The 72089-nt window shown below is 37.6% G+C and overlaps 1 long non-coding RNA gene across 1 annotated transcript; it reads right to left on the bottom strand.

Moving 5' to 3' along the window:
- Positions 1 to 31744: 31744 nt before the first annotated feature.
- On the bottom strand, positions 31745 to 34935 carry LOC131410245 (uncharacterized). The gene is made up of 3 exons (XR_009221196.1): positions 34850 to 34935; positions 34025 to 34219; positions 31745 to 32591 (listed from the first exon to the last, which is right to left on the bottom strand). It is a non-coding gene; the product is annotated as an uncharacterized LOC131410245 (long non-coding RNA).
- Positions 34936 to 72089: the final 37154 nt, after the last annotated feature.

Below are 72089 nucleotides of genomic sequence, written 5' to 3'. Positions count from 1 at the left end.
ATGAAGGATAAAAGAAGAATCAAAACTAAGTGCTAGGAAGTTTACAAAGAAGGCAAAGAGTGAACCATGCAGAGAAAAACAATAATTAAACTCTGCTTCCACTTGATTGTTATTGTGGCTTTTATTAAGATTCTGCTTTAGTCCAAACGTTATTTTCTTTCTGTCTTATTTGTCTTGCCAAGGAGGAAAATCAGCACAAACTGCATTTTATTTCTCTTATCCATAAAATCAGAGCCAAGTTCTGCCCTCAACAGTTCATTCCCAACTCTCCACAGGCTAGATTATTTTCTTGATCACCACCTTTAACTTCCTCTGGGTAAAATTCTTTCCTCAAATTCTCATCCTTGGTTACACTAAAATACCAGGTGACACGAGTTATGTGTATTTATCTAGGGAAACATTTGGCATTTGAGATAGATTCCACCAGCCAACTTCTTTGAAAACCACTTAGATTTCCAAGCATCCTAAGAGATTCTACTTCATAGGTATGTTACATCTCCCCAGGAGCCATGGCCATGCATATATGTTCATACTTATATACAAGCATGTATAAAATGAGAAAATGTTTGTGAGGTTTCTTTGTAATTTGCAAAGTGCTTTCCACATTCAAAATAATTTTTTAATTACAATGGTTAATCAGTGTCATAAATCTTTGTACTTCACTCAGTTAAGTGGGCTAGATTATGGTTCCTTAGTGATCTGGAATAGTTAAATCTATAACAAAACTTCAGGCTCCCCAAATAGGGAAGTGCCTTAATTCATGTGGGCTGCTATCACAAAAATACCATAGACTAGGTGGCTTAAAAAACAAACATTTGTTTCTCGCAGTTCTGGAGGCTAAGTCAAAGATCAAGGTGCTGGCAGATTTAGGCAGATTCCATGTCTGGTGAGGGCCCACTTCTTAAAGGGTTGTCTTTTCACTGTGTCCTCACATGGCGGAAGGGGCAAGGGAGCTCTCTGGGGTCTCTTCTTATAACGGGACTAATCCCATTCACAAGGGCTCCACCCTCGTGACCTAATCACCCCAAACAACCCACCTCCAAACACCATCGCATTAGGCATTAGGGGTCAACATATGAATTTTGGGAGACACAAACATCCAGTCCATAGCAGGAAGACTTAGTAAAGACCACATTTTTTCTTCTTTTCCTAAGAAGTGGACAAAGTTCTGATCTCATGAAATAGAATCATTGAAATTTCTTCTTCATTTCATCTTCCCATTGATCCATTGTGCCTCAGTTTCAGAGTGAGAAAATGGTAAGCAAATGGAAATATCAAATGGATAGCCTCCTATAGAATCAGAGTTGAAAAGACAGATGGAAATGTCTCTCAATCAAGTTAGTAAAGGAGATGCAATGCCACTTTCTTGAGAGAGCACAGCCAAACTCATCTATCCCATGTCCGCATCCCTTGAGCCTCCCATCAGGCAGAGCTAAGACTTCATAGGAGCCTCCAATGGGCTTGCAGAGAGGAGAAAGAAAGCAGCCATCCCTCTAGTCCTCAGACTTCTACCCTTTCCAGGAACACAGGGTCTAGCACACTTGTGTGCACCATTATTCTATTCCAAAATAAACAAATCTTAGAAACCTAACATTGCCCCAGGTGATTCTCAGGGTGGGAGGAATTGCCTATACTATTGGCATACATTGCAGAGATGTGTGGAGCAAGCAACTGTACAGGCAGTAGCAAGAGGAAAGGCTCACTGTGCTTAGTTATTCTATTCTTGAAGTAGCCAAAAATTCAGGAAGAATATCAAAGCGGCCAAAAGGGAGGATTTTCTTTTCTCCAAGACTAGCAGAAGTAAAGTAAAGCCAAGCCTACAACTCCTCAGCACTGAAGCACACTCTAATTATTTGAATGGAAAGAGATGTACCAATGCCAGAAACATAAAACAGACAGAATAAATTCAAAGATTTGAGAAAAGGATGTGATTTGGCTAAGATCTTATGTCTGCCTTTCTCTACTTCCAACCCACTTTAATTCAAGCAGCTCACATCTGGTGTTTTATGTGAAGTCAAGAGGAAAACCTAACTGAACTGATGCTGAGCAGCTCTAGGCTGGGAACGAGGCCCACGCACTCATGGAGGTGGAGGAAAGCACAGAGGAGACCCACTCACCAATCTCTAGCTTTCAGAGCCCAGGATTTGTACAAGCACGTCCACTTCAGTTAGAGGTAATAGATAAAGAAGAGGTAAAATAGTTAAGATATAGTCAACCAGAAGTAAAAATCATATTGAACCCACTATATTAGAATGCAATGACCTCACTGCTCTGCCGTGATACCTAGCTTATCTATAAATAGCAAATTAGGGTGCTACTCTCTATATTCTTTTAGAATATCTATTACTTTTGAACTCAAAGTTATTGGTTTGTAGAAAAGAAAAAAAATTAACTTTAAGTCATAAAATTTGCGAGGTTTTAATTACAAAGTTAGAGTTGAGATACTCTAAATATTGCGTCAGTCTGTAGGTCAAAACAAAATAAAACCACAGAGAAGCTTGGCCCACTGTACTCACCACATATGTTGTGTTAAAATGAGTTCTGATGGACTATACTGTCAGCCTGATCTCACCTCCCCGCTGGAGGTGAGTAACCCCACCAGAAACATACTCACTTCTTCTGAACCTCATTCAAACAGTGGAAATAATATCCTGCTTGTAAGGTTATTGTGAAGACAGCAATAATAACTAACCTAGTGCTGGCACAAACAGATGCTAGGCAAATAACAGTGTCCTTTATTTTCTTTGGGCACCATGGGTCTCCTCTAATGCTCAAAGCTATCAGGCTAACAAAATAACTGAGGAAGAAGCCTATAGTCCCAATAACATTAAAAAAGTCTGGGTACATAATTTGGAAAACTAAATTGATGCACGTCATCCCTCAGGAACTAGAAGGAGAATTTCTCTCCCAGGAAATCCCATCTCTACTAATCTTACTCAGAAGATTTCTTGCCAACATCTTGTATTTCTCTGTCCAAGTTTTATTCCCATTTATAAATGAATATTGCAAAGTGATTTATCAGAAGCTCTTTAATTCTGAGGGGATAGGATAGGCACCATAAATTTGTGAGGACTCCTGGGGTATTTCCCAGTTTAGCCTGGCTTCTGGTCGAGATCCTTCTGTCAGTTAGCTCTCATTATTTTGTTCAATTCTCAGGGATCAGTCAGAGCTTCAGTTCTTATTGCCTATATTCCCTTTAGAGGAGTTCTGAGGTATGTCAGATTGCTCTCTGTTATCCCAAATTCCAAAAAAAAAAATACCGCAGAATTTTTGCTTTCTTCGGGATGTTGGCGTTGTATACACATCTGGTCCATCAGGGAAACGTCTCATACTGTGCACCATAGTGGTCTTGTATAAACAGGGAGGCAATTGCTCTCACTTTCTCCCACAAGTCGGGATAGGATGTGGGGTTGTTATCAAAAATGGACAGAGGATCCTGTGGTCAAAAGAACAGTCACAGCATTGGCTGGGAGAGGAGAAAACATGGATCAAACTTCAAGCATGGGCAGGAGGGGTGAAGAAGCACTTGGACTAATTTAGGTGTGCATATTGGGTGTGCTGGGCTAGGGAGCATTACAGTAATTGCAGGGCCTGGTGAAGGGGTTACAGAGGGAGCAAATAAGCACAAAGGGTAACACAATGAGGAGTAAATTGCATAACACATCAGTCAGTTAATTCACAGGTAAGTCCACTAACAAGGGATATGCATTGTAGTATTCGTTTACGAAAAGCAAGCTACCAATTAAACACCTCTCCGTAAAGATGCCATCAATGGCTGGATAACTGCAAAATTACAGACCAAACTACAGACATGCAAGACTCTTATTAATCACCAGTTCAGTCTCATAAGCTACACCTTTATTTTCTATCTTTGTTTTCCACCTAAAGCTTTGGAGGCTTTAGGAGTTTTCAATTCTTAAATTCTGAAAATTACTTTTTCTTTGAAAATTAATGACACCACAAAAATACATTTACTTTAGCAATTGTCTTTCATCCTATTGTTTAATGACAGAAAAGCAGAGAGAGATTACTGAAAGTATGACCAGGACCCTAACTGAATTAAACCAGCATAATTCAACAACATAGAGCATACTCGACAGCTACAAATGTGTGCATCTTTCTTTACAGCTCCATTAGCTTGGACCTGAACTTCAGCCCTTTGAAAATGTCAGCACTACACAGGTTATAGAGATAGTCAAATTCTTATTCTTGATTCATTAATATGATTGCAGTCATTGAATTGGTTTGAACTCACATCCAAGAGCACTATGTACCAGCACATTCTCCAAGGATAGAGACAGAAATAGAGTAGAGATGAGAGAGAGAGAGAGACAGAAATTGGAGATAGATACTATTATAGATACATGCAACACAAATCTTGTATTATCTCACATATCTATCACAGCAAAGGACTTTTTAAAAAGATCATGAATATCCCATTAATGATATGTTTTTGGTACTCTCCTAAAGAAAATATTCCTAAAACTTCTTTTAATTGTCTGATAATCTATACAGTGTATATGGCTGATTCTATTCTAGACCTAATATTTGTTTGGCAATACCTTTAGAAAATAGAATTGCTGAAAGGTAATTGTCAAGCCCTAAAATCAAGTGTAAACTCTTAGAGCTTGAAAGAGCAGACACAGATTTTCATTCTATTCATGGATATAAAACTGCAGAGTACCATACATAGCTCTGCTCAAGTGTTAATTGTATAGAACAGAAACAGGGGGGAAACATCTGAACAGGCTACGAAGAAAAGAAGAGAGCAAAATGTCAACTCAGAAGGAAAAAAGGAAATTAAATACTTTGAAAAGATATATGTGATAGAAAGTTTAGAAATTGAAACTAAAATGTACAAGAAGGCAGATCATTTTTCCTGTCATTTTTAGCACTTCTTGTTCTGACATATCTCCAACGCTATAAAAGCTATCTTACTGCATTTAAACTCTTCAAGTACACAGAAGCTTGAGAACTGATTGTTTAAAAATGAAACAAAAGTTAAACAAAACTTTATCAAACACTGAAAAGAGATTCCAGTCCAATTTAGAATATGACCCAATTCATGCCTGCTGATTTTTCCGTTCATGTTGGAGAGGTTAATTTGTGTCTCACGTTATGCCACTCTTTTTACTCACCACTTTTGCAAGGAAATAAAAATAAATTCAATCTCACCTTTGAAGAGTGATCATTATGTTTCTGCCACTTATATGAAAGATCTTAGTAACTCCCTCATGCCTGAGGCTTTTTGAGGGGGTCTTTCACCTTCGTAACGGAAACATAATAACCAAACATCACAGGTGAGGCAGTCTGCAATAGTGAACAGGAAGATGGAGTTCCAGTTCCTCCTGGCAAAACACCCTCCACTGGAGGTTGGAAGAATCAGCTCTGAATCACTCAAGGTGCTGATTCCTCAGGGAGATAACTCTTTTTCCCACATAGCAGTTTGGGGATTAAGAAACCCAAGAAACTTCTGAGCACGGAAAGCACACCCACATCTGCATGCTTACATGTATGTATGAATGCATGCCTGTATATACATATACATAGGTGTGTATATATAATATATACTCTCTATACTATAATTTATATAATATATGTATACAGATATAAATACATGTATACGCAATTACGTGTGTGTGTGTGTTTCAATCACGGTGTTATACAAACTGATTATATATGGCCTCATACTGGGCCATATATAACCAGTAAAATCTTTTTCTTCATGATAGTCCTCCAAAGAGTTGAAGATAGCTATCTTAATATATTTATAATGGATCACATACCCTTAAAATTATTTCTTGGGGATACCTGAGTTATCTCTTACTATACTCATTTATCAATTCAAGTGAAACACAACTGTCACTCATTTTTTTAACATCGTTTCACCTTTTTCCCCCTGAATCCACTTGCCAGAAGTTGGGGGACAGAACAGACTCATCTTTGTAGTAACAGAAAATGTACAGAGTGGACTTTGGCATCAGACTTGGTATGAGGGTCCAAACAACAGCTCTGCCAATTTTTCACCAATTTGCCCATCTCTACACTTCAGTGTCATCATCTTCAAAATTGGGATAAAAAATAGGGTTTCTGTAAAGATTACATGAATTTGCATATTACAATTAGCAAAGTGGCACATAAGGACACAAAATTGTTCATTACTGTATTATTTCTTAAGACAAGGATGACCCTGTTCCATCCTAAAGGTTTCATGAAATTAGACTGTTAGTTATATTTAAAAAGTAACAGACAAGTCACTTGTTAGGTCCAAGATGTGCATTGTGCGGCATGGGACAATTCTAAAAATTTATGATATGGAAGAAGTCTAAAGAGTCATTTCTATCTAGTAAACTATAATAAATCTGTGAGCATTTTCAACTCTAACTTTGGGTAAAATTCATTGCAGAAAATATGGTTATTCCTTACCAAATATACCATGTGCCCCTCCATATTTCCCAGCTCTTCTTGTTTGGGGCCATGTAATTATTTCTTGCCAGCAGTTAATAATCATATATGCCATTTCTGGTCCAAGTGTTTTAAGAGCATCTTGAGTTCTCCAAACTCTCTCTTTCCCAGGCCTAGGATAATGAATGTGCTATGTGGAAATAACAGAGCCATAGGATGAAACAGTCTGCATTCCTCAGTTATGGGCAGAGATTTCAACACCCCTCTCTCAATAACTGAGAGAACAAGTGGACAGAAAATCATTAAAAATAAAAAATGCTTGAAAAACACTATCAATCAACTTGACCTAATAATGCTACCTAACAACAGGAAAATATACATTCCTTTAACAAAAATGGAATATTTACCAAGCTAGACTACCCTCTGGCCCATAAAAGAAGTCTAAGTGATTTGAAAAGTGTACAAACCTCACATGTTCTTTAATGACAACAGAATTAAATTATAAATAAATAACAAATCAATATGTGGCCAATCTCTAAACATTCAGAAACTAAGTAATAAATTTCTAAATAACCAATGGGTAAAAAATAAAATTTAAAAATGAAATGAAGTTATAAACTATTTTGAACTGAATTCACATGAATACAAAATTTTGAACTGAATGTCAAAATTTGGGGATGCAGCCAAAGTAGTACTTAAATGCCTATAATATTTATTTAATAGCATTGAATAACTATATTATAATAGAAAAAAAGTCTCAAATTAATGACCTTAATTTTCACCTTAAAAAACTCAAAAAAAGAGCAAATTAAAATAAAAAATAGAAGAAAAAAATAATAAAGATCAGAGCAGATCAATGAAATAGAAAGCAGAAAAACAATAAAGAGAAAAAAAGCAAAACATGGTTATTTGAGGAGATCCATAAAATTGATATATATCTGAATAGGCTGATCAGAAATGAAAGCTAGACGACATAAATTACCAATGTGAAATGTTAGAGAAGTAGCAAAGCTATATATTCTAAAGGCGTTTAGAGAAAAATAATGATGACATTCTACACGAAACGTAAAAACTGCTTGAAAGACACAAACTATGAAAGCTCACTAAAGAAGAAATAGATAACCTGAATAGCCTTATATCTTTTTTAAAAAAAGCTGAATTTTAAGTTAAAAAGCTCCCCACACAGAAAACTCCAGGCCCATATGGCTTCCCTGGTGAATTCTAGCTAACTTTTAAGAAATAGTAATATCAATTTTATATAAACTCCTAGAAAAATAGAAGAAGAGAAAACAATCCCCAATTCATTCTATGAGGCCAGCATATTCTGGTACCAAAACTGGACAAAGGCATTAAAAGAAAACTACAGATCTATAACTCTCATGAATATAGATGCAAACATTATTTTTAAAAAGATGAAATCTTGCCATTTGCAACAGGGATGGACCTTGAGGGTGTTATGCTAAGTGAAATAAGTCAGAGGGAGAATGTCAAATACCGTATGATCTCACACATAAATAGAAGATAAAAACAACAACAAATAAACACATAGAGACAGAGATTAGATTGGTGGTTACCAGAGGGGAAGGGGGGAGGGAGGAGGGCAAAGGGGTGATTAGGCACATGTGTGTGGTTATGCATTGTAATTAGTCTTTGGGTGGTGAACATGATGTAATCTACACAGAAATCAAAATATAATGATGTACACTCAAAATTTATATAATTTTATAAACCACTGTTACCTCAATAAAAAAAAGATTTATTGAATGAATAAATAAATTCTGTAAGAAAAAATAAAATAAAATTTTAGGAAATCTATTCCAACGATACATAGAAAAGATAATACATCACAACCAAGTGGAGTTTACCCCAAGAATGGGAGATCATTTGAATATTCTAAGATCAATCAATGTAATTTACCATATTAACAAACTAAAAATGAAAAAGATTATGATCACCCCAATAGATACAAAAAAAGAATTTGACAAAATCCAACGTGCATTTCTAATTAAAAACTCTTGGCAACCTAGAAACAGAAGAGAACAGAAGGAATCTTCCCCAAACCTACAGCTAACAGCATACTTAATGGTGAAAGCATAAGTAATTCCCCTCTCATAACACAAATAATTCAAGACGTTCACTCTCACCACATCTATTCAAAACTGCGCTGAAGGTTCTAGTCAGTACAGTGAGGCAAGTAAAAGAAATAAAAATTATCCATATTGGAAAGGAAGAAGTAAAATGTCTTTATTTGAAGACAACATGACCATCTATGGAAAAATTCTATGGACTCTATCAAAAAGGTACTAGAACTAATAAGTTCAGCAACATTACAGGATACAAGATCAATATACAAGAATCAATTGCATTTCTATATTCTAGCAACAATCAGAAAGTGAAGTTATAAAAAAAATCCATTTACAATAGCATCAAACAGTATTAAATTTATAGGGATAAATCTGACCAAAAAATGTACAAAACCTATACACTGAAAATTACAAAATATTCCTTAGAGAAACTAAAGAACACCTTTATAAACAGAGAGATAAACTATGTTCGTGGATCAGAAGATTCATTACAGTTAAGACATCATTTTTCCCCAGCTGATCTATAGATTCAATGTAATCTCAGTCAAAATTGAGCAGCCTTTTCAGTAGGAACTGACAAGCTGATTCTAAAATTTACATGGAATGATAAAGGACTTAAAATAGCCAAAACATCTTTGAAGGAGAATAACAAAATTCTGCGTAGGAAAACAGATTTTCAAAGGCAATTCGATGAAGAAAGAATAGTTTTTTCAACAAACAGTGTTGGAACAATTGGATAGTCGTATGCAAACAAACAAAGAAAAAAGAAAGAACTCTGATCTATACAAAAATTAACCCTCAAAATGAATCATATACCTAATTATAAAACCTAAGGCTATAAAATTTCCAGTAGAAAATCTTTAAGACCTTTGATTAAGCAAAGTTTTCTTTCAACACCAAAAGCACAATCCATAAAATTAAAAAATGATAAAATTGATCATTTGATTTCATTAAATTAAGAAATTCCTCTCTTTGAAAGGCACTGTTGAAAAAAAGAAAAGATACACCACAGACTGGGAGAAAAAATTTGCAAACATACGTAATGAAGGACTAGTTTTTCAAACTCAATAAACAAAATCTAAAAAAGAACAAGAGCAAAAGATTTGAATAGCTACTTCATAAGGAGAATATACAGAATATACAGATAGTAAATAAGTACATGAAAAAAATCCCTAATATCAGAGCAGTGCCACGCCATACTGGAATCTGAAGCAAAAGGAAAAATCAGCAATATTAACACTGTCTCTACTTAAAATTTTGATAGTTTGTTCATTGTGGGTATTTTGCAGTCTTTTTTATTTTTAAAAATACTGTACTAAAATATTATTTATCTTGATTACTGAGTTTCTTGGCATCCCCTCAAATTTTGTGCCCAAGGTGATGTTTCACTTATTTTCTCATATTATTGACTCTGCTTCGTATCATTAGTAATTAGATAAAAAGAAATTAAAATCACAATTAAATACATCTACACACCTATTAGAACATCTAGGATTAAAATAAGATTGATCATTCTTAGTGTTGACGAGGATGTGGAACACTCATACACTGGAGATGGGAATGCAAAATAGTACAACCACTTGGAAAACCAGTTTCTTAAAAAAAATTAAACATACTACTACATATGACCAAATTCCACTCAGATATTTAGGCGACAGAAATGAAAGCATATTTCTATAGAAAGACTTGTACATAAATGTTAATGGTTTTATTTGCAACAGCCAAAAACTAGAAACAATCTAAATGTCCATCAACAGGTAAATGGATTAACAAGCTATAGTGTATCCATACAATGGAAAAGCAATCAACAATAAAAAGGAATAAACTAGAGATACATGCAAAAACATGGATAAGTCTCAAAACAATTATGCTCTGTGAAGGAAACCATAAAAAAAAGAGAGTACCTACTATATGATTACATTTACATAAAGTTTTAGAAACTGCAATATAATTTATAGTGATAGAAAGCAAAGCAGTGATTGCCTGGGGCCAGGCAGGGGGAGTTGCAGCAAGCAGTGGCAGGATGGGATTCCCAAGGGGCACAAAGAAATTTTGAGTGGGAATGATATAAGCACCATCTTGGTTGTGGTGATGGTTTTACAAGTCAGTGCATCTGCCAAAACTTATGGAATTGGACATTTAAAATTTGTACAATTTATTATAGATCAATTATACCTTAATAAAGCTGTTTAAGAAACATACGGTTGTACAAGAAAGAAGTCTTGTCTTACTCTATTACTTGATAGACATTAGTTAGAAATGCCGAGGGAAGTGGCTGGAAGAATTCAGTGTTTGTCTCTGGGAAGTACAACTGGCACTCAAAGTGAAGAAGAAGAGACTGCTACTTTTCATTATAAACCTTTTATATCTTTTGACTTCAGAACTATCTATACATAGTGCATTGTTTTGATAAAAATAACTGTTCAAAAGGGAACATTCTGATGCACTGTAAAGGTTAAAAACCACAGGAATGTCTATAATAATACTAATAAATACTAGATAGCAGTGTGAAAAAGAAGTGACACTACATTGTTTTATTCCCAGGGCCACTGATTATTGCCCCCATTGTTTATCTGGAATTCTCCAGATGTTAAAGGAACATTATTCTTTTTCCCCCAGAAATAATAATTACTGAAATATTAAGACATCATCACCATCCCCCAAAGAACTTACTTACAATATATTGTTGGAAAAGCCATGTTTTTATGCTTCCTGGGAGGTTCCCATATATAAGAATTACTTTATCACTTTACTTGGGTAGATCACACAGTATTCTTACATACTAAGAAGGAAGAGATAATCTCACTGTGTGGACAAAAATGATAGCATGTTATTAAAACTAAATAAGATTAATTCACAACACGCATCAGTGGTGACCTCTAAAATTTGGCTTGTCACCATCATATATATCAGACGTCTGTGCAATCATGGGCAACTTACTAAATTTCTTTGAATCTTACTTTCTCAAATATAAAATGGAGAAGCTAGACTCATTCTCCAAATCTCTTGGCTTTAGATATATTTAGTTCTATGGCAGGATGACTAAATTCCATATTTTATTAAACCTAAAATGTCATTGATTGTAAGATGTACCATTATTCACCATAAGGTAAAAAAATTGCCAATAAGCTGTTTTCCTGTCCTTTAGGATTTTTATTTTAAATTTATTGAAAAGGCCTTTTAAAATTTATTTCGACATAGCTTTTTCTTTTCACATAGCATTCTTGTTAAATTAAAAAGGAAAGTGTAAATGAAATAAATTTGTTTAGGTACTTGCAACACTTCTTTGTGTGCAGAAATTGACTTTTCTGAACCACTTTTTTATTCAGATGAGAGCGTGGTATACAGCATTTCTTAAAAGGGTGCTTCTCTATTGTCTCCAGGATTTTCGTCCAAGCTACTTGTACGCATTCTTAAAGATTTCATACGTGTGCCTTCTTGGAAAGGCTTCAGACTAACAACCTCATATTCCTTTCTCAATCAGGCCTTAAAAGATATGTTGACTGACACGTCAATGGGCTGCACCTTTCCAGTCTTGCCACTAAGTTCAAGCATGCACAGGCGATGACAGCTACGGCAAAACCGCCCCGGTTTACCATAAGCTAGAAGATACTCTTGATTTCAGAGAAGTTAAAACGTTGGGGGAGAAAAACACATTCATGTTAGAAGCGACGAAATACAAGCAAAGCAATGAGGAATCAGTGAAATACATAAATGACTAACCTGGTACTTTATAGCAGCTGTACTAATTAAATTAACGAATGCTCTATTCCTACACCCATGGACCGACTCTCTCTGTCTCTTCGTCTCTGTCGCAAACACGCACGCACGCACATACACACATACACACACAACCATGTGCGGGAGTGCCCCTGAAATATACTAGGAATACGCTTAACTTTGCAAGATACCGTTTTCAAAGTAGACAGTGCATTTCATCAGGGCATTAATGCTTGTAATTATACAGTAAGTCATTCAACTGTGATTGTGTTCTGTGCAAGGAAAATTTTAGAAGGAAAATCATGTACACCATTATCTTAATAATGTAATAATTTCCGGCGTGCATTACGTATACTAAGGTGGTAACATTTAAGTACACGATTTCTATTTCTCTCATCATACTGATATTAAGATTCTCTCAAGAGTGAGCTACCTCTAATGGAAAAATTGTCTCTTGATTTCTGCTTCCCAGTGGTCTCTATCTTTTGCCTGGCCAACTGAATTTAATCACGTCTCATTGCTTGAATGGATATTGGTTCCTTTTAGGAGGCAATAAGGCCTGTTTCCTCTAAGAATTAGAAAAGCAAAGCATTGCAGGATTATTAGTAGTATTATTGGGGGGAGGGGGCGCTGTGAATAGGAAATAAATATACATGGGTCCTCATCACTTTAACTGAAAATGAATAGGCAGGAAAAAATACCCAGCTGATCAGTAAGAAAATATGTATTTACTTTTGCTTGCTCAAGCTTGAGAATGAGTGCAGAAGCAAGCCAGCTCTGGGACCAATTTCTCTCTGCCCTTGCTGCCCTGCAAATGACATTCTTACCAGACCATTAAGAAAACTGTTATAACTTCTAGTGAGACCACCTGCTAGGTCTCAGCGCTGGGACGATTACATCTATCGAAAATAATGACCCATAACTAGAATAAAACACATTAATAACATCACATTTACCCAGGATAATGCATTTCACCATTTTATATTGCAGAGACCAAGTTAATCAGTAAAAGCATTACCAAAAAACGAGAGCAACTAACAGGCACAGAGTAGATAATGAATATAAAGGCAGAATGTTCAGGCTAATTTTTTTTCCTTTAAAGCTGAGAAGATATGTAATGGGCAGTAATGGACGGAGCGCTAGTTTGGGAATGGGTAGTCCTACCTTCTGTCTGTGGACTCACGTACTAAAGACCTGGAGGTGCCTCCCTCTGGACATGAGAGAAAACAGGAGGTTGTGAGGTTTAATAGAAAGAGCTCTGGATTAGGAGTTAGAAGACCACAGCTCCTACTCCAGCTGTGCTGTTAATGAGCTGTGTGACCTTGGGCAATTCACTTCACCTCTCTGAGCCTCAATTTCTTATCTGCAAAATGAACAGCTTAGACTAGGCGATCTCTGAAATCCCCTCCACTTCTCATATGTTGTGATTTGAAGCAGAATGTCAACCTGACATGGGGATGCTGTGAGATGTAATAAAAATGCCGATAAAACTTTGGAGCTCCATGATCCTTAGAACTGCAGGCAGAAAGGATCAGATTGCAATGGCATTTCGGAGACTACTTTGACACAATGGACCGAGGCCCTGGTAAAACTCGGGGACCTTGGAGAAGTGCTGCATCAGGACTAGAGTAAGGCAAGCCTGTGCTTCCTCTAATATTTACTTTTTTAGGCAAGTGCTTGGGTTGATTATAGTTTATTTCAGAAATTTCAATACCTCTAATAACAGGACAAAACTAGTCATAAATAAAACAAATTATACAAGCTAAATAAACCCCAATTATTAAGATATATAACAAACCTAAAAGTTCAACCTAACAATTCAATATTTTTAGAGGTCAAGAGAACACAAGAGTAGGAAATTAGTTAAATGTCTTTAAGTTTTCAATCTCTTTCATAATTTTCTGCGACCGAGAACTTTTGACTGAGTAAACACATTTCCTAACTCGCCATAACAGCACTTCCACCGGGACATTGTGACTAGAAACAACTGTGGGAAAATGTACATAATGAAACCTAAAGCTCTAAAGTCTCAGGACCAATGCCTCGTGTGCGTCTTGTCTCCTACATCCTGGTTTGCAGATGCTCCATTCTTGTGACTGTTGTCAGTATTTTGGAGGAAAAAAAGCCACAGTGACCTTTTCATTTTAATCAAGATACAAAATGTTGAGTAGATTGTAGGGAAAAGGCAGAAGTGGGTACAGTACGTGCTGGCATTTTGCAGGCAGAACCCTGCTGACACCTGCACACCAAACCCTTGGGGACACAAAACTCTAATCTTGCTACATAATGCTGTCCCATTTTAGCCTCACATTATTACTTGAATTGAATTTTAAATTAGTCTACTTAAAGAACAAATTACCAAGAATTTAATTTTCCTTCTCCAACAAATCCCATGGCAAGCACCAGCCACCTGAAGCCAAGAGAGTTGTATGTTTTGTCCAAATGCAAGTGAAATGAAATATCAAAATCAACTAATTCTCACTCAAAATAAATGTACAACCCATTTATACTAACAGTCTTTGGTCAAGCCAGATTTTAGCCAAACATAATCAGAAATGGTCCTCAAGACAAGCATCCTCCTTGTTACCCCTAAATAAAATACGGAAGATAATAGAAAGGCTGATAGCTTCTTGTAATGAAGGCAACAGAGATTGAAAAAAGATGTAAAAATTAGTGATATCTGGCTGACATTATTTAAATAGACAACGGCTCTATCAATAAAAAGAAGCCCTGACAAATGTGTTTCATGACAGAACTATATTAACCACTTTTCATCATCTGGAACCTTCATAAATCAATAAGAGATATTTACTCTATTCTGCTGGGGTGGCTTTTTGTATTTCTAATAGAATTCATTTAATTCTGGTTGCCATAGTTACGACAGAGTTCTAGAGTGAGTTTTGTTTCATCATAATTGCTGCATGTTAGTATATAAACAGCTGAACTCTACCTTCAACTAGCAGCATTCATTTGTGAATAAAGAAAATCCCTTATCATAGAGTAATTGAACTAGAATTCAAAATATACCATTGAGCCCTTCCTCTCCTCAGAGAGTTGGCAAAATATTTCTCAAACTTTTTTAGCATAGTTGTCTCTAAAAGGCACATCAATAGTACAAGAAGAATTTAAAAGATTAATAATGTTTAAAGTGATGCAGAGATTTACAGAATTTAAAATAATTTTTTCTTGGTCTGTACCATAAGTCAAAAGGAAAAATTTGACCTTCAGTCAATTGACCTATCTTTTTACTGAATACCTGTCAGTTGATGTAGATATTAAATTTGAAATGTGTTATTTTCCAGGCAATTCAATGCCAATTGGTTCAATATCTAACCTGTCTTTTTACCAAATACCTGTCAGTTCATGCAGATATTAAATGTGAAATGTGTTATTCCCCAGCCAATTCAGTGCCAGTTGATTCGAAATCCGTTTATCCAATTAAAAAAAACAAGCCAAAAGAATTGTTGTTAAGCCTGATATATTTTTAGCATCAATTTTAAAGACCACAAGGTAAAAGAAAGAAAAGGAAAACATGTATCTTCTTGTTATTTCTTTAAGGTAGCAAATATCCGGAGAATGTAAAATCAAAAAGAATTGGATCCCATGACTTGGGAAACAGGGTATTTAGAAATCACAAAGAATAATATTTGTGCCCCAAGAAAAACTCAAAGAAAATTTTCATAAACAAAAGCCCAAGAATCTATGCCAGGAGCAGTTAAAATGTCAGTTTAGTTAAAGATAGAACCTTTTAAATTTTGAAAAACAAAATACCTCTGTTTATCACTAAATCTTTTTAAATATGCATTCATCTAATAAACTTCTACAATGCTGCGTGTTTGAAATCCAAAACGAGAACATGTCATGAGAATATGGAAGGACAAGAAACTTCAACTAAAATTGTCTTTTCCCATACGGCAGCTTAAGACAAATAGTCTTAAGCATATTATTTTGAGAGAGATACAATTTTTAAATAACTGAAGATACCTCAAGTTATTCTAGGAATGACAAGTAAAAAGAGGTACTTTTGTTTATTCACCTTATGCTTTTCCTATTTAGTTAGAGGTTGCCATTCAATATATTCCATTTGAAACTCTTATTATTCTGTATTTGTAGTATTTATTATGAGTGAGAACCATTTTCTTATATATGTTAGATTTGAATCATTACCATTTGCCTGAAATTTTATTAAAGTATATGGCTTTGAACATGAACAAGACAATGTGTTAATAATTCAAGAGATGGGAAGGAAGATAAGACAATTCTTGCCCAAAGGAACATGTACTAGAAGAACTGAGAAGAAGAATGGAGAGAGGTGTTAAGATAAATAATACTAGATAGTTACATAATATGGCCTGTGTATGAATGTGATTGGTGGTCTAGTGGTTAAGATTCAGGGCTCTCACCACCACAGCTTGAGTTGTTTCCTGGTCAAGGAACCACACCACCCATCTGTCAGTTGTCATACTGTAGTGACTGCATGTTGCTGTGATGCTGAAAGCTTTGCCACTGGTATTTCAAATACCAGCAGGGTCACCCATGGTGGACAGGCTTCAGCAGAGCTTCCAGACTAAGATAGACTAGGAGGAAGGATCTGGTCACCCACTCCCGATAAAATTGGCCATGAAAACCCTGCGAATAGCAGTGGAGCATTGTCTGATAGAGCGCCATCAGGTGACAGGATGGCACAAAACGACTGGGCAGCATTCCACTCCGCTGGTCTACAAGGTCACCAGGAGTCAGAATTGACTTGATGGCACTAACAACAAATGAATGTGATAAACGAAGTGAGAGCAGAGTGCTGTGACAGTCAACACAGCAAAGAGATATGCCCTTTGCAGGATCAGAAAACGCTTCAAGAAGGTCGTGGTGGCATTTGAGTTGAGTGTCCTGTTAAAGGCAATTCAACAGGCCAACATTAGTGAGGCCTATTCTGATAGTCTAACAGAGGAAAAATACTAGCAAAAATGAAAATGATGACGAAGACAGGATATGGGAAAGTTCTTTCAAAGAACCTTGTCAAACTTTTAATAGATGTTGGCATAAGCAAATACAGATTATTAGAAGTACATGTTGTACTTTTTAAAATGTCACACAACAGTTGTAAAAAATTTAAATCATTTTTGTAAATTGAGGATAGAGCCTGTTTCCATCTCGTGGTAGGAGCCTAGGAAGAGATACTGTGGTGTTTGAGTGACGCGAGGCAGCAACTTCGGGGCGAAGAATGGGCTTTGGGGACAGCCTGCTTCGGTGTGAATACTCACTCTGACACTAACTAACTGAGTGAAACTGGGAAAGTTGTTTTCCCCCTCCATGACTGTTTTTTTATCTAAAGCAGGACTATTAAGAGTGCCTACTTCCTAGGTTGTCATGAGTATTAAATAAATTAATATGTATAAAACACTAAAGTAATGCCTGGCAAATAGGAAGCACTCAGTGTTTATTAGCTCTTATTTTTGTTATGTAGAGTAAGGCTGAAAATGTTTTAATTCAGATACAGACTATTTTTGAAAATTTTATTTTCTTCTCTTAAAATTATCTCATCCTGCTCTGATCATCTAAGAATTTCAGTAATGGGGGAAAACTAAAGTAAATTAAACTTGCCAACTAAATATAGCTTCCGATTTAAAAGTCTCCTTTAAGTTTCTTTTTCCTCACTTCAATGGTCCTAGAATCTAGCTGCACTTTTTAATCAAATGAAGATTTCTTAAAAATACTAATGCCGGGACCCCACCTCCAGAGATTCTAATTTAATTGGGCTTGGCCGTAAGCAGTTTTAAAAGCTTCCCAGGTGATTCTGATGTGCAGCCAAGGTTGAGAACCACTGATCTAATGGGTACACCATCTGCCAATTAGAAGTTCAAGATCCCTATAAGACCCGGTTCATCCCTTCTCACCAGGTTTTTCTCTTCTTCCCCTCTTTCCTTTTCACACTGGTACCTGGGGAAATCAAGGATACTCATCCTCATAGTGGTAAGTCTTGGACTTGGGCTTCACGAGTCTCCCCTATCATGTGGTTGGTCTACTTTTTTTCCTGGGAGGCCTGCACTGCTGCCCACTGAAGCATGGATCCAGTATGAGCCCTGATCGCCCTGCCTGGCTATCAGCCCAGGTAACACTTAATCCTGCCTGGCCTTTGTAGGCACTTTGCTGGACGTGCTGCTGAAGCACACCCTCACACATGTGCCTTTGCCTGTGAGGTCCTGTGCTCTGTAGCCTCTTCATCCTGACACCTAGGCTCTCTGTTCATCGCTGGTCCTCTTAAACCCCTCACTCCACCCTCAACACTAGGCATGTGGGAACTCCCAGTCTCTTGCAAATCTGTGCAGGCCATAGAGTTCGGGGTCCTTTTGCAGGTGAATCCATCTAGACATCCCTTTCCCTCTGCTCTTGCTCTTCTGCTGCTCCTGGATCACACTGAATGCAAAGGAGAGAATGGTCTGGGACTTTGGTCAGATTTCTATCATCTTGTGGCTAAGACCTAAGAGTGAGGATTCTAGTTTCAAACAAAGGACCGTGGAGGACCTCACCCTAGTCTCTGTCCTTCAGTGCACCTCTTCCCCCAGAACAGAAATCTGCTCCCTCCTCTTTCTCACATTTCTGTCATCTTTCCTCAGGTCACATCCTCAACCCTTCCTATACCGTAGCTTATGGAAAATTCTGTGATCTAAGTCTCCTAGACTTGGCTCGGGACATGGAAAGGGTAGATTTTTGAAATCCAGAAAATCTTACTCTTTCAGTAAATTCTAGCATATTATCTCACAGTGGACATTTTTAGTCAAAATTTGAATAGTAAACTTTTTCTCTTTGTGCTCCTATCCTAACACTCCTGCTACATCCTTCCTGAGGCAATGGATATACCTGGCTGAATCAGGGGACAGCCCTATACAAGGAGTATAAAAAATAAAGGCACACTAATATATTTCAAACTATATTATTCCTATAATATCTGTAATTGAAAATAATTCCAACATGAATCTTCCCATCCCCTGAAGCACTTAGTTTCTAGCCTAGTGGCCAGGATACACCTATTTTCAACCCCATGGCTTTGATACCATTAATTCTTTCCTGCTATCCCTCTCAATCCAAATCCTATTGTGTGTGTGAGTGTGAAATTCTTCTTTTGCTCACTAGATGCTTTAGGTTTATAAGTCACCACTGACTTGCCAATATGCTCTAAGAATTTACAAGTAGGACTCATGTCTTGACTATCTGCCACCAAGACTAAGACTGTAGAGCACGTAGTAAGAATCTAAAAATATTTCTACTCACAATCTATCCTGGTATCTTGAGTGTGGAGACTTTGTTTGAAAGATGTATTTTTTCTTTCCCTTTGGCTTCCTTCAATCCTTCATGGAAAATAAATGCACTAAAGTTCTGGCTTCTGTCTCATTAAGATGGAATCAATATTCAGAGATCCAAATTTCATACAATGTGCCTTCACCTACAGAAACCCAGATGGAGTTAACTTCACCCCACACCTCAGAGCCTCCCCACCTCAGCTGCAGGCCTTGTTCCACCAATCCTGCTCCAGACGGCTACAGTCAAGACTGATTCTTCACCTTGTTCCCCCACTAAAAATACTTAGGGCTTTTTAAAATACAAAGGGGGCCGGCCCCGTGGCTTAGTGGTTAAGTGTGCCTGCTCCGCTACTGGCGGCCCGGGTTCGGATCCCAGGCACGTACTGACACACCGCTTCCCCAGCCATGCTGAGGCCACGTCTCACATGCAGCAACTAGAAGGATGTGCAACTATGACATACAACTATCTACTGGGGCTTTGGCGAAAAAACAAAGGAGGAGGATTGGCAATAGATGTTAGCTCAGAGCCGGTCTTCCTCACAAAAAAAATATAAATAAATAAAAAAATAAAATACAAAGGAATATTTCTGTTTAAGAAAAACTGGAAAACTGAGAAAAGGATAAAAAAACACAAATAAACATACAAATATTACTGATGTTATCATTTTGGTATATTTCTTTCAATGAGTACAATATAAATGATAATCAAATAGGTAGCTGCCTTTTTTATTTTAGAATATATTATGAAGATTTACGCATCTTATTAAATGGTCTTTCAAAATGTTTGTTTCCACTATGCTTACTCATAAGTAAAACTATAATGAAAAAAACAGCAATACTATGAACAAAAAAAAATGTTATTTAAATGTATAATAGCCATGTACTAGGCTCTTTTTTCCCCTCCCCAAAGCCCCAGTACATAGTTGTATCTATTCTAGTTGTATGTACTTCTAGTTTTTCTATTTGAGCCACTGCCAAAGCACAGCTACTGACAGATGAGTGGTGTGGTTCCGCGCCCAGGGAGCTGAACCCAGGCTGCCGAAGCGGAGCATGCCGAACTTTAACCACTAGGCCATCAGGGCTGGCTCTAGGCTAACTCTTTAATATGCATTATGTCATATAATCCTAACAGAAACTTTCTATCAGCATTAGTATCATTCCCATTTTAAAGATGAAAAGACTGTTAGAATGATTAAATAATTTGGCCAATGACACACAACAAATATCAAAAGGTGGATTCTGCATGAAAATTGAGTTCTGACACCCTATTTTGTACATAATTTTATTTCCAAAGGGAAAAAATCCCCAGAAGTGGAGCCAAAAATTCAAAACCTTAACCTCTTTCATGCTTGTGATGCCCATATCTAAGTTGCCTGCCAGAAAGGCTTTTAAAAAAATTTACAAGCCTACAAGCAGTGTATGAAAATGCATTTCACAGCATCTTTTCTCAAATTGTTGCTAATCTGAAGGTGAAAAATTGTAACTCATTGTGTTTGAACATGTTTTCATGCTTATTGCCCATTTGTATATCTTTTCTAATTGTCTTTTCTCGACTTTTATCCATTTTTCTGAGATCTTTTTATTGTTGATTTTTAAGAGTAAGGAACACGTTAAAGCTTATAATCTTTTTTCTGTTATGAATATTCCAAATATTTTTCCTAGTTTGCCAAATTTGCTTTAAATTTGGAATTACAGAAGATTTTAGATATTGTTTTGTTATGTTTGATTTTATGTTGTCAGTCTTTTTTTTTCATTGTTTCTTCAGTGACTTTATGCTTACAAAACTCCTCTCCAATCATGAGGGGATAAATATCTGATAGTATAATTTCTATTGTTTTATGCTTCATTAGGGGAAATCCATTGTGGTGTGCAATGTGTTCCCTCTTCCCCAAGATGGTGTGAGTTGAATCCTAACCCTGCCCCTTATTCACTGAGTGACCTTGGGTAGGCCATCTCCTATGTCTGACATATCCCCATTTTTTTTATACCAATAAAAATGTACTCTCTCATGGTTTTGGAGCCAGCAGTCCAAAATCAGTATGATCGGCAGAAATCAAGGTGTCAGCAAGGCTGTGCTCCCTCTGGAGGCTATAGGGGGAGAATCTGGTCCTTGCTTATTTCAGTTTCTGCGGGCTGTTGGCCTTCGTTGGCTTATGGCTATATTACTCCAATCTCTGCTTCCGTGGTCATGCGGCCTCCTCCTTGTCTGTCTGTGTCAAATGTCCCTCTGCCTCCATCTGAGAAGGATATATGCGATTGCATTGAGATCCCACTTTGGATAATCTAGGATAATCTCTCCGTGTCAAGATAATTAATAATATCCACAAAGTCCTTTTTATTTTTGTCTTACAAAGTAGAGAGATATCCCCATTTCTTAAGTGAAGATGATACCTACCTCTAAAAGTTGTTGTAAATATTAAATGAAATAATATATTTAAAGCACGGGGCACACAGTGAGCACTCAATTAATAGAAGTCATTATTGAATTCACTTGAAATTAATTTTTAGTTTAGTATATAATATAGATAATTTAATTTTTTGCCCCAAACATTTGAGTTTTCCCAGCATTAGATATTTAAAAATATTTCCTTCTGAGGTGTCTGTTGCTATAATTTGCAGCCACTAAATCTCTATTTATGCTTGAGCTGGGCATGGAAAGAAGAGGCCCTGTTATAAAGTGATTTGTGTGCATGTGCTCTCACTCATTCTAGGCTCAATTATGCAGTACTCTCCGAATATGAGAGCTTGAGCTTTTCTGCCGAGTACTTCACATAAAACAACCTGGCAATCCTATCTAGGGGAAGGGCCAGTGGAGTCAAGGGCCGGCCACAGACCCTGTCTGTTGGCTCCACCATGTTGGAATATACCTCTCTTCACCCCAACACACGTAGATAGCAGCACCAACCTGAACCAGCAGACAGACCAGGTGACCCACATGGAGGACTGCAGGGTGAGCTGCCCCACCCATTCTGCCCACAACACTAGCAGAGAAAACTCTTACAACTTTTCATCCTTGGTGTTCTGAGGAAGCTCCACAGAAACAAAGGTAAGACAGTAGATCTAAGGAAGATAATTATTCTGCTCAACAGTGTGCTGCTTCCCTCACCCCTTTTATTCTCATCTTATCCTAAGGATATCTTGAGTAACTACCCCGGGTGGGGGTAAGCCTGCCTGAGATGAGCCTTCTAAGTTGTCAAGTTCTCTCTCCATGAAACCTAACTTGTGGATTTTTAAAAATGTTTTCCTCAAGCTATTTAATTTAGCTCTCAACCAACATAAAGGAAAGAAAAGAAAAAGCAAACCTCTAATAAATGATATAAACAACTGTACTAGGTTTTTCACATTTGCTTTCAAATTTAAGAGAAAATTTTTAAGCTGATTTACAGTGATATAGCAACCTATCGTCAAACTAAGACCTGAGTCAATGTAACCCTTCTCAATTAGAGCAACCATGGATTGTGGTTGAATTAGGGTAGGTAATGTCTAACATTCTCTGCTTCCAATTCTATTTGCCAATGAGTACCATAAATTTTTGATTTTCTCCTGGAATTTTGCTGCTAGTTTCTCTGCCCTGGTCTCCGACTTAGCCTGCCTCTGTGAAGTTTGTCTTGGTTCATTAATTCCTGTGTAGGTTTCTGACTTGCTTCCAAAACACGGAGAGGATTTGTGGTTGGGTAAGGCTCATGGGAGCCCCTACTCTGTGAGGGTTGTTAGCTGCGCAGGAGTCATTCCCCGGCTCTGGGCTGCCTGCTTCCACAAGCACAGCTGACTTCGGTTTTCTCCTGCTTCTCAAGGCCAGGCATTGTGCAAGACCCAAGACCTTAAAGCTGAGTAAGAAACTGAACCCCTCAGGAATGGAGGGGAGCCTTTAAGCCTCTTTACCTTATTTCCCAGCTCTTCTTTTTGGAGTAGTGAGAGCTATAACAAACAAAGACCCTTCATCTCTCTTCCCAGAGGGGTTTCTCAACTAATATTAAAGCTGCCTCAAATATGCCAGCTCTGCTGTCAATCCTATTTCCAAACCTGTCGTTTGTGGCTATGTTTTCCCACTAGTCAGGACAGACTTGTCCACACCACCAGTACATCTCAGTTCCTTTGTTCATTCTCAAATCCCACCTGCCAACAAAGTCAAGGATTCCTCTAAAAAGTCACCCAGATTTCTCTTAATTTACTTGCTTGTCACATGGTCTAATTTATTGAAAAGAAAACTAGCTGAACATTTGAATCAGATACGAAAGGAAAAAAAACTGTAACGAGACAGTAGAAATTTCTTCATCATCTTATCATCATCATCATCACCCCTAACAACTATATTGTGCTTACTATGTGCCAGACACTAATATAACTGCTTTAAACATATTAATTTAGTTAATCCTTACAACAACCTAATAAGGGAGGTTATAGTATTAACTGTGTTTTACAGATAAGGAATCTGAGGCAGAGAGAGAAGAAATAACTTGTGCCAGGTCACAGCTGGCTCTGGATGCCCTACTCTTAGCCTTTACACCATGCCTCCTTCCTACACTGACAGTCCCCTAGTGGCTTCCACAAACCACTGCTATCTAGTGTAACCAAACAGCCTGTCTTCTGGGTTGGCCCAATTCACTCCTGAATGTACCATTATGGATGTGTCCCTAAAGAGAGAGTCACAGAGAAATTCTACAGAGTGCAGATGGCTTTACAAGCAGGCAAGCATAAAACTTGAGCTTGAAATTTTCACAACAAGATAGCAGTTTTGACACATGCATATCCAATATCTAAACTATATCAAAAACTTTTAAGCAATAACATGGAAAGCATTGCTCCCATTTTATGGAAGAGGAAACTAAAGTTCAGGGAAGTCAAATATCTTGATCATCATCACACAGGTAGAGCCTGAGTCATTTGCCTATAGCCTGTATGTTCTTTCCATTTTAACACCCTCTCCGTTAAATAAAGATATTTCTAATTAGTTGTATAATACCCATAATATACTCTAATAAATTACTCGTAAACTTAATTCTAGGAGATTAAAGTTTAGTCCTAGGGGAAATTCTCTTCAACTATCAACATCCTGTGGTTCTGGGAAAGCAGATCCACCATTTCCATGGCCTTTTCATTGAATTCAGGTGACCCTCCCAAGACATTCAAATGAGAGAAGTGACAAAAGGTGGAGGTACAGATGGAAAGATCCTACAGACATGACACAGAGACACCCTATCATGTATACTTCACAGCCAACTCAAAAGGTTTTCTGAGATTCCACAAAGAGCTAAAATTGTTTTCTTCAGTTCCCATAGTCAGCCTATTCAATGACAGAATACCTAAATTGACTACTATGCTGGGTGACAGTTTACCCAAAAATCATTTGCAAAGAGTAAAGTTTCACTGTTCCCACTCTTTTGAGGCACTGTGGTGTGACGCACTGAAAGAGAACCATTTTAAAGAAACAATCAACTAGATTCAAATCCAAGTTATGTCATTTATTATCAGTGTGAACATGGAAAAAATATCTAACTCCTTACAGGTTTCAGTTAATTCACTTAGAAAATGATAAAATGTTATTATTAATTTGTTTGGATTTGAGAAAGGCAATAAATCCCACCCTATCTTCCACTCTTGAGTTTAGGATCAACTAAAAAATAAGACAGAAGAGAAGGACCAACTCCTATAGTAGTGACTGATGTATTGATAAACCTGATTGGAGACCAGGACTTCAGCTGGACTCCCTAAATTCTTTGAAAAATAGACATGATTATTCCTGCACTCATAGGCAGAGTAGGAGAAATCCTAGCCACTGGAATCTAGTCCAAAGCTACCCAAATGGAAGACCACGCCTGTGTCCTGAACACCTGTGAGCTGTATAAGACGAGACTCAGAAGGAAGGGAGCACAGCATGCTCAGCTCCTTCTACAAGATTTACCAATAGGATAAGTCGGTCTTGTCATTGAGTCAGTGAAGAGGCAAAAAGAAGCTGGAAGAATTCCTCTCATATTTACCTTCTGTGGATGGAAATTCTCCCCTCTTTATGGATTTATGAATAACGAGGAAAAAGTGTTCTTCCTAGCACTCAGCACCAAGAAAGATGTTTTTAGCCAAGAATACGCTTATGCATATCCAATTGTATGTTGAATATCTCAATTTAGATATAATACAACTACCTAAAATTCAAATGCCTGAAACTGGATTCATAATCTTCATTGATTTCTTAATGTATTCCTCCTCCAGTGTGCCCTACCTCAATAAGTTACCACCATCCATTCAGAGGCTCAAGCCAGGAATATAGGAGTTATCCTTGGTGTCTTCCTCTCTATCTGACCTATTTATTAAACTAATCATTAGATCTTATTTAATTCCATCTCCTAAATATCTTTCAAACATATCCCAATTCTCTCTCTGCCCACAATCACCACCTCTTCTAGGTCATCACTATTATACTTACTTCTTATTTTTCTTCTTTCTACTCTTGCCCTCTATGCTATCACTCACTTGAACACTTCTCCAAACAGTCCTCAAAGTCATTTTCCTAATATGCAAATTGAATTCTACTTATCTGTCTCTAACTCCTACCCTGTCTTCAAGTTTCATCTTAAATCTATTTTCTCAGCAAAGTCTCCGTGAACTTCTCTAGAGTTATATAAGGGAATCCTACTATTTCCTTCCATAGCACCCTGTAATTCCTCTTATGACAACACTCACCATGCTTTATTTTAATTGCTTTTAATATCTGTCTTCTACACTAGCTTCTAAGTTCCTTCAGAGAAGGAACCAGAGCCAAATTGTTCACAAGTGTATACAGAACTCCTAGCAACATAGTGGGAATATAGTAGAGGCATAAAAATATTTGATGAATGAGTGAGCTATAAATTATTGTATGAATCTTTTGATATTACTGAAAATCTCCAATAAGAACTATGAATGAGTTGGTCAAAAAGCTATGACTAATTTCAGCTGCCAGATTATTCTCCTGCAGAAACAACTTTAAAACCTGTTCATGGACATAACACAAAAGGCAACTACATAAAGGTAGTGGAGTTTGGAAAAAAGTAGACAGCTTTTGGCAAGAGTACACACTCAGAGGAAGGAAAGGGGATGATGTACAAAAAAGTTCCCATCATTCTTGTTTTTAGTCTAGAAAAGTTAAGTTGGTACATTAGGATGCTGATCAAAAAAAATATAGTCTTTCTTGCCTGAGTAACCAGACAACTGAAGCAAGGTGAAACATGGCTGTTGAAAACAATGGTGAAAACCCAGAAGGAAAACAGAGAGCGAGGATCCCCATTTTTATCTATCCACATCTCTGACTGAGACCTGACGCATAAATATTTAGAACAGAACTCAGTTAAAGGCAAAGCAGCTCAGTTAAAGGTAGAAAATATGAACTGAGATCAGAAACACCACCTAAGAAGCAGGGTTTTCATTTTGCATCCAGATTTTTTAAAAATGCCTGATAAAAGAAACAATCCTAATTGGAGAAAAATAATCAAATCCAGAATATTCACAACTTCACTCTCATAATGTCTAGGATATGATCCAAAATTACTTGATACTTGAAGAGCCAAGAAAATGGAGAATATTAAGAGAAAACAAAATTAACCTAGTGTGTTCCCTAAATGAGCAAGATGGAACTACCAAACAATGAATTAACTGTTAATATTACCTATTACAATTGTGTATTATTCCTTTAAATAAAACAGAATAAAATAAGCTTGCAATAAATGTAAAAAATATGAAGTCCATGTAAATAAATAGAAAATATAAAGAATCAAATGGAAAGTTAAGAAATAAAAAAATACAATATATGAAATTTTTAAAAATCACTGGATGGACTTAGACAAATGAATATGATAGAAGAGAGAATAAATGAATTTAAATATATGTCAATAGGAATTATCCTTAGGGACTTCTAAGATAATATCAAATGGCCAAACTCATGTTTAATTGGAATCCCAGAATAGACAAAAATATTTGAAGAAACAAGAGCTAAAAATTCCCCAAATTTGAAACAGACAAAAATACACCTAATACAAAATATGTTAAGATCACCAAGCAGAATAAAAATGGAGAAGCCAATGCCAAAGCGTATTGTTGTAAAATGTTGACAGCCAATGATAAAGGACAAATCTTATAATTAGGAAGAGAAAATTACATTATATACTTAGGGAACAACAATCTGTTTAACAGCTGACTCCTCATTAAAGACATGAAGGCCAGGGGCTGGCCCAGTAGCATAGCAGCTAAGTTCGCGCATTCCACTTCAGCAGCCCGGGGTCCACAGGTTCAGATCCTGGCTGCAGACCTACTCACTGTTCATCAAGCCATGCTGAGGCGGCATCCCACATAGCAGAGCTACAACTCTATAACAATTAAACACAGCTATGTACTGGGGCTTTGGGGAGAAAAAAGAAAAAGAGGAAGATTTGCAACAGATGTCAGCACAGGGCCAATCTGCCTCAAAAAAAAACATGAAGGCCAGAAGAGATTGGAACAACATCTTTAAAGAGTTGAAACAATTTGACAATCAAAAATTCTCTGTGGTATACATATACAATGGAATATTATTCAGCCATAAAAAAGAGGAAATCCTGCCATTTGCAACAACGTGGATGGACCTTGAATGCCTGATGCTAAGTGAAATAGACAGAAAAAGACAAATACTGTATGATCTCACTTATATTTGGAATCTAAAAATCAAACAAACTCATAGAGAGCAGATCTGTGGTTACCTGAGGCAGGCGGATGAGGAGAGGGGGAATTGGAGGAAGGTGGTCAAAATGTACAAGCATCCAGTTTTAAGATAAATAAGTACCAGGGATATAATGTACAACATGATGACTACAGTTAACACCACTGTATGGCATATTTGAAAGTTGTTAAGACAGTAAATCCCAAGAGTTCTCATCACAAGGAAAAAAAATTTTTTCTTTTTCTTTTTTTTGTGTCTATATGACATGCTGGATGTTAACTAAACTTATTGTGGTAATCATTTCACAATACATGTACGTCAAATCATTATGCTGTACACCTTAAATTTATACAGTGCTGTATGTCAACTGTATCTCAATAAAACTGGGGGGAAAAACATTAAAAAAAAAGAATTCTATAACCAGTGAAAATATTTTTGAAAATTCACAGAAAAATAAAGACATATTTGTGTAAAAGAAAACTAATAGGATTTGTTGGCAATGTAACTGTGCCAAAATCGTTGCTAAAGAAAGTTCTTCAGGCTGAAGGGAAATGATTCCAGATGGAAACTTGTATCCTTGGAACAGAAAGAAGAGCATCAGAAATGGTAGATATCTGGTAAATGCCAAAGATTATTTTTTATCTTTGATTTGTTTCCCTTAAACCATACAACTGTTGAGAGCAAAAATTATAACGTTATCTTGTGGAATTTATAATGTATTTATATGCATTTCACATTATATTATGTATTAATTTTCCACTCTTGCCATAACAAATAACCAACACTTAGTGAATTAACCAACAAAAATGTATTATCTTACAATCCTGTAGGTCAGAACTCTGACGTGGATCTCACTGGGGTAAAATCAAGGTGTCAGTCTATGTTCCTTTCTGGAGACTCTAGGGGAGTTTATGCTTCTATGCTCATTTTGGTTGTTGGCAGATTTCAGTTCTTCGCATTCGTAGGATTGAGGTTCCCTTTCCTTGCTGGCTGTCAGCTAAGTGTCTTTCCTAACTTCTAGAGGCCACCTTCATTCATTGTCTCATGAACCTCTTTCTCTGTCTTCAAAGAAATGGCAGGTCAAGTCCCTTTTTGAGTCTTTCCTCCTCCTTCTTCCAGCTCATCTCTATGACCCAGCTGAAAACGATTTCCTCTTTTAAGGACTCATGTGATTAGATTTGGCCCACCTATGTAATCAAAGATAAACTTCCTACATCAAACACATCTGTAAAGTATCTTTGCCATATAAGATAACAAGTGCACAGACTCTGGAGACTAGAGAATCGGCATCTTTATGGTGCTATAATTCTGCCCTTCACACAACAGTATACTAAACCATGGGGGAAGAGATTATATATTTTTAAGGTTGAAATTTTTTGAATTTTTTACAGAAAGTGATACAATATTAGTTATAAGTGGAATATGAAAAGTTATATATATAGTAATACCCAGGACAAATATTTTAAAAATTGCAGATATATATAAAAATACAAAACATCAAAATTTATGGGATGCAGCTAAAGCAGTGTTTAGAGAGAGATTTAAACCTGTAAATGCCTATGTTAGACATGAAGATCTAAAAATTAATTATCTGAGTTCTCATCTTAAAAAAAAATTAGACAAAGAGAAAAATGAACCTAAATTAAGTGGAAAGAAGAAAATAATAAAGATAAAGGAATAAATCAATGAAATGGAAAACAGGAAAATAATAGACATAAATCAAAAAACTGAAAGCTAGTTATCTCAAAAATTTATAAAATTAATAACCATCTACTTGGACTAATCAAGAAAAAAGAGACACACATCAAAATATCAACATTAAAAGAGGATATATCACGACAGATCCTACATAGATTGAAAGGATAATAGTGGAATTTTATAAACGACTTAATATGACAATACTTTTAATAACATAGATTAAGTGAAGATTAAGTGAATAAGTTTCTTCCAACACAGAAAGTACAAAACTTGACCCAAGAAGAAATAAAAAACTTGAATACCCTCTCAATTAAAGAACTGAATTTCTAATTTAAAAACCTCCCACAAAGAAAACTCCAAGACTACATGGCTCCACTGGTGAATTCTATCACACATTTAAGAAAAAATAATACCAATTCTATGTAAACTCTTTCAGAAAATAGTGAAGGAGAGAATACTTCCAAAATCCCTTTATATGGCCTGTATTACTCAGATACCAGAAACAGACAAAAACCTCACCACAATAGAGAACTGTAAATCAACATCCTTTATGAGCAGGAATGCAAAAATCCTAAACAAAATTTAACAAATAAAATCCAACAATATTAAAAAATATATAATACATCATGGTCAAGTGGGATTTATCCTAGGAATGATATGTTGGTTTAACATCTGAAAATCAGTGTAGTTCACCATATAAATAGCATAAAATAGAAAAATCATATGATCTTTTCAACAGATGCAGAAAATGCATTTGACACAAGTTATGATAAAATCTTCAAAAACTAGGAATAGGCAGCAAGTTTCTAAACTTATTAAAGACATCTGTGAAAACCTACAGTTAACATCATACTCAGCTGTGAAAGGTTCAACGATTTTTATTCAAGATCAGGGACAAAGCAAGGACGTCTGCTCTTCCTACTTCTCTGGAATATTGCAATGGAAGTCCTAGCCAGTTCAATAAGGCAAGAAAAAGTAACAAAAAGCAGAAAGATTGGAAAGAATGAAAAGAACTGTATTAATAGAGAACATCCATTGTATTCATAGAAAACCCTAAGGAATCCACAAAAAATCTACTAGAACTAAGTGACTTAAGTAATGTCTCAGGATACAATGTCAATATAGCAAAATCAACTTAGGTTTGATGTACTAGAAATGAGCAATTAGAAAATAAACTTTAGAAGATTAGCTCTACTACAATAGCATTAAAAAATACTTTTTGGAATAAATTTAACAAAAGGTGTGCAAAAACGACACTGAAAACTACAAAACATTGCAGAAGAAAACTGAAGACCTAAATAAACTGAGAGCTATACTATCCTCATGGTTCAGAAGACTAATATTAGTAAGATGGCAATTCTCCACTTTTAAAATGAATGTATAGATTTAATGTAATCTCAATAATATCCCAAGAGACTTTGTTGAAGAAATTGGCCCCTTAATTTTAAAATGTATATGAATAGGGAAAATGACCTAGAATAGCCAAAAACAATCATGAAATCAAGAATAACTTTGGAGTACTTACACTACCTCCTTTCAAGACTCACAACAAAGCGACAGTAATCATGACAATATGGCATTGGCATAAATAGAGAGTCCAAAAATAAACCCACACATTTATGATCGATTGATTTTCAACAAAGGTGCCAAGATAATTCCATGAGGAAAAGATAGTCTTTTCTACAAATGACTCTGGAACAACTGGATATCTGTAGGGAAAAAAAAATAAACCTCAACCGTTACCTCACAACATGTACAAAAATTAACTCCAGAAGGATAAGATACCTAAAAATGAAAGCTAAAACTATTAAACTTCTAGAATAAGAGAAAAATCTTTGTGACCTTGGCTTATGTAAAGATTTCTTACACAGGACACAAAAATAAACTCTTAAAATCATGGTAAATGAGACTTCATAAAAATTAAAAACGTTTGCTCTTTAAAAGACATGTAAAGATGATACAAATGGGAAATGGGAAATTGGAATTCCAGTTTAGGTATGTCAGGCCCTAAAACCCAAAGACTTTTCCACTACTCTGTGGGGTCTCTGGTACTTGCCCTAGGGTAAGGTAGACTGGTTGGAAACACACAGCATGGATCAGCCTATATATCTAAAGAAGCCTAAGCATATTTTTAACACAACAGATTCAAGGTCAATGACAGAAACCAATATGAGTATTACATGGGACAAAGTACTAAGCAGAAAGTTTCCAGAAAGCAGATACCTTTTTCTCTAGCAAATCCTATAGGTAACCAGTAAAATACACGACCTAATAACGTGAAGCATGCACCCAGAATGGAAATAGCACTGACCAGAGACCTGGGCCCTAGTCTTAACTACTCACCAACTAGTAGCATGACCTTAAATTTCTATGTCTTAGATTCGCTCTCTCTAAAACACAAAAGTTGACTTAGAAGGATGATCCCCCCTTAGATTTATAACATTAGCAGTAAAAGCTCCTCCAGTCTCTCAGTCAATAACTTTTGTTGCCAAGTTCCAACAGGGTGTAGTTTCTGAGGGGCAGTGAGAGGTGGTTAGAACAAACAGAAGCTAAGCCCCAGACCTAAAGTTTGTCACCATCATGACAGCGCTCCCCCTTGGCAGATGAGCTGCATGGACCCTGCTGGGACACCGCCTGTCACAGCTGTGTGAAGTCAATGGAAAAGCGCTGGGAAATGTTCACCAGCTTCAGTGGGTCATTTTTCACCAGTTGCAGATGGCTCTGTGGGAACAAAAAAAGGCAGGAGGGTTTCACTGACTGGCACACTACACCCAGCATCCTGAGATGAACGAGCTGTCTGTCTAAATTGGGAGCTAGGCCTGCAGTTTCACTTTGGGGACAGTCCAGGCTCCTCTGCGCTTTCCAGCAATCTCCATCCAAACTCTCACAGGCCTGTGGTGTCTAGCACTGCACAGCCTCCCAGGCTCCGGGTACTCCATGCACAGTGATTAGTGAGGCAGCACAGTAACTCAGACTCGTCCACCCATTCCAGAAGTCCTTACAAAGTACCAGTGAGTTCCCGGCCCACAGTAGGCGTTTGACAAATATTTACCAAAATATATTGCATTGAAAAACCTTTCCCTTATACCATGGAAAAATACAGATGGGAGCTTGTTCTTTCGCCCCATACAGTATTTTCTGAAAAATAAGACTTTTAAACATAAAAGTCTAAATCTGATTCAATCTAATCATCTTTATTGTTCCAAGTCCCCTTCCATTGTCCCAAATTTCTAATTTAATTCTGAGCTAACATTGACATCTTGTACTTCTAGCACAGCTGGGGCAAAGGGCAGTAAAAAATTAATAATAACAGAGTTAGGCCTTAGTGCAATCATTAAATGGTAAAATGGGGGGGGCAGGCGCACATCAAAATATTTCCTTTCTGCTTCAGCCACAAATACCATTAGCTGCTCTCTCTCACCTCTCAATAAAAATTTGCTTTCAGAAAAGGCTCTGACGCCCGTCATCTACAGCACAGCATAAGTCTGTCAATGTGATGGGATTCTGAGGAAATTTATATCCTCAGGCATAACTCTAATTGTTTCATGAAAAGCTTAGCTACCTGTACAATCAGTTCAGTAATTGGAGGAACCCAGGAGGAGGGCCTGTAAGGTATAGCACAGAGGCTACATTATCTAATCAAAATTGGCCTTGATTTTGCATGCACTCTCCTCCACTACCTCTTTTGACCTTTCGCTATCCACACACCTGATTTGCTGTGTTGCCGCTTTTGCTACTAAAATGTGAAATGGATGGCTAATGACTTAAAAGAGCTACTGCCAAGGAGTGATTAACAGTCTGGGAAGAGGCAAGCAGAAGGCATCATGGGGTCCACCTGTGCAGTGAAAGAGTTAATGTATTTCCAAAGCTTTCCCCCCCTTAGGAGGATATCCCTCACTTTGATGTAAAAAAATCCAGATGTGCCTGAAGAGGGATGCTGAAAGAAAGGAGGCTGCTTTTAGGAGATACTGAACTCCAGACCTTAAATGATTTAAATTCAATCCCCATGTGCAGCTGCTAAACCAAAGCACCTCACCCCAGGGAAGAGATGAGAAATTTTGAGGGCGATTGAACACTGAGAATTCTCATCGTGGCTTAGCAAAAAGTGACTTAGCACATGTGTTTCAGTAATTATGAAGCATGAGGGTGCTCACTGGCTCTGAAACGCGTAGTCACCGGTGTGACAATGCTGGTGCTGGTGTAAGAAGCAATCAGACGAGGCAGGAATGAACATCTTTCGCCTTTGCAATCTGCTAATGCTCCAGGCAACTTTTCTTCTGGGAATGAGCGTCTGTGTTGTGCATTCACACCGAGATTATTCATTGCTTTTTAAGATTAGGTGTGCAGAGCTAATCAGGGGAAGAAGAGGGAGGTAGAATGATTATCAAGTAGCTACTGTGTATGCAGCACCTACTGGGAACCTGGAATTTTGCATACATTCCCTAAAAAAGAAAAAGAAATTTTATCGTGAAATTTCAATCATTACAGAAAATTACGGAAACAGAAAATTCCTCTATAGCTCTGCACAGGTCATAAAATAGAATATTGCCAAGACTTCAGAAGGTCGCTGCATTCAGCCTCAGAACCCCCCGCCTCTGTCCTGAAGTTCTTAAGGCACTTAAGGCAATCTGTTTCTTACTTTGCTTTGTAGGTTTTCCACATAAGCTTGCATTTCTAAACGTTATGGTTTGGTTGTTCTTATTTCTGAGCTATATATAAATGGAATCATGAAACCTGGATCCTTTTGTATCCGGCTTCTTTCATTCAATACAAAGTTATGTTTATGATGTTCCTGTTTTTGTCTGTGAGTGTAGTTTATTTCATTACTATCATATTACATTATATGACTATATTGCCATTTATTTATCCATTTTACTGTTGATGGGCTTTGGATCAGAACTATCATGAAGAACCTGCTATGAGCATGCTTATGCATGTCTTCTGAGGCACATGGGCATGCATTTCTGTCAGTTACGTACCTAGTGGTAGAATTGAGGGTCATCATAATATACATCTTCAACCTAAGTAAATAGTAAAAACCTGTGATTGTATCAATTTACATCAACAGTGTTGGGGTGTTCTTGTTGCTTCACATTCTTAATAAACTTAGTATTGTAAGTAAGTCCTTTCACGTTAGCCATTCAGGTAGAGGTACTACGGTATGTCATTTTTCATTTTCCTGATTACTAATGAGGTTGACATCTTTTCAGATGTGCGCTAGGTATTAGGATGTCGTATTTTTGAAACGCCTGTGCAAGTGTCTTGTCCATTTTTATAATTCCTTATTAATTTATATGACATTGCATCATAAATATAATTATAAATATGTTCTTACCCTCTTTAATTTCCCTTTTAACTCCCTTAATGGTTTCTTCTAAAGAACAGAAGTACTTAATATAGTCAAATTTATCAATATTTTCCCACATGGTCATCTTGTTTAAAAACTATTACCCTGTCCTGGGGCAATGAAGATATTTTCCTACACTATCTTCTAAAAAGCTTTACTGTTTTGCCTTTCATATTGAAGTCTACATTCTACCTGAAATGATTTTTCTTTATGATATTAAATAAGAGGTTTAATTTTTTCAGTGTGAATATCCAATTGGCCCAGACCATTAATTAAGGCCATCAAGTAGCTAATGTGCTACTTTTCTCAATTATCTTCACCTTTGTCCCTTTGTCATAAATCAAGTGTTCACAGATATGTGGGGTTTTTTTTTAACTCTCTTCCAGTGGCCTGTTTGTTTATCCTGTGCCAAAAACCACACTGTGTTAATTGCTGTATCTTTTAATCAACTGTTGGTATTTGGAAGTACACGTCCTCCTCTACTTTGTTCTACTTCAAAAGTGTCTTGGCCATAGTTGGCACTTTGCATTTTTATAAACATTTTAAATTCATCTTGCTCATCTTCTCTCTCTCTCTCTCTCTCTCTCTCGCACACACACACCCCCAAACTGCTTAGATTTTTTGTCACCACTATGTTAAATCTACATACCAATTTGGAAAGAATTGACGTCTTTACAGTAATGAGTCTTCTCATCTAGGAACATAACATACTTCTCCACTTATTTAGATTTTCTTTACTTTTTTCGCATTAATGTTTCCTTCATTGAGATTTTGCACATCCTTTGTTAAATTGATTCTTAGTCATTTGTTACTTCTAATAATATTTTAAATGATATTTTTATTGTCTAATTGCTTATTATTGGTATATAATAATACACTCTTAATATCATATTAAGCAAACTTGCCAACTCTCAAAAGATTCTTTTGAATCTTCTAAAAACACAAGCATATCATCTGTGAAGAATGACATTACCATGTTTTTCCTTTGCAATCCTTATGCATATAATTTATCTTTTTCTTGTCTTACTGCATTGTCTAGGAAGCCCAGTACAATGTCAAATAGAATGGATGGTACTGCTGTTCTTATCTTGTTTCCAGTTTCAAAGGAAATTTTTTAACATTTCACCATTAAGTATAATGTTCACTGTTGGATTTTTTTAGGTACACTTTATTAGATTAAGAAAATCCTCTCCTATTCCTAGTTTTTTTTTTCATAAAATGTATGATGACTTTTATCAAATAGTTTTCCTATGTCTGTCAAAATAATCCTATGAATTTTCTCTCTTATTCTTTTAATGAAATGTATTTCACATATTCTTACTAATCTCAATTTTACATGTAGTGGGAATCTCAGTTTAGGCAAGGGCAATATTACCACTCGGATTCAGGCAAGCTGAGCGTGCCTAGCAGAAAAATGAAGTGAGCTTTTCAAGAGTCTATTGCATGAGAGATATCCTGGCAGAGAATCCATGAAAGGAAAGAGACTAGAGAGTTACAAAGCTTTTGTCAGAAATGAGGGGCAATTTTGCTTATCACAGGAGTCTGTCATTCAAATTTTGCCTTTTAACCAATTCTGTAGGCACATATCTGGGTTCTAAGGAAAGAGAGGGAGGAGAATAAAAACCAAGCAAACAATTTCACTCCTTGGATAGTCTTCTAACAAAGATTCATGCAAAAAAGAAGAAAAGCATTCCCCCTCAAAGCATGTTTTGGGCTTCAGAGAACATGGTTCAGCTTGGGTACTTCAAGGTCCCAAGAGCCACCAGTGGTGGGACAGTGTCTGGCCATAGCTCAGATAGCAATGTCTAGGGACTGAGTCAGTTTGAGCAGCAGTCACAGCTGTACCTCTTCACTCAGTAACAGCCAAGGGAAGCGTTATGGACCGAATTGTGTCTCCCTAAAAGATGTTATAGTTCTAACCCCAAGTACCTGGGAAAGTGACCTTATTTGGAAATGGAGTCTTTGCTGATGTTCAAGTTAATATGAAGTCATTAGAGTGAGTCATAATCCAATACGACTATGTCTTTATAAAAAGAGGAAATGACATGCAAACTGGAAGAACACCATGTGAAGATGGGAGTTGTGCTGCCACAAGCCAAGGAACTACCAGAGGCGACAGAAGAAGCCTGGAACAGAACCTTCCTTAGCACATTCAGAGGGAGCATGGCCCAGCTGACACTTTGATCTCAGACTTCTATCCTCCAGAACTGTGAGACAATAAATTTCTGTTGATTAAGCCACTTAGTTTGTGGTACTTTGTCACAGCAACCCTAGCAAACAAATACAGGAAGTTATGGGTATTGTCAGCAGATAAGGTGATACCCAATAGAAACAGGAGTGATATACAACGGAGAGGGTAATCCATGACAGATGCCATATGGTAGCTGACAGAATTATTCAAAAGCACATGAGACATTCCCTGAAACCTCCAGAAATAATTAAGGAAGAGTCTGCAGGGTGTTAAAGGTCCAAAGTTAGCAACAGGCAAACAGATCCCCTGTAATGGATTAAGACTCTCAACGCAGTCAATTTAAAACCCCAGAGTAAAGCAGACTGGTAGAAAAGATGTAACACTAGGATGAGAAATGTGAATGCAGCCAGATCATGTAGTCTGCCCAAGGTCTGCCATTTAGCTGGTGGCATCGAGCTTGAGCTTTGTTCACTCTGCCATGCTGCCTCTGTCGCTCTTCTTGGCAGCTTCTTTTACCTTCATGGCTCCCAGTTTGAACCAGGTGCATGGAAAATTGCTTGGAACTTATAACATGATAAAACAAGTACCTACATGTTCAAGGTCATGTACAAGGGTAAATCCAATAGGTATCGCTACCTATAGACATTTCTGAAAATTACACACAAGTAGTTTGGAATCAGGAATCATTCAATCATCAATTATCCTACATTTATCTTATATAATGCACTGTGCTCAACTTGCAAATGGGAAAAATCACAAAAAATGACTAACTCCCACAAAAAATTGTCGTTCATTCATTCAGCTTTTTTTCCTTGAGTACAAACTGTGTTCCACACACTGAAGTAGGAGCCTGCGTTGTCCTCTATAGAGTAGAACATTCTAATAGGAAATCAGAATCACAGGATCACCACAGTTTATAACTGAATAGAGGTAATATAGTTGAAGCCATTTATTGAATAAATGAAAAGCAGAATCACAGAGAAGTAAAGGAATTGATTCAATGTCTATAGAGAGCTATAGAATCCAGGTCTCCTGATTCTCAGATCTAGAGAAATCTTTCCTGAGGGGAAAGAGTAGGGTCAAGGAAGGAAAAGTTGTGTGCTCATATATTTAAATCCAGCTGCTTCTGGGCCTGCCTCGTGGCTTAGCGGTTAAGTGCGCGCGCTCCGCAGCTGGCGGCCCGGGTTCGGATCCTGGGCGCGCACCAACGCACCGCTTGTCCAGCCATGCTGAGGCCATGTCCCACATACAGCAACTAGAAGGGTGTGCAGCTATGACATACAACTATCTACTGGGGCTTTGGGGGGGGGGAGATAAAATAAATAAATAAATAAAAATAAATAAATCCAGCTGCTTCTGAGATCTTATTTTTTCTTTCTCTTCTTCTCCAAAGTTACCCAGAGGCAAAATTAGGGAGTAGGCAACTGACCAAGGTACAAAGTTTGTTTCTTTTCTTAGTTTCCAAACACTTTGCCCCTTACATTTTCTGCATTTTCCTTCCCCAGGTACCTATTCTAGCAACCCTGAGATGCTTAAGAAACACAATCCAACTCTTCTAAGATATATATTGATTTTGTTAATTCTCCAAAAAGCCCTGCCTTCTCAGCCTCACCCACCATGTTACCACAGCAGCTGTGGCATGAAAGAACCATGGCTACAAGAGACTAATGCGCCTTTCTCAGATCAGATATGATATTTCTGGCAAATGAGATTTGCACAGACCCTTTAGCCCCATTAAAACTAGCTCAGTCTGTACCTTTTCCATATCTTTCTCAAGAACCATTGAATGGCTACAATTCAGTGATTTTTAGAAGATTTATTTTGACCTATTTCCCTTTTCTTTTTTAAAAAATCAGAACAACACCATTTTCTTCCGTACAACACCGTTAGTACTTTTGGTTTCTTCACACTAAGAATTGGAAAGTTCAGTGTGCAATGGCAAAAAAAGCATGGGATTCAGAGATAGAATACATGATGCATTTCCAGGCTCCCAGGCACACCACCACCTCTAGGTTGTTACTATTTACAGCCAATTTGAAAAATTGTTTAATAGAAAGTGCTTAAAAAATGTTACCCCCCACCCTTTTTTTCTTTGCTTGGATTGAACTCTGGAAAAAATGCTAAGTCGTCTTTAGAATAAAATGACTCCTAGGTCTGGTCAAGCTCTGTATAATTCTTCATAAATATTGTTGTGCATAATTCCAATGGCAGGTATAGTCCCCAGGCTGAATGCACCAATGTATGGAAGGAAGCATAACTATCTCTGGGAAGACCAAACCAAGTTCAGCTTCTCTGGACCACAAATTGCCACTTCTACCTTCCACTTCTTACAATTGTCTCTCTGTTTATACTACCTTCCTCTACTTCCTCAACATGTTCTTTTTTTGTTTTTAAATATGGGAGTCTCAAAAAGGGACAAGATAGTCCTTTTTGAATTCTAATGTCAGAGTGTGATGATCCACTGTCTACAGTCTCATAAGTTTGTACCCCATGTAGCAGGCAATCAAAGACAAAACAACGAGATGCTTAGATAGGCTTTTTAGCTTTGGGCTAAGAATCAATGTTGGAAAGTGCTGGAACATGGCTCATCTTGCTGTGAAAGAACTCGATCAGGGTTCAACCTACAGCAGAGTTAAATTAGTAGAATGCTTATCTTTCAAAGTGTTCGATTGGGAGTGCTCAAATTCTGATGCATTTTAGTTGGGTGCTAATTAGCAACTAACTGACTGCTAAATGGACTGTCACCTTTCCTTTTGACAATTTACTGAAAATTAGTCCCTCAATGTTATATGAACATGAGGGAAATGGGTTGGGATGGCTGGAGCTAAAGATGGGATTTCATCTGGTGCATTTATGTGAGAATTTTTAGTGTGCTGCTGATATTTAAGGACTTCAGTAAACGCAAAAGAGGGGAAAAGGTTGGGAATGACAGACAGTGAATTCTGCTCAGCAGGCATTGACTCTATAGTCAAAGTATAAATGCATCCACTTCTTTTTAAATGTTAATAAGCTTTTGCACTAGAAGGGACTTCATATCAGTTGCTATAATATCAGGCACTGGCCTATTCTGTGATTGCTGAGGTGGATTCGGTGTTTGAATTATTGCCAATGCTAGGTGAGAACAGATCCAAAAGAGGTGTTTACATGTTAACACACACACACACACCTTAAATTTGGAAAGTAAACAAAAAAATATGAGTATTTATTTCATTCACATACGTTTCTCAACTAGTATTATTTTGATAGAGAAAAGAATTTTAGTCCATCATGACAATAGTTATCTTAGTGATAGAAAATGCATGAAAGGTTACCATCAGCCTGAACTAAGCTAAGTAGAAACTATTACTTTCCAGTGTTTAGAGGAAAGGATTTTGCTAAGTATGTAACTATGACATTCTAGGGTTTGGATCTCAAATCTTCACACTGCCTTTCTAACTTCTTGGGCAACAAATGTTGTAGCAATAAAGTAACATGAGATGAGGTGGAGTGGTATTAATTTGGATCTAACAAAAATTATACGATATTTGTTTTGGCTTCTAGAGAAAGAATCAAACCTATTTTAGGCAGAGTTTAATATTGAAATTACAACAACATAAAGTTAACCCAACACACCTTTACTCTGTGCATTCTGAGATCTAGAAGCCAAAGTCACCTAGGCCAAAAATGGTCCCTATCTAGTCAGCTGGGAAAAAAGAAAACAAATAGCCGTCAGAGAGAAACTGATTGCATGAGTCCGACCCCTCTGAGCCCAGTAAAATAGAGAGTTCAGAGGCCATCGATGTAGGGCAGCAGCATTGATCATTTACCATGAGACCTTCTTGACAGGGCAATACTCAGTCTCAGACTGAGAGACCTATAATTTGGGATCTAGAATACAACTCCCAGCATAGACAATTCAATTGTCAAGACATAGGAGACAAATCCTTCATCTGGGAAAAAATGGGAGAGGCAGAAAGAGTAAATTACAGGATTATAATAAATTTACAAATTCGGTGAAATACAAATAATAGGTTTTGAAAGCAAAATAACATATTAATATTCATCTCAAAAAACACATATGATGCCACAGTTTAAAAGAAATATTGAGAAAGAAGGGACTTGTCCTAATATTAAAACATATAAATATCACAAAACAATTAAGAAACTTTTTTTAAAAATTGGGAATATACAGAAAAAAGGGATAGTCATTCTATGTGATTTTTCATTTCATGTTCCAGGAGAAAGCGTAAAAACGAAGAAGATTAGACTGAGTTTGTTCACAGCTCAATTCAGACCAAGTTATGATACCATATGGCCTACACATATCATGTTATTTAAGCCCAAATATATCAGACCTTCTAAAATTAGAGTTATTTTCTGGAAGATCATTTAATTGTACTCTTAGAGCCAAAAGACTCACCCACACTTCATGGCCGAAGGATAGGATGTCCCTGGAAGGAAGTAGATATTCCCACTCTCCATTACCTGAGGAAGAGGCATATCCTGGATAGGTAATGAAGACTGAAAAGCTACTTATCAGGCTGAAAGTGGGGAAATTACCTTTCTCTGCACCTTTGGCACGTAGGCATAGATCTCTATTGGACTCAGAATTATGAAGATAAACATGGAAATACTCCAAAAGGTAGGTCCAGAAATGGTACGACATCAGTAAGGGCTGCCCCATAAAGGAAGTGTGTCAATTGGGGTTTGAACCCGAGACCTCTGACAAAGGTCACATCTAATATCAATATTATATGTTCTCTATGTCATGCCTCTCTTCTGAGGCATGACATAATAATCCAAGTGTCCATCAACAGGAAAACGGATGAATAAATTGTGGTATGTTCATAATGAGGAATGCCACACATAAAAAACTATATTGTTAAAGGATATATGTATAAGAGGTAAGACTGTCAAGAAAAGCAAAGGAATGATAAACTCAAAATTTAAACTAGTGATTAACTCTCGGAGGAAAGAAAAGAGATACGAAAGGACAGGCATGGAGTGAACTTCAACATTATCGGTGTTGTTCTGTTTCTAAAACCAGGTGTTGGGTACTTTGATGTCTTGGTATTATTGTCCTTTATACTAGGAATCAGCCAACCACAGCCCCTGTGTCAAATCTGGCCAGCAGGATGCTTATTTATGGTCCACAAGCTAAAAATGATTTTTACTTTGTTAAGAAGATGGAGGAGGAGGAGGGAGAGGAGGAGGGAAAGGAGTAGAAAACTATGCAAGAGAGGTGTATGTGGCCTCCAAAGTCTAAAGTCTTCATTACCTGGACCTTTACAGAAAAACATTTACCAACCCCTGATTTTTTAATGTACTTACCTCTTATATATTGACTTATATTTTAAAAATATATTTCATAGCATATATATTTTTAACTTACTGCCTACTCTCTACGGTGCTGAAGGAAATTAAAGGAAAAGTCTGTTACCTGTGTAACACAGTGATCTGACAATATTTACTCAAGGCAATCACGTGAAATAATGGGTTACCTTTTTCTTCCCCTACCACTGCCACACAGTGACTGCAGAGAAAGATGACCTACATTCCAAAGGACTGAATCAAAGGCTACACACCAGGTGTGAGACAATAATCATTGGAAATAAAAGTTGAACCCATGATAATTGATTTGTCTTTCCTCTCTAGAGGAGGAAGTTTAGAGGGGATTGAAAAGGAAAGAGAGAGGGTCAGAGTTTGTGGAGAATGAAAACAAGGTACATACTCCTCTTGAAGCTTCTAGTTCTCCAAGGATTTGCCTGTCAGGTCCTCATCAAAGTTTAGTAGTTCCCAAGGACAGAAAAGACTACCATTTTGTTTCTCACTTGCTTCCCATTTGCTCCTCCATGAGGAAGACACTGGATGTGGTGGAGGGGAGGAACAGTGGGCAAACAGTGGAGACTGCCAAAGGAAGACTCAGGAATATGTTCCTCTCTACGCTCATCCCCATCTCGAGGCAAAGAATCTTACATTCCTGTACCTATGGGCCCAGAGTAAGCCAGCAGAGCTTGCTGAAATCACAAAGAATAAATTAGCCACCATAGCTATCTCTATTGAAAGGTTGTTTGGCAGAGCAGAAAGACTCCAGAAGCAAAAATCAGAGGAAGCGTGCTTACTGGGAGTGAGGGGATCGGTGAGGAGAGGTCCAGCCTTCTTAGGATCACCAGCATGTGCAGGAAGCTGTGCAGACAGCCAGCGCACTTAAAGGCCACTTCTTAGAGTTAACAGTAGGAGGTGATTTGAGGCAGGCAGAGGGCAGCATGAAAGCCCTGGGCTCTTGAAAAATGAGTGCTCATGGGTGGAAAATGAGCAAGTAAAAAGGACAAACTACTTCACCCAAAACTCTGCCCATGTATTTTCTGTGTATTTAGCTTCTGACTTGCTCATGGTTGTCTGCTTAATAATAATAAGCAACCACCTAATAATAGCTAACTATTAACAACAAACTACCCTGTTGAAAGAATTGGACAAGCATTATTATGGATAAGGGATTGTTATTATGCTCTCTTCTTCTCAACAGGCCAGCCTCATCTCCACATATTAGTTTATATTTAGAGTGACCATAGAATTTATTTTGAACTTTTTGAGTGTAAAGAACATGCTATTAATAATTTTGCCAGAAGCAGGTGTAAACAGGTCCTGTCCAGGGTGACCAGGAGGCATGGTAACTCCAGTAAGACCTGAGCCCTTTCCACTTTAACCGGGAAAGGTTTCATAACCATAAAAGCTGTCGTGTAGTGCCTACAATGCCAGGTGCTTTACCTATGCCGTGCCATTTAATCCTTACAACTACCCTATAAAGCAGGTATTATTTTCACAATGTTACAGAAGAGGAATCTAAAACTCAGAAAGGTTAAGCAACTTGCCTAAGGTCACACAGTTAACATGGGAAGATTTCATCAAACAAGAGAAGCTTTCATCAAGCCTTTAATATATGTTAAGTCTTTTGCTAGCTGTTTCCACATTACATGTGTCATGTTAATTCTTAACCTTTGAGAAAGGGATAAGGATATGATTTTACAGATGAGGAAATAGCATTTCAGAGGAGTTATTATGTTTTTCTAAATTCAACCAATTTAGGAAGTGCATAATCCAAATTAAACCCAGCCCTCTCTGAATCTAATGTTTGGGATTTTCTGCTTCCCATGCTATCCTTCCAGGGACTAATAGGGGAAGTTCTGAACCTTAGTCACTGAAGCCTAGTTTGGTGAGAACAGTGAAGGGACAGCCAGTGATGAGGTTCACCTGTTTTATTACTTTTATTATTGGAGCTTTGCATCTGTAATTAGATATATTTTTAAGATGCCTAGAAAAAACCCTGCTGAATTATTGGCAATCAATTCAAGTGAAGCATAAACCTGTGGCTCTCAGCACTAGGACAAGTCCCACTAAGATGCTACCAATATTAGAGAGGATTTGTGTTTGTGTGCAATGTTCCCAGATGGCCTCCTGCAAGGCACACAGCAAACAGAATATGCTCTTCCTTACTGACACAAAACCAAGCCTTCCAAATGACTTATGTGGGACCAGGGCAACGCCACACCCCATCAATGAAGCATTGGTCATGTGACTGCAAATCCTCTTTGAACATCAAGTAGGTGACTGGTGTGTGTTCAAGCCATCTAAATTTGTGCATTGCTAGAAGGGATTAGAGGTGGTCAGTGAGTGAGCAAAAATTGGCGGAATAGTACTTCAGCCTGCCTTCCGAGGTTGCCTGAGGGAAAATTTAATAGCCTTTGCTATATATCTCATTGCTATATGTATTAGGGTCAAATCAAGCATACTATAAAAGCCTGATGCAACAGGTGTGGCAGTCCTAAAGGAAGGACCAGAAAATATCTAGCAGCAAGTCATCTTAAGAGAGAAAATAAAAATTCCCAGGATAGCTTTGAAGGTGTAGGACTTTCTCAAACCATCAGTTCAATCTCAGCTTACTAAATCACCTTGAACATGAGATAGGAATAGGACTATGAGCTTCCCTATCAGGCAAAGTCGACTTCTAAGCCTTTCTCCCATTGACTAGCCTCTTTCACTTGGGTTAGTCAATTTATCTTCTCTGAGACTCAGTTGCTTCCCCTGCAAAATATGATCCTAATGCCAACTTCCAGATATCATATATGCATGTACCAGGCACAGAAGACAACATGGAACCATGTGGTAGAGGCTCAGTGAAAGTTAATTTCCCTCACTTTGCTCTAAACGTGTGGCCTTCTGTGAGTCATTTAGTTTCTCAAAGTTTCCGTTGCCTTATTTCCAAAATGTGGATAATAAAATCTATCATGAGTATTAAATAAGAAAATATATGTAAAGTACCTATCACAGTTCCACGCACAAGGTGAGCACTCCATAAATATTCGTTCCCTTCCCTAAAGTGTTGTTTCTCAACAAAAACTTTCTCTTCAGCTGCACCATTTGATTTTACACAGGAGTTAAAATAATGCTGCTGTTCCCCCACACCAAGAGAACTGAACGGTGCCTGCCTGGTTTTAGCTGTCATACTATTTGAACCAATCCAGAATGCGCGGCCCTTGCACCAACCCTGGGCCTCCAGTAGACTTCTACCGCCCAGACTGAGGCCCAGTGACCCGTCACCTGCTGAGGCTCATCATTACAGAGATACTGATTTGCCATGCTGGGCCTCGCCAGCAGCTTTCCAGTCACTTGCTTCATGCTTCTTGTGGCAAATTATATTTGACTTTCAATTTAAAATCCAGAGTTCTCTAAAGCAAAGCCTCGATGTAATCATGGTGATAAAGCAGCGGCACATGCAGCTTTGACAGGATGGATTTTTCTTGTTTGTCATGAAGAGTCTCCCTCTGTACCTATCCATGCCCACACCCTGCCACCCCTCCCCCACTCCACCCCCACACGCATACCAGAGAACGATAGAAGGTCGTTGATACTACCTTGAACTCATGAAGAACTCACAGCACTCTGAGGGCCTGTATAGAAGCAGAGGGTTACTGTCCTACTGAAAGTCATGGAGGTCTTAGTTCAGCTTGGTTCAGTGGGCATAAAATTAATGAAGTTAGAAATGGGAAGAAAAGCCATACCTCAGCAATAAATTTTTCATCTTATTTAATCAAACAGATATTTGCATATTTCTTTGGCAAAGACATCAGGTTCTCCAGCTGATGAGCTAAAGCAAAATCTGCCAAAAGAAATGGTTTTGGTTCTCCCTCTTGAATAAGAAATATTTAATTCCAGTTTTTCAGCATGAACCTTTGGTGGCTATTAGAGGTATTTTCAAATTTGTTTGGGTGTCTTTTTGGTTATTTAATTCCAGAAACACAACCTGGGCTTCAGAGTAGTTAGAGGAGGGATACTTAATTCTAATAGCATTATCAATAGCATTAAAGTTTGAAAAGCTTGGTCAACGCTCTTTGAGTGGGCAATGCATAAGTGTTTACATTTGGCTCTAGAATGCAATTGTGTACTTACATTTGAATGAGGATGTTGGACCTGTATCATATAAAGTACTTGATGCTTTTAACATCTTGGAATTGGAAACTTTAAAATCAGCCTACAAATTAGGGAATTATTTAGGCTTAAAATCCTTTCAAGCATTTTTCATGATACTTCTTCACATACAATGCTGTGATACTGATTAATACATAATCTCCTCCCTTAATATCTTCTAGTTGGAAAACAAACTGATGATTGAACAAGCCAAACCAAATTCTGATGCTGAAAACTTTAGAAGTGCTAAAAATATAGAACCCTAAGATAATTCAATTTCCCATTGGAGATATGAAAATTGAGTATTAAAAGTTACAGTCTATCAGATATATTCTGTAGAAGGGTTTCAGTTGCATAGAAAATAGGCATTTATAAGTAGTTGACACATTTCCCCATGCCATAAATTTAAAGAAGAGTAAAGGAAACACTGCTCCCAATGAGATTGTAACCAAGTGAAGGAATTGTGTGATTCATCCTCAAAAGAGATGGGCAGGGACTTCTCCACCTGTATCTTTTGCAATCTCCCCATTGGCCACTGATTTCAACAGTTCCTTTTCTCCTTGCGCCATCTGATATTCCTGGGCCATGATCATTTTTACAGCTTGGGAAGAAAAATGCTGCCTCAATACAAGAGAAGTTTCCAACTTTAGACCTTGAGAGACAACCACAGAAAAGGAAAGAAAGTGGGGATGAAGAGAAAAATTCCAGAGACTACTCAGATGTGAGAAGCTTGAGTTAACACTCCCCTCCCCTCAACCTCCTTGTGACTCAGATAAATCTGTCTCACATACTGGAAAAGCCACGTTGTGCTCAGCAAGCTCCTCCTCTTATACAACCATCTTGACACTTCATGGTCTTTACTCACAACAGAACTAACCTGACAGGTTTTGTTTATTATCAATGAAATCATTATCCTTGGAATTCTTCTTCCAACCTCTACATTTTCCTCAAGACCCTCCTTTGGCCAAAAAATCCATGGTAAGATAATGGTCAATATCTATTGAGTTATTTTATATTGGCTACTTTCCAAGGTGCTTTGCATGTTTTAACTCAAAATAACCACATTATTATCGTTTCCATTTTAATCATGAGAAAATGCAGACATAGAGAGGTAAAAGAGTTTAACACGAACCCCAAAGACTGACTTCAAGGCTTAGTGTTTTAACAATTATCCTCATTCGCTAGTATACACTACCTCATCAGAGTGTTTTCTCAGCTTAATATTAGTAAGACCAGGTATTTGGTTCTGGACTTTTAATCTTCTGATTCCTACTACTTGCCTTGATAGAAAATTATACAGTCATGCATTGCTTAATGACTGGGGTATGTTCTGAGAAATGCAACGTTAGGCAATTTAGTCATTGTGCAAACATCATAGAGTGTACTTACACAAACTTAGATTGTGTAGCCTACTACACAACTAGGCTATATGGTATTAATCTTATGGGACCACCATCTTATATGCAGTTCATCATTGACCCAAACATTGTTATGCACCACATGACTGTATTGAATTCTAATTATATACCAGGCACTGGAAGTAATTGCTTCAAGATATATGAAGCCAACAAAGACTCCATCTCTCACTATCATCTCCCACTCTTCATTTGCATCTTTCATCAGCTGATCATGGATCCTGACTTATGCTGGCTCAGAGGGCAAGGGGGTTTTAATTCAGTAGAATTCAAGAATTCAGTAGAGTCAAGAATATTGTCCCATTCCCGGAGCCAGAGATTCACATATGGAAGACAATAATGTCCTGGCATGAGTCCCCTGAAACCACCTAATCTATCTCATAAGGAATAATTCATAGAGGAACAGAGAGGGTATGTAGTAGTAGGAATTTTAAAAGGCATAGTAACATGACCTAGAAGTTAGAAGACACTAGATGCCCAAGGAATCATAATAATAACCATAACACCCGCTTGTGAAATATTTGCTATATGCTAGCAGTATACCAGTGATTGTGAAAAAGATGATAATAATAATGAATGCATATATAGCACTTCCTATGCGCAAGCATTCTAAGTTCTTTATGCATATTAACAGCGAATCTTCACAACAATCCTCTGAGATGAATGCTGTAAATACTCACATTCTATAGATGAAAAAAAGAACCTTATAGAAGTTGAGTGATTTGCTGCATGCTACTTCAAAGATGGGTTCTGAAATATCTTCATATGATAAAAGCTCTCAATTGGCAACATAAGCCAAGTTTGGTACTGGAAACCCAAAGGACTTGAGTGACACAACAACAGAACTTTCAGACAAGGATGGGTGAGAACAAGGGGAGAAAGCAAATAACAATTACAACAAACAATAACAAATAACAACTTCTACTCCGGAGTAGCTACAACAGATGGTATTTCAAAGAACAGGAGGAAACTAACTTAATGGAAGACAGCTAAAAGACTCATCAAATGGAAGAATTTATGTCTTAGGAAGTGAAAATATTAGAGAAACTTGTAAATAGTTTTAAAATATGTATTTTTAAGACCCCAAAAGAAATGAAAAACATACAATCAAAACAAGAGGTTATGAAGCAAGAGGCAGATATGAATTAACTACTAGTAGATATGAAAAATATGTCAATTGGAAAATCAGAAAATGAAAAGGATTGTCACTGGTAAAAAATTATGATAAGTGATATTATATATACATATATATAGAGAGAGAGACAGAGTATAGAATTGACACATTTGAAAGAAGATTATTAAATTGGAAGATACTCCTAATGAATTTATCTAAAATGCAGTACAAAATGATAATAAACTAAAAAAAATGAAAAAAAAGCTGTTGTAGTATTAGGAAACTCCAAGAAACTATAGACTCAAGAATAAGCAGAAGCAGTATTTGAAGAAATAATGACTAAGACTTTTTAGGAAAAAGTTAAGAACATGAATCCTCAGATTCAAGGAACACAATGCAACCTTAGGATAATTTAAAAAAAAAATCAAACTATAAATTATGTATGTATCATTTGACCCAGCAATCCCACTACTAGGAATTTATCCTAAGGATACATCTCAATAAAGCAACAATATATGCACAAGCTTATTCATGGTAGACTTTTGTCATATCAAAATATTAGAAACAACCTCATTGCCTATCTATAGGAGACTAATTGAATAAATTAAGGTTCTTCCACAAAGTAGAATACTATACAGCTATTTAAAAATTTCAGGAGAGTGACATTAGCATCATATAGCAGTGAATTGTTCCCTTATCTCTCCCCTGTAACTTAACAATCAATCAGACATCCATTGACCAACAGAGGATTCCCTACACAGCACAACAGGATGCATAAGAGACCCAGGGATCTATCCAGCTGAAGGGGAGCAGATTGGACCCCTGGAAGATAGTGGAACTAGCAGAGAAGCCCCTTCTCCCCACCCCCCAGCAGCAGCGATCCAAGGCATGGATCCCCATGCTGGCCCACACACCTGTGAGAAAACAGACATGGCTTGCTCAAGCAGTCCAGCAGTGGCAGAGAATACAGATCAGAATGCTCCCTGCCTGTCTCACAGAGGACTTAGCCTGCATGCCTGCAAGTGGCCCCAGTTGGGGTGCAGAGGGAGGATGGGATTGCTCCCTGCCCACTACCAGCAGATCCAGTGTGCACAGGTGGATCCCCCTCCCGCGGCAATGGCCAGGTCTTTCCAACAGTGAGGACAGCATACAAAACTCGGATTTTCCTGGCTAGGGTTGGGTGCTCTGACTTGAGTTTTAAAAACACACCAGCTAGCACTAGAGACCAGAGGCTGCACAGCAAGCAACAACAAAAAGCTCAACCTGCTTAGCCCCTGCTTCCCCAGCAGCAGCAGGTGGAACCTGTGACCAGAGGCTTCAGGAACCACAGCAGAACTGGTGACCCAGCCCCCAGTGGCTGCAACCCCAACACCAGCTCCACCAGCAGCCGGGGCTTAGCACCATTCCCTAAATCCTTGGGTCCCCAGTAGCAACAGTGACACTGTGAACCCAGCACCCCTGGCTGCGGTTTAACCAGCATCCCCAGACAACCCAGGAATAGCAGCACAGGTGGTGCATGGGGCAGCAGCATTGGAGCCCATGGAGAACCAGTGGAGGAACATGAGACCCAGGTGACCCTGGAAGCAGTAGAAGTGCTCACAGATTGGTGACACTGTGGCAACATTTGAGACTAAAGCAAAAGCATCAGCAACCCTGGAGGCACAAGGAGGGCACTGACCATGCCACTGGCAGAAGCAGTGGAGAGAGGAAAGTGTAGGCTCTCAAATACAATCAGAAGCAGCACAGAATCAAAGCAACCAAAGCCACACCCAAAGAAGAAAGGTGGTTACTACCACAAATGTGCCGGCATTTGTTACTACCAATTCATCAAACACCATGAAGAACTAGAGTAACGTGGCAGAACGGAAGGAGAAGAACAGCTCTCTAGAAACCAAACTTAAAGCCACAGAAGAGTACAATCCAACTGAAAGAGAATTCAAAATAGTTGTCATAAAGAAACTCGGCAAGTTACAAGAAAACTCAGAAAGACAGATCAATGAGCTCAGGACTAAAATTAATGAACAGAAGGAATACTTCACCAAGGAGATTGAAACTCTAAAAAAAAAAACCAAACAGAAATCCTGGAGATGAAGAACACAATAAGTGAGAAAAAAAATAATGTAGAAAGCATTAAAAATAGAGCAGACTACATAGAGGAGAGAATTAGTGATCTCCAGGATAGAAACCTATAAATGAATCAGGTGGAGGAGAGGGAACTGATATTTTTAAAAAATGAAGAATTCTTCAAGAAATATCTGACTCAATTAGGAAAAGTAAGATAAGGATCATAAGTATCTCAGAAGGAGAAGAGAGGGAGAAAGGAGCAGAGAGCTTATTCAAAGAAATAATAGCTGAGAATTTCCCAAACCTGGGGAAGGAACTAGACATGCAAGTACATGAAGCTAATAGAATTCCTAATTACCTTAATGCAAAAAGATCTTCTCCAAAGCACATAGTATTAAAACTGCCAAAACTAAATGACAAAGGCTGGGGCTGACCCAGTGGCATAGTGGTTAAGTTTGGCGTGCTCCACTTTTGTGGCCCAGGTTCATGGGTTTGGATCCCAGGCACAGACCTATGCCACTCATCAAGCCATGCTGTGGTGGCATCTCACATACAATATAGAGGAAGATGACCACAGATATTAGGTAAAGGCCACTCTTCCTCAAACAAAAAAAGGAAAATTGGCAACAAGTGTTAGTTCAGGGCCAATTTTCCTCCCCCCCCCAAAAAAAAAGTCAATGACAAAGAAAAAATATTAAGGGCAGCCAGACAGGAGAAACTAACTTACAAAGGAACCCGAATCAAGCTTTCAGTGGATTTCTCAGCAGAAACCTTACAGCCTAGGAGAGAGTGGAATGATATATTCAAAATACTGAAAGATAAAAACTATCAGCCAAGAATACTCTATCCAGTTAAATCCTTTGGATATGATGTGGAAATAAAAGCTATCCTAGACAAACAAAAGCTGAGGGATTTCATCACCACTAGACCTGCCTTACAAGAAACATTGAAAGGACCCCTCCTACCTGAAACTAAAAAGCAAAGGTTCACAAAACCTTGAGCAAGGAGATAAATAGACAGACAGAATCAGAAAATCCAGCTCTATATTAGAATAGGTTAGTATACACTTAGTTATAACATAAAAGATAAAGGGAAAGAAAGCATAAAAAATAACTATAACTAACATAATTAGTTCACAAACTCATAACGCAAGAAAGAAGAATTTGTGACAACAAAAACATAGAAAGGGAAAAGGAAAGGGACAGAACCTGCATAGGCTAATGGAGATAAAAGGCTGTGAGAAAAAAGGACTATCTCATCTATGGGATCTTTTATACAAACCTCATGATAACCACAAAACAAAAAATCAGAGTCACAAACCATAAACAAAGAGAAAATTGAGAAAACCATCACAGAAAACCACTAAACTGAAATGGCAGACAGAAATACAAAGAAAAAGAAACAATTGAAATAACAGTAACTGAAAAACAAAAGATAGGATGGCAGTATTAAGCCTGCATATATCAATAATCAGTTAAATGTAAATGGATTGAATTCACCAATCAAAAGACACAGAGTGGCTGGATGGATTAAAAAACAAGACCTAACAATATGCTGCCTCCAGGAAACACATCTCAGCTCTAAAGACAAACATAAGCTCAGAGTGAAGGGATGGAAGATGATAGTCCAAGTAAATGGCAAGCAAAAGAAAGTGAGTGTAGCCATATTTATATCAGACAAAGCAGACTTCAAGATCGAAAATATACAAAGAGACAAAGATGGGCATTATATAATGATATAAGGGACATTCCACCAAGAAGACACAATGCTTATTAATATATATGTACATAGGGCCGGCCCCGTGGCTTAGCGGTTAAGTGTGCGCGCTCCACTACTGGTGGCCCGGGTTCAGATCCCTGGCATGCACCGACGCACTGCTTCTCTGGCCACACTGGGGCCGCATCCCACATACAGCAACTAGAAGGATGTGCAGCTGACATACAACTATCCACTGGGCCTTTGGGGGAAAAATAAATAAGTAAAATTATTAAAAAAAAAATATATATATATATATATATATATATGCACATAACGTAGGGGCACCAAAGCATATAAAGCAACTACTAACAGACCTAAAGGGAGAAACTGACAGCAACACAATATTAGTAGGGGACCTCAACACCCCACTTACATCAATGGATAAATCATCCAGACAGAAAGTCAACAAGGAATCAGTGTACTTAAATGAAATACTATACCAGATGGACTTAATAGACATATATAGAACATTCCACCCCAAAAGAGCAGTATACACATTCTTCTCAAGCGTACATGGAACATTCTCAAAGAGAGACCATATGTTGGGAAACAAAGCAAGCCTCAATAAATTTAAGAAGATTGAAATCATATCAAGCATCTTTTCCAATGACAATGCTATGAAACTAGAAACCGACCACAAGAAAAAAGCTGGGAAAGTTACAAATATATGGAGACTTAAACATATGCTACTGAACAACTATTAGATCAATGAAGAAATCAAAGGGTAAATAAAAAAATGCCTAGAGACAAATGAAATTGAAAACACAACATATCAACTCTTATGGGATGCAGCAAAAGCGGTACTAAGAGAGAAATTTATAGCAATACATGCCTACCTCAACAAACAAGAAAAATCTCAAATAAACAAGTTTACTGTATACCTAAAAGAACTAGAAAAAGAACAAACAAAGCCCAAAGTCGGTAGAAGGAGGAAACAACAAAAGTCAGAGCAGAAATAAACAAAATAGAGACTAAAAAAATAATAGAAAGTATCAGTGAAACAAATAGCTGGTTCTTTGAGATGATAAAATTGACAAACCCTTAGCCAGACTCAGTAAGAAAAAAAGAGAGAAGACTCACATAAATAAAATCAGAAATGAAAGAAAAGAAATTATTACAGACACTACAGAAATACAAAGGATTATAAGAGAATACTATGAAAAGCTATATGCTAACAAGTTGGATAACCTAGAAGAAATGGATAAATTCTTAGACTCATGCAACCTCACATAACTGAATCAAGAAGAAATAGAGAATCTGAATAGACCAATTACAAGTAAAGAGATTGAAACAGTAATCACAAACCTCCCAAAACACAAAAGTCCAGGACCAGATGGATTCTCTGGTGAATTCTACCAAACATTCAAAGAAGATTTAATACTTATCCTTCTCAAACTATTCTGCAATATTCAAGAGGACAGGATGCTTTATAACTCACTCTAAGAGGCTAACATTACCATGATACCAAAACCAGACAAGGACAAAACAAAAAGGAAAATTACAGGCCAATATCACTGATGAATATAGATGCAAAAATCCTCAAAAAAATATTAGCAAATCAAATACAATTCATTAAAAGGATCATACACCACGATAAAGTGGGATTTATTCCAGGGATGCAGGGATGGTTCAACATCCACACATGAATTAAGGTGATACACCACATTAACAAAATGAAGAATAAAAATCACAAGGTCATCTCAATAGATGCAGAGAAAGCATTTGACAAGATCCAACAACCATTTATGATTTAAAAAACTCAATAAAATGGGTAAAGAAGGAAAGTGCCTCAACATAATAAAGGCCATATATGAAAAACATACAGCCAACATCATACTAAATGGAGAAAAACTGAAAGCTGTTCTTCTGAGAACAGGAACAAGACAAGGATGCCCACTCTCATCACTCTTATTCAACATATTTCTGGAAGTTTTAGCCAGAGCAATTAGGCAAGAAAAAGAAATAAAAGGGATCCAAATTGGAAAGGAAGAAGTGAACCTCTCTCTATTTGCAGATGACATGATTCTATACATAGAAAACCCTAAAGAATTCACAAAAATACTGTTAGAAGTAATCAATGAATATAGTAAAGTTTCAGGCTATAAAATCAATATATGAAAGCCAGTTGCATTTCTATACACTAACTATGAACTTGCAGAAAGAGAAATCAAGGATACATTCCCATTTACAATTGCAACAGAAAGAATAAAACACCTCGGAGTAAATTTAACCAAGGAGGTGAAAGACCTATACACTGAAAACTATAAGACATTTTTTAAAGAAATGGAAGAAGATATAAACAAATGGAAAGATATTCCATGCTCATGGATTGGAAGAATAAACCTAGTTAAAATGTCCATATTACCTAAAGCAATCTACAGATTCAATGTAATCCCAATCAGAATTCCAATGACATTCTTCACGGAAATAGAACAAAGAATTCTAAAATTTACGTGGAACAACAAAAGACTTTGAATAGCCAAAGCAATCCCGAGAAAAAAGAACAAAGCTGGAGGTATCACACTCTCTGATTTCAAAATATACTACAAAGTTATACTAATCAAAACAGCATGGTACCAGCAGAAAAACAGACACACAGATCAACGGAACAGAATTGAAAACCTAGAAATAAAACGCAGAAATATAATCTATGGACAGCTAATCTTCAACAAAGGAGCCAAGCACATACAATGGAGAAAGGAACGTCTCTTCAATAAACGGTGTTGGGAAAACTGGACAGCCATGTGCAAAAGAATGAAAGTAGGTCATTATCTTACACTATACACAAAAATTAACTCAAAACGGACTAAACACTTGAATGTAAGTCCTGAAACCATAAAACATCTGGAAGAAAATATAGGCACTACACTCTTCGACATGGGTCTTAGCAGTATCTTTTCGAATACCATGTCTACTCAGGCAAAGGAAACAAAAGATAAAATAAATAAATGGGACTACATCAGACTAAAAATCTTCTGCAAGGCAAAGGAAACCATCAACAAAATGAAAAGACAACCCACCAACTGGGAGAAAATATTTGCAAATCATATATCCAACAACAGGTTAATTTCCAAAATATATAAAGAACGCATGCCACTCAACAACAAAAAAATGAAAAACTCGATCAAAAAATGGCCAGAAAATCTGAACAGACATTTTTCCAAAAAAGATATACAGATGGCCTTAGGGACATGAAAAGATGTTCAACATCACTACTTACTAGGGAAATGAAAATCAAAACTACAATGAGATATCACCTCAAGTGTCAGAATGGCTATAATTAAGACAAGAATTAACAAGTGTTGGAGAGGATGTGGAGAAAAGGGAACCTTCATACACTGCTGGTGAGAATGCAAACTGGTGTAGCCACTATGGAAAACAGTATGGAGATTTCTCAAAAAATTAAAAATAGAAATACCATATGATCCAGCTATCCCACTACTGGATATTTATCCAAAGAACATGAAATTAACAATTCAGAAAGATACATGCACCCCTATGTTCATCGCAGCATTATTAACAATAGCCAAGACATGGCAGCAACCCAAGTACCCATCAACGGATGAATGGATAAAGAAGATGTAGTATTTATATAATGGAATACTACCATATTCATTCTCAGCCATAAAAAAAAGACAAAATTGTGCCATTTGCAGCAGCATGGATGGACCTTAAGGGTATTGTGCTGAGAGAAATAAGTCAGACAGAGAAAGACAAATACTGTATGATTTCACTTATATATGGAAGATAAAGAAACAAATAGATAAGGAGAATAGACTAGTGGTTACAAGAGGGGAAGAGGGTGGGAGGAGGGCGAAAGAGGTAAAGGAGCACATATGTATGGCGATGGATAAAAACTGGACTGTTGGTGGTGAACATGATGCAGTCTATGCAGAAACTGAAATATAGTGATGCACACTTGAAATTTACACAATGTTGTAATCCAATACGACCCCAATAATAATAGTAAAGAAGTCAATAAATCTCTCTGTGAAATGATATGGACTGATTTACAGGATGTGTTGTTAAATGAAAAAAGCACAGAAGAGTATAAAGAGAATATACAATGTTTTGTGTTAGAAAGACAGGAAAATGTGTATACACTCAAAATATAGGACAGATTAAAACAGAAACGAACAATAATAACAACAAGAAGGTTAGCTAGAGGGGGAAGATAAGAATGAGGTGAAAGGATTGGCAAAGGAAATAAGACTTGTCAGAGTGTATAGTGAGGAAAAAATGAATATAGAAAGAAAGACTTGGATGAAAGAATCAATGAAGAGTAAATAAACTAGTTTGAAAATGTTGGCAAATCCATTAACTAATAACTTTTATTTTAAAAAGCTATCATTATGATATTGTGCTCATTTAAAAATATTGGAAATAGAATTCTGTGATGACAAAATTTTGAAATGCTAAGTTCTTTGTCTTATTTCTGCAGGAGGAAAGAGATGCTGAGTACTTTTAGCCATTGTTTGAAAAAAAAAGATTAAATATGTATGTTAGAAGTATAACAGTAATCGCTAAAAAAATAGAAAGAGTATACACATTCCAAACCAACAGAGGAAACAATGGAAGCAACAAAAAAACTTTTGTTAATCAAAGATAAGAAAGGAAAAGAAAAAAACAAAGTTAAGTGAAACAGACCAATATAAGATGGTTAAAATACATCAGAAATTTAAAAATGTAGGTGGATTAAAATCAGGTTTACAAGGTTAACCAAATATATAAATAAATAAAAAGTGGAAAATAAAGGAAACCAAGAAAGTAAAATAATGTTTATGCATTGTTATTAATATCAGATTAAAGAGACTTTAAGGAGAATATAAAAATAATAGAGTTGAAACCTTTCATGTACCCTTCCTTGATCCTCTAGTCACTTCCCTTCCTCAAGAGAAAGAAAACTCAACAAGTAATGTTTCTTAAAGGTTAGTTGCAATGTGGTATATGAAACCATATCAGCAAACTTTTTATACTCTGTTATGTTAAAATCCATTGTTCTCTCTTGCAATTTGAATAGACCTTTTACCAATGCATGACTTTGTAACATCATGTATTAGTCATCTGGAATCTTGACATTATTCATTATACGCTATCAAAAAAGCACATCCATTAATATAACTGTCTTCTCATCAGAAATTCTTAAGTATTGGGAAAACTCACTACGGTGGATACACATTTTTCAAAATTCTAGTCTTCACTGCAAAGCTATATTTTTATCATTGGCAACAAATACTGCCAATTGTTTTTCTTGAAGAGACAGGCACATTTGCTAGCTTTAGAAAAAGTGTTAGCCAAATATAAGTCTGCCAATGGTTTTTCCAAGTAAAAATGGTATTCCATGAAAAAAAACTACTAGTTCATCTTGCAACTCAAATAACAGCACAGGCACTTGTTCTCGAGACAGCCACTATATTTCAGTGTGCAGAAGTACTTTATGCAAACTTGCCACTTTGTCACACAGAATAACAAAAAGAAATGTATTCAAGGGACAATATTTAATCAATTTAATAATTTTTTAGTGCTTCTCCAAGGGCATTCTTAAGCAAAACTGGTACCTTTTTTTTTTAACTGAAAGTATGCAGCTGTGAAAAGTATAACGCCTAGTACTATTTGGTGCCACTGCCATGATTTGTGCTAAGGCACCAATTTCAGCTACCATTGCTTTTGCACCATCAGTGCAAATGTCAACACATATAATACTAAAGACTAATATAATACTAAATAACAACCAATATTATTATGAAAATAGTTTTGACTTCATGGACTCACTGAAACAATCTCAGGATGTCCAAAAGTCCACAGACCATACATTGAGAACCACGGCACCGTGTCATTCTACTTCTCACAGGTATGGGTTTAAGGCAAGTTCCAGAGGTAGGAAATAAAAGCCAAGGTGTCTCAGTCTCTCTCTCATTTTCTCTTCTTCTCTCCCTTTCTCTGTCTCTGTATCTCTCTCAAACTCTCTCCCATTTTCTATCTCTATCTCTCTTTCCCAATCTCTTTCTTCCTCTTCTCTCTCTCTTTCCATGCCTATCTCTCTCTCTATTTCTCTCTCTCTCTCAATGTCTCTCTCTCTCATCCCTCTCTCTCTCACACACACACTATTGTTTCCAGTTAAATGAGTCAAATTTAGCTTTCAAATTACAATCCTTAGATATTTTTTAACCTTGCCTATAAACTACCACTATTTCTCTTTCCTTTGGCTGTGTTGAGTCCGTCTCTCCTGCACCACCTTCCTTCCTAGGATGAAGCCCCATATCCTCACTCATGGACTCACGAATCCCCTGCTTATTTCCCAGTTACTACATATGCTTTGTCCCTTGTATCCTGCTGTTGCATTTTAAAAATCTGATTACTTTAGATATGGGTTCAGGGGTAGACAATTTCTTCCAAAAACGATATTAACAAGTAGTCCCTCACTTCTAAACACTGAACATAGAAATGACTCACATATAAAAATGGCTACCAATGCCAGCTCTCCCATCCTCAGACACTTTCGTTGCTTATGGAAACCTCTTTGAAAAAATCATGGAGTATTCAGAGAATCTGTAATTTCATAATTTGAAGAGGGAAGTTAAATATTTTGAATAAACATTATTCAAGCACTTAAATGTTAAATTAAATTATTAATGAAAAATGGAATATTAAAAAATCAAAAGCACCTTAAGAAAAATGAATTTTTGGACAATATTCTAGGCAGGGCTGCCTTGACTACTTCCTGAATCCCTCTGTTCAAAATAACACACACACACACACACACACAATTTCCACTTGGTCTCATGGCTTAAAATTTTACCAATCAAAGACTCATCTGGATTAAGAGTCTAAATGTGCAAACACATCTCGGTTGCTTCAAGGTCTCTGTTATTCATGGATGGGAATGGGGTCAGAAGGAGGAGGATTTGGGGATTAATAATTCTTGAATATGAAAAGAGGGAAATGACTATAGAGAGAAATGAAAGTAATGTGAAATTAGGCAAAGTAGATGCAACAAGCAAAGGAGAAAGTGCCCAAGACATTTCAACTACTCAAAAATCTTGCCTGAAGGTCACACCAGATGTTAAAACGATGGGAAAAAATTATCTCTCTTTCTCTTCCTGATTCCTGAACTGCATGGTTCTTAGGTCTCTGCCATCAGTCCTTCAGTTATGTGAGGAGTAGAGTTGCATCAGGTGCCAAACAGAACCAAATTAACTGATACCAGTGTTTCTGCAAGCTATTGTGTCGTAGGAGAAGCCACAGACTAGGAGAAGATATTCTCAAAGCATGTAACTGACAAAGAATTAGGGTTCAGAAGGGTGTGATTTCTAAGCAACTGATTTACAAACATAGATTTTGCACATAACTCCTTTGTTGGTTGAACTTTTCCTCTTTAGGATTACTTTGGGGTTTTTTTCCTGTTATTTTTCTTTTTTTCTTTGAGGAAGCAATGTGTACTGGGTATCTCGATGGGTGCTGGCTATACGTGGGTAAGTAAAACACACCCTCAAAAAGCCCTCACAGTGTAGCAGAGGAATTCATTGCTGAGGCAAAAATGACAAGATGAATAAGAGGGAAAATGTAAAAAATGATTAAGAATGAGAATTCAGTTGGATGTGTTTTCTTTCAATCAATTTTTCTCATTACTTTCTACTAAAATTCTGATTGTAATGGACTGAATATGTTGAAATCCTAATCTCCAATGTGATGGTATTAGGAGGTGGGGCCTGTGGGAGGTGATTAGGTCATGAGGGTGGAGCTCTCATAAATGGGATTAGTACCTTTATCAGAAAAAACATGAGAGTTGCTCCGTCTCTCTGTTCTTTCCACCACATGAGGATACAATGAGAAGTCAGTCTATAACCCAGAAGAGATTATAACCAGAACCTCACCATGCTGGCACTCTGACCTCAGACTTCCAGCTTCCAGAACTGTGAGAAGTATAGTCTGTTGTTTATAAGGCATTCAGTCTATGGTAATTAATTTACTATAGCAGCCCAAACTGACTAAAACACAAACTTTATTAATAAAGTTCTCAAGAAATTTTTTAAGTCAACCAGATACAGAAGTAATTTTTCAAAGAAGCCTGCTTTAATATATTCCTCCCTCCCCATACTCCTCTCATAGCGCATAGCAGACAACCAGAGTGTGCTGACTTGTTCATATTTATGTATTTGCAGAGTTTAACCTCTTCACTGCACCGACAAGCCAGGCACAACCATCAAAGTGTCATTGTTCTGCCCAAAATCCGTACTCTCCTCAGAGACGACACTGTTGGCAGTTTTTTAAATGGTTGATGTTCCATAAGAGGCACTATGCAAGAATGTCAGTCCCCAACGCAGCCTGCTTACCATACTCCAGAGGTTACAGTTGGTGAAGTTCATGCCAGAACGTTCTGCTTCCACTTAGTGCTTAAATGCTCTTAGCAGGAAGAGTGGATAGGCTATGTTCCCCATCGAGAATCTGGAAATAAGTAGGTTTGCAAAATGTGAAACCTCTCCAGTTGGCATTCAGTGTTCAGAAATGAGCTCTTGACCCATAGGAATTTGTTAAGTTTACTTTCAAACTCTCTACTTTTTTTAAGTTTTCCTGATGTGTGTGTAGAGAGTTGCCTAATTTGGTGCATCACTAGCCTTCTCACTTGCTTTTTTTTAAGGGTTGTGTGTTGTACTTTGTCTTCCAAATACAGTCATGCATGGCTTAACAATGGGGGCACATTCTGAGAAATGTGTGGTTAGGTGATTTCATTGTTGTGTGAACATGATAGAGTATATTTACACAAACCTAAATGGGATAGCCTACAACACACCTAGGCTACATGGTACTATTCTTATGGGACTACCCACGTATATGGGGTCCATTGTTGATTGACATGTCATTATGTGGCACATGACTGTCACCGGCTAGGGGCCTTAAGAAACTCAAAGGTGGGTTTGGAAGCAATTAACTGTTTTTCCAGGTTGTTTTTTTCCTTTTGTGTGTTAAGGAGATGTAACCACCAGCCATCCTGAAACTGATCAAGCAAGGCACTCAAGGGAGATGTAACCAGCAGCCATCCTGAAACTGACCAAGGCAGGAAGTAACCACCAGCCATGCTGAAACTGATCAAGGCTCACCACAAGAGCTATGCCCATGACCTTTGCTTTATCTTTAATGCAAAGATCTCTCCAGGAGGAGCTTAGGCCTCATTATGTGGAAGCATGTTCTCCAACTGAGCCTGTGCAAGTGAATACCCGCCTCTCCCTTTTGAATATTCATTCCCCAACCAAATAAAAGTTCCTGCTTTCCTTTGTTCTGGGATGCGATGACTTTGGAGATGATTCCTCATGGCCTCTTACTTGCTGCAAATACACTTTACTTTGTGAGACAACTTCCACTGGTGTGGAGTCTTATTTAACTCACCAGAAGGAAAGCCCACTTGGTTCCGTATCATAATTATAAAGATTGTCATGGCAACAGCCTTTGCTGAGAACTCACCCAGCAGAGCAAGAGCTATTTGTTCCTTCTGGTGAATCTGACCAAGCCTATCATCCATCAGCTTCTCAGTTTTGAGCTCACTCCTCAATTAAACAATAAATCAACCTTTTGCACACCTGGGTCTAACCCAGCTTCTTCCTTTATGTAGTCAGCCCAGATATTGGAGAACATTTGCAAATAACCCTAGATCTATTTCTCTCCTTGGATTCATCTCCAGGCTTTCCAAATCTGCCTCCCTTCCTGGCTGCTTCCTTCCTGGCCCCTTGGAACAACAACTGACATTTATACAACCCCAGCATTTACCAAGTGCTTCCACATACAATAGGAGCCAAAATTAACTAATCATTGGCTATAAGCCAGGCACTGGGCAAGACACTTAACAAGCATTACTATAGCTAATCTTCAAAACTCTCTGTTGGATTTTACTATTTTCATTTAACACATGAAGAAAATGAAATATGCATGGCCTAGATGGAATTTGCCTCATGATTTTTGCATAAGCTCCACCAAAATGCATGAATCCATCCCTCTAGTTTCTGTTTCTTAAGGAGACTTGTGATGGGCAGAAACCATCTAGATATTTATGATTATACCTCTTTTACAATCGTCTTGCTTGTAACTAATTCAACAATATTTTTTAAAGATTAACCACTTGGACTTCTTTTCAAAGCATTCACCTTAGTGTTTAAGGAAACAACACCCTTTTTTTTGTTGTAGAGCTCATCTTTTAAAAGTTCACATAATGATATATTAACAGTACTCTTTCCTCATGCATATGTCCCTATTATTATGAATAGAGCAATTTAAATAGGCAGAGTGTCTATCCTTTTACATTTTTACAGATTCACCTGGGTTTGTTGCCTAATTAGCTTAATGCATCCTGGCATACTTTGGGGGTATAATAGGGGTGTACTGGCAGGGATGAAAGGGTGAGGCCCCTGGGAAAGGCTGCATTTTTTAAGTGTTAGGCATAAACTGTGACCAAGAGTTAAGGCTGTACTAAAGCAGGATCTAAGGCTATTTCCTAGTAGATGAAGTACACAATACTACACCCTGGGTGCTTTGTGATGGTAATGCATCCATTCATCCGTCCATTTATTCAACAATATGTACTGAGCACCTTCTATGTTTTAGGGGAGGAGGATACAATAGTAAACAAAAATTGACATGGTCCCTCTCCTGGTAGAGTTCTGAGGCTTTGATGGAACCCTCACAGAAACGAAAGTTAAATTGTAACCATAAAGAGGGCTATAAAGAAGAGCTACTTGGAACTTCGATTTAATGTAGTCAGGAAGGTCAGGGGAGGCTTTCTGGGAAATGACACCTGAGATCAGAAGAAGGCATAGGAATCAGCTAAGTGACAAGGAGAAAGAAGGGCATTCAGGAGGAGGGAACAACGTGTAAAAAGCCCCTGTGGTCGGAGCAAAAAAAGCCATTTCAAGGGAATAAAATTATCAATAAAGATATAAAGTGTCTTCAGTCAGAAGGGGTATCCCCAGAAGAAATACTGGGCTTGCTAACAGATATTATTTGACAAGTTGAAAGGGGAACTTACAGATTTCCCCTTGGTGATGCCAGAGCAGCTAAACAAAGCAGTAGCATCAAATGCCTTGATATAAGAAGAACTAACTCAAGCAATCAAACTCCCAGGGTACAGAGTTAGAAGTGGGAGGTGTGCGGAGAGTGAGAATGACCAGATACATCTATGGGAAGGCCACTAGTCTGAATGTCAGGGTAAGTGGGTCACAGTCCTGGCTCTGTTAAATAGCGGCTGTGTGACATTTGGGAAGTCACTACTTTCTCACATCACAACAGATTGTGATCCCAGTTTGGATCTAAATTCTGACTCTGCCCCTTATTAGTGCATAACCATGGGCAACTTACACAACTAATCTGAACCTCAGTTTTTTCCTTTGAACAGATAGAGATAATAATGGTTTCCTTGTAGAACTGTAAGGATCAAATGAGATAGTAAACATCGAGTGCCTACTTGTAGCAGATGCTATTGGTGCTCCACCCATAGCCCTCCTAGCTGCCGGTGTTTCCTGACAGATTTCCAATTGACAGAACTGCATTTTATGCCTGAGGACTTTCTTTCCAGTATCTTGGAAAGTCACTTTGCCTGTGTGCAAGTAACACTTGCCTGCCTTCCACAGCAGCCCTCAGGCAATGACTCCAGAGTGGAGTATAAATGCTCCAGCTTCCTCACCCTTTCAATAAAATACTTCTCAGGTTTGGGTTTTACTCCTTTTCCCAGATTTTCCCAGAGGATTAAGTTCCACTCACCTTGTGCTCCTGGAATAAACCACTTGCACTCAAATCTTTATCTCTGGGTCTGCTTCTGGGAGAACCCAAACTAAGACATGGTACAACATATATCATATAGTAAGCACTCAATAAATATTTGATGAATTAATGATTTATGATGAAAACTATTATACTTACTAGAGAAAATAAGTTTTCCAAGAGAACTCTAATGATTGTTCCAGTACCTAGGAGAACTCTAAAGACTATTCCAGCATAAAACTTGGAATAGAAAGGGTTCATCATTATTCTTTGGTACAAAAAACAGAAAGCAGCCATATGGGTAAAGTAACAGCTAACTAGATTCAAAGCAAAAGTCATCTGGACTGGTAAGAAAGCCAAGAGAGACCTGAAGATAGCAGCAGATGTTATCTATAAATTATTTGAAGGAGATGAAAGAAGCTGCAAAAAGCCAAATGCTGGTGCTTCCCTCTAGGACACAAGCCCAGATTCTGTTGGTACTCCAGACTTAGTAGGAACTGGCCTCTCCTTCTGTCCTCCAATATTTCAGGATAGTCAACCACATAAAGATGCAATATATTATGTAGGTTTACATATAGAATTCAGGGGCACTTATGGCAGCAAGTAAGTCTATGCATGTCGTGGCTAATCAGTAAGGGGCATCTGTGGGGTTATAAGGATTTCTCAAGCTTATAAGAAGTTATGTTCACAACCAGCTCCCTTGGCAATGTCAAGCAACCCTTTTGGGGACAGGCGTGAAGGTTGGTAATGGTAGCAAACTCTAGCCAATAAAGACGATGCAAAATGGGAGTGACCATTCCAGCCATGAGCCACGTGATTCATTTCGCTCCAGGACCCTCATCATGGACATCAAGCTAAGGATCACAATTATACTATTTTTACTATTAACTAGTACTACCTTAATAAAAATCTCTTAGAAAACTGTGGTCAGCAGTCTTTCAGATTGAGAACACTGAGCTATGTAGTAGAATGTGTTTCCCAGGGACTTTTGTGCACATTCAAACCAAGAGAAGAAAACTAACTCTCATACTTTACCTTGATGTTCAAAAATAATAATTTTCATGGTTTACTATGTGGTAGTCACTGGGTGGAATATTTAGAGTGCGTTATTTTATTTATCCTCATAACCTTCGTCCAGTGTTAGCTGTGGCTGCACAAACCATTTTAAAATTTCATGTCTTAACACAATAACCACTTTTATTTCCAAAGAGTCTAAGGCCAAGCTGTTCTGGGCCAGCTGATCTCAGCTGGGCTCACTCACATGCCTGTGGCCTTGGCTGGGACAACTGGGCTGACCTGGCTCTGCTCCACATGGTCTCTTATTCTCCAGGTTTGATCTCATGGTGCAGACAGGGTTCCAAGAGAATAGAAACATGGGCTTGGAACTAGTACATCTTTTCTTCCACCACAATATGTTGCCAAAGCAGGTTAGCCCGGATTTAAGAAGTGGGGGGAAAGATTCCATCTCTTGATGGGAAGAGCTTCAAAGTCACATTGCAAAGAGCATGAATACTGGGAAGGGTAAAGAATTGTGACCATTATTCGATCAGGTTAAGACATCTGGCAATTGGTGTGATAGGCTCCCTGATGCTATGAAGAGAATAAAATGTAGCCGACCTTGGGAAACTCAAGGTCTGCAGGCCTTCACATGCAGTCAGGGCAGGGAGGGATAGGGTTAGAATTCCTTAGAATACTCTCTTCACGCAACTCTTCATTTTACTAATTAGATTTCCCCACTGTTCCTCTGAGAAACCTTCTCCACTTAACCCCTTATACATTCCTATAACATACTCGAATTCTTCTGTCATAGCTCTTATCATATTGCATTGTATTTCTTTAACTCGCTAACTTTCTTCAGAAGGTAGCTATTTGAGGGCAGGAATTGTATTTCTTCTTCATCATTATACCATATGTGCATCAACTGGCTGAGAGTGTGGCAAAGAATTGCCTCACAAAAAATATTGTATTGTTTGCTGAATGGAAATTCAGAAAAATATGAATGAAAATAATAAGGAAAGTCACTGTTGACTGAGAGTACACAGACACATGGTGACCCTCATTATTATTCAAGTGAAGGGATAGGAACCCTGGGATAGAGAAATCCCAGCATTGAATGCTGGGTAGCTCACATTCAACTCCCTTCTTGCTCTTTTCCCTTGGGTAACTCTCTACTTGCCAGAGGACCATTGCATTTTAACACCATTAAAAAAGACAGTCAGTCATCTGTCTGCAGGCTTTTGTGCAATTGAAAGCTAAAAGTCTATCAGAGGGTTCTAAACAAGGGTGCATTTCTTGATTGGATTTCTGTCTTCCATGGAGCTTGGAAATAAATTGTCCCCAATTTTTGGTGAGGTATACAGATCTGCTGGACCATTTTCTTTTCAGCCATGCTTCCAATCACTAACTAATTATTTTTTCCAATTTGTACCTAATAAAATTTTATTTGGATCAAAATTGAATAGCCTTGGTTATATGGAACTAGATCTGGAAAATATTGGGTGGTAGAGAATATATTAGAAGATAACAGGATCACCTTGTTGGACATGATTAGCCTACACAATTAATTTCAGCTTAAAATTACAAAATTTAAGGTAATTTTCCTAAAAAGAGAACAACAAAAATGAAAAAAGTTACTTTTTTCTGAAACCATTTTTCTTATAGTATTGGTAAGATTGAACAAAGAAAAATATTAGGTTACAAGTGACTTGCTAAATTTTTTAAATAAGCCTCAATAAAACAAATTTCCTGATTAAAACCATCTTTGTGAAATAAAATTTGATATGTGTTATCATGTTCAGAACTTAAGCAAATTTATCAAGCAATTTAACTCTGAGAAACTAAAGACTCCATAGAAATGGAATGAATAAATACACATAACATTTGACCCAACAATTTAACATATAGGAATTAATTTTACAGGTGTCCTTTAATATGTTCACAAAAATGAACATTCAAGAATATTTATTGCCACATTTTATAATAATGAATTAGGAATAATCTAGACCATCAATAAATAGCTAGTTAGTTACATAAATCCAGTGTGTGTGTGTGTGTGTAAATAATGGAATGTCATGTAGCAGTTAAAATGAAATGAGGTAACATATCTGTGTACTAATATGGAACTTTCTCCAAGATACATTGTCAAGTGTAAAAGAAAAGCAAAGTAATGAACAATTATGTTCATGCATGCATACTAAAATTGGTATTTAACATTTAAGAAATGGTACAAAGGTTGAATTTTCTGGAAGGACACATTAAACACAGTAAGAGTGATTGTCTCCTGGTGAGAAACAGAGGTCTGTAGAACAACAGTGAAAGAAAGAGTTCACTTTGTTTTATATCTTTTTTTCGTTTTTGCTGAGGAAGATTTGACCTAAGCCACCATCCGTTGCTAATCCTCCTCCTTTTGCTGAGGAAGATTCACTCAGAGCTAACATCTGTTGCAAATCTTCCTCTATTTTGTATGTGGGTCACCACCACAGCATGGCCACTGACCAGTGGTGTAGGTCCGCACCCAGGAACCGAACCCAGGCTGCCAAAGCGAAGTGTGCGGAACCTAACCACTAGGCCATGGGGCTGGCCCTGTTTTATAACTTTTAAACTTTTTACCTTATACTTGCATCATCTAAGGACTCAAGAATAAGTTTCAGCGAAAAATTAAACCTGCTCTTAGGTCAATTATATAGTTTACATCTTACCCTAAAAAAGCTTCCATCCTAACCAAGAACATAAAAAACAAAACAAAACAGGAATGTCAAAAGACAAGACTAAGTGGCTAAAAAGTTTTTAAATGGAGACAAGAGAAAATAGAAAATATATATAATTGTACATCTATTAAAGAATTTGAATGTGCAATATTACATTTTCTTACCAAAAAAAAAAATCAGTACCAGATGGCTTCACTGTCAACTTCTTGTGAGTTTTTCTATCTCTAACTAGCATCCTCACATTTGGTCAGTTAGAGAACACTGATGAGATTGTGCTTGCAAGCCATTTAATTCACCATGGAGAATTCCCAAGGAATGGCCACTAGCAGAAGTTATCTGGGCTGCCGCCCTACTTTTCCCAGGCAACAAACCATTTCATTGCCACCTCTGTGCACATTGTCTTTGAACTCTTACACTTGAACAAACATCAGTGTTCTTATTTCTTTCACGCAGTTTTGAGTATATTCACATCACTAAAATGGCTTAAAATTTAAGAGACAGACAATCCTAAGCGTTGACAGGGATGACAAGAATATGGAACAACCAGAATTCTCATCATCTGCTGGCAAGAGTGGAAAATGATACAAGTTCTTTGGAAAATACTGGGCAGGATAGCCTAAAGCTGGAATTACAAATTTACTCTGATCCAGCATTTGTACTCCTTGGCCTATGCCCAAGATACACAAGTGTTTATGTCCACCAAAAGACACATACAAGAATGTTCAGAGCAGAGTTATTTTTTAACAAAACTTCAAACTGGAAACAACTCACACATCTATCAACAGTAAAATAAACAAAAAAATTTAAAAAAATACATTCGTATAATGGAATTACTGTATAGAATACAGAACAAATTACAGAATACAGAACAAATTACTGCTACACATAACATAGACTAAGAATGTTATTTTTAAAAAGCTAGAAAGTGAAAATGTACATGCTGTATGATTTCACTTACCTAAAGTTCAGAAATCAATCCAAACATATCTATCGTTGTAATGAGCTGTGCAAACCGCACAGGTGAAGGGCACAGTCCCCACAAGACTGCCCTCACTTCAAGTCTGAGCCACTAGTTCAAGGCCCCCAGTGCCACCCTCACTTCAGATCAGCTGGCTGCAAATTCAGGGGTCTCCACCAACTACCCTCAGGTTCCATAATTTGCTAGAAAGACTCACAGAACTCAGAAAGCACTATACTTACAATTATAATTTTATTATACTGAATGATACAAATTAGAACCAGCAAAGGAAGAGAAGCATAGGGAGGAATCTGGGAGGGTTCCAGATGTGAAGCTTCCTTATCCACGGGGATGCTTTCCTCTCCTGGAATAGATGTGTCACAACACACATGGAGTACTGCCAACTAGGGAAGCTTACTGGAGACATGGTGTGCAGAGTTTTTATAGGGGCTTGATTGTATATTGCCTACATGGTTGACTTTTAGCCTCAGCCCTTCCTGTAGGTTTGAGCTAATACCTTTAGTCTCCACTTCCTCCAGAGATCAGATAGGACATGGCATGTCTCAAAACTCCCAATAAATCACATGGTTAGTCTTTCTAGTGGCCAAAGCTCGGGCAAACAAAGACACTGCTCTCAGGCAAGACATTCAGGGGCCTAGAGATCACCTCCCAAGAGCCAAGGACAAAGTCCAGATCTCTCTTTGCGTAAGGTTAATTCCTCACTACACAATATTGATGGCAGTCAGAACAGCGGTTACATTTAAGGGCATGTAAGAGCCAGGGAGGGTAGGATGCTCACTTCTAGGGTGTGGGGTATGTTCTATTTCTTGACCTGGTGGTAGTTACACAGGTCTGTTCACTTTATAACATTCATTGAGCTGTACTTTTTATGATTTGTGTGCTTTTCTGTATGTGTGTTATAGTCTAATAAAAATGTATACTTAGGGAAAGAAATTCAAAAACTGGAGACGCTGCTCAGCCAGAGCAGATATTTAATAGCGTGAAACAGGAAGTGTTATACAATTCATGGCTTCCACCCAGTAGGGAAGCACTTTTCAGGTTGAACTCAACACAGAAGCTATACTCTTCCTGCCAAAGAAACAGCTGCAGTGAAACCTTCCTGTTGCTAAGGTGCTGAAAGACCATTTCAGCCCCAAATGGCATAGGTCATGAATGGTGCGTGGCCCAGAAAATCTCAATGAAGGATGCAGAGTCAGCGTGAGGAAGGAAGAGAAAGCAGAGAGAGAGGAAAAGAGGAGGGGAAAAAGGAAGAAAAAGAAAGAAGACCAAGTAGTAGAAATATTTCTTTAGCTAAATATTCACTCCTGACTTAGAATTTCCCAGAACAGTCGCTGAGATGAGGATTTGTGTGCAAGTGATTTATTAAGAAAAGGCTCCTTGGAGAAACAGTGAGGGAGTAGGAGAAGTAAGACAGTGAAGGGCAACAAGCCAAGCAGGTTGTGATTTTAGGCAAAGTCCCAGCCTCAGCCTGATCCTATAGTGGAGCTCTGGGGTGTAAATTATGGGGTAGAGTCTGTCTCCCCTCACAGCAAGGCAGCTGGGTTTCCATGCTCCTGTAACAGTTAGTCATATGCTAGGGGCCACATCAAGGGGAATGTAAGTTCCCAGGCATTTCCAACTCCCCATAAGTGCAGGCAAAGCAGCTCTAGGATTTTGAGGACCATCCTCCAAGAAGAGCCAGCGCTGGGGGTCTAGTGGTTAAGACTTGGCGCTTCAACTACTGCGGCCCGGGGTTTGTTTCCCGATCAGGGGACCACACGACCTGTCTGTCCATTGTCATACTGTGGCAACTGCGTGTTGTGTGATGCTGACCAGCAAGGTCACCCATGGTGGACAGGTTTCAGTGGAGCTTCCAGACTAAGACAGACTAGGAGGAAGGATCTTGTTACCCATTTCTGAAAAAATTGGCCATGAAAACCCTGTGAATAGCAACAGAGCATTATCTGACATAACACCAGAGGGGGAAAGGATGGCCCAAAAAGACTGGGTAGGGTTCAGCTCTGCTGTACACAAGGTCGCTAAGAGTCAGAATCAACTCAACAGCACTAACAACAACCTCCAAAGACAGTAGCCTAGTGGTGTGAGTTATTAGGAACTCAAGTATACAGAAGTCGAGGGAAGGGCTTGGAATGAATCCTAGGGGAACACAGAGGAGTAGTAACTGTGTTCACTACACCTGATGAGGAAGGGCTTGAAATTAATATAAAATATGCTATATATTTTTTTGTACTTTGTTGTATACATTCTTGTTTAAGTCGAACATTTTGTATACTGCATTCAGCTGTCATGCCTGGTTTGAGAAGAGTCGTTCTCAGTCAACCTTTCATAATGTCCCAAGTTAGATCGTCTCTTAAATTATTGTTAAGGGCATTTACTCAAAATGGGTGAATTCCAGCCAATCATTTCAGTCACTATTTTAGAAGAAATACAGGGATAGAAAATGCCCCTTACCTTA

This window comes from Diceros bicornis, chromosome 9 (genome assembly GCF_020826845.1).
Source record: "Diceros bicornis minor isolate mBicDic1 chromosome 9, mDicBic1.mat.cur, whole genome shotgun sequence".
Taxonomy (NCBI): Eukaryota; Metazoa; Chordata; class Mammalia; order Perissodactyla; family Rhinocerotidae; genus Diceros; species Diceros bicornis.
The sequence above is the reverse complement of the archived record's forward strand: the minus strand, read 5'-3'. Positions and strand labels throughout refer to the sequence as shown.